The sequence below is a fragment of the Strix aluco genome, chromosome 2 (assembly GCF_031877795.1).
Source record: "Strix aluco isolate bStrAlu1 chromosome 2, bStrAlu1.hap1, whole genome shotgun sequence".
In the NCBI taxonomy this organism is placed as follows: Eukaryota; Metazoa; Chordata; class Aves; order Strigiformes; family Strigidae; genus Strix; species Strix aluco.
Window position 1 is genome coordinate 85,302,617 of NC_133932.1, and position 72,089 is coordinate 85,374,705.

Sequence of the window (72,089 nt, forward strand, 5' to 3'; positions counted from 1 at the left end):
GGGTCTTTTCCAACCTGAATGATTCTGTGATTCTATGATTCTATGTCATTAAAATCTCAGTCTGGGTTTTTAGAGTTTTGTTTAGGTTTGGGTTTTTTGGCATTTTAAGATTTGTTTCTGAGCCTGTCTATAATTAGTGTGCTCATTAGAAATTCTGACCTGCTTCCAAATGAAGAGAAGATGTTTACACACTGTCCTGGCAACAGTCTTATAATTTATGCAGCTCTAGATAGATAAACAAGCCTCAAAGCATGATATGTGGACTTTACTTACATAATTAACTTTGTTTTATTTTTTACATGTAATAGAATATATGATGAGTTATTCCAAAATATTTTTAAAGTATTTGCTATTTTTATTGGTCATATAAAACTAATCTATTTTTTGGTTAATTTTCTAAATTCTTATTTAAATAAAAGGGAGTGGATATCATTCAATTTTTTAAAATTATTTAGCAGATTTAGAAATGATATATTAATTGACAGTATTAATGATATTACAGTAAAGATTAAAACAAAAAAGATAAAGAAAAAGTGAAACAGAACTCCTACACCACTTCCAGCAAATTTAATTGCGAAAGACATAAATCCCATTTTTCTTTCCCAAATATAACAAAAGGCTAAGGTCTATGTCTCCACTTTCAAAATCTCAGTTTAATGACAGTTCAGTATTTCTGGGTTTTTTTGTGACTGGAGGTTTAGGAAGAAAGTTAAATTCATGGGTTACTCAGAGCCCACACAAGTGTTCAGAATCACAAGCTAATGGTCTGAAATTTACCATTGTTCTATATAGGGTGTGTAGGGAGTCCATCATCCTAATATAGATAACTAAGTTAAATGTTTAAAATTCTGCAGTATACTCCAGTAAATATACTCCAGTAAACTAGTCTAGTCCCTAGTCTCTCCTCAGCTTGATTTATTTTTCAGTCCCATTAAAACTCTATTAATTGTCTCCACATATCTTATAGAGCCCAAAACCTATCATAAAGTTCTGAAGATTTTAAAGGAACTGCATCAAATCATTCTATACTGAAATGGAAATATAAGGAAGAATTAACAAAGATGACTGAATGCAAAATAAAAAATAGAATTCCTTACAATAATAAAATTACCTCATTACGTTCTAAGTTATGCTACCCTATTTCTGGGTGGGGGTTTTTTAATGATGTACTTGTGACAGGATTTGTACCAGTCAAAGCAGCAGTCTGCTTCTGACATCAGTGGAAAGGATATTAATTTTTATGAAACCAAGAGAAGACATGTTTTACAGTTGAATGAATCCAAAATAATTAGTTGTTTGAGAAGTGAAAGAGTCTGAACATGAAAATGGTCTAAACAGAAAATCAGCCTGGAGATTTCACCACAGTAGCATGTTTCTGGATTGCTTTTTTTTCAAAACATTTGTTACTCTCCTTTTGTAAAAACTCAGATGGACACAATGATCAGACAATCTGAACAAGAATGTCTTCTTTAACAAGGGTTTTGGAGTGAATTGAGAGATGAGCAGTACTTTTGTAGCAGTGTTGGACTCTATCATCAGTTATGTCAAGTTGCAAATTTAATGCTTCTGATATCTAAGCAGTGGTGACACAAGGTGTTGCTGAAATTTGTATATCTTAAAATTTAAAGTAATATCTGCATAGGACACTGGGATTTGTTAATGATTACACACATTAGACACAGATATTTGAGGTCATGTACATTTTTCCTCATAAGCAGAATTGGTAACAAACTCTTTAAAGTCTATAGAGGCAATGTACAATCTGCAATCTAGCAAAGGCAGAATTGCTTTTGTGGTAATAAACTTTGTGTTAACTCCTCAAAGCTTCAAGATTAGGATTTGTCAGGCTTGTTTTGTTTGAGATTGGGCTGGTCTGGGCTTGCCTGGAGCTTTTCTCTAGCCTGTTTAGTTGCAACAACTAGTTCCACAATGAGCAGCTGAATATTACATTATTTCTTTTAGTTTCTGTTTAGTTTTTTACTGTTGTGAGGATACAATGTTAGGATAAACTTGGAGAGTGCAGGTATATGATGACAGCAAAGACTTTCAAAGCAGGGGCATGGGATAATACCAGAGGCCTCAGGGTTATGAACAACTCACTAGTGGTGACATCAGTCATATGTGCATGCTAGGTGGAATTGCAAACCACTGAAGAGTGAGGAAGAGGTGCAGTGTGTTAGAAAATATATCGAAATAGTCCCAAACGTATAGTAAGGAGGAAGACCTCACGGTCACAACTGCAGTCCTCTCTGAGAAGGACTCAATATGCTGATGATCCATTAAAACTCATAATTTCTTCCTGAAGACTCAAGTGTCAATCTAAGTACACAAAAGAATATTGTGAGAGTGAGCACCAAAAAGAAAATGAATAGACGCTAAGAAGCTTGTGTACAGTGATTTTGATTTTATTGAGATTTTATTTCTGGAATAGTGTTTTTTTATTTTCCTTCTTTTTCTGTCATAATTGGATCTAAGCAAATTATATACATACATATACGTAATTAGGCTATTAAGATTTCAACTGACTACTAATAAATTCTTGTCTTTGCATATGAGGTGTGTTCCTTTGCCCTCATTGGATGTCAGCTTAGACTGTTAAAATTTAGCTGCAACTATATATACTCACTCATAGGTTGCGTGTCTGAAGTGACTAAGGAAAATTATTAAAATAAAACCTTATAATTCATCATTGCTGCATTACAGTCTGTATTTATCTTTTAAACATATCTTTATGTATGTATAAACGTTATGAGATTAGTGCTAGGGCCATCACTGACACTCCTAGATGATCATAGAGTGTAATGAATCTAATCATGTGACAAGCTATAGACCTGGGATAACTTCTCTGTAACAGTTTTGGTTAGTAGTGATGGCATTAATTGTAATTACAAGTTTTAGTTGCTAGCATTCTTATAATTTAAAACTGCTAAACTGACACTGATGTTTGAAAGTTTTCCATTATATTCTGATGTGCAATTTTTGTTTTCATGCACCAACATAACATTTTAATATAAACTTGTAACAGATTTTGTACATAGTGTGCTATGAGATAGAGTTTATAATTATGAATACATTAAAATTTTTTGTCTACCTCTCCCCATTCCAATCTTCTCTATGAAGACAGAACTATCTCAGTGTGCCAGTTCTATTTCTGATGTGACCCAGGCAACACTTCTTCACTGTGAAGGACTGAGGCATTAAGCAAGAACAGAATGAAGTGAGTGGATTGTGACTGCCAAGTAACAATAGGGTATTCAGCTGTTTAGTAGTGAACTAGCTATTAATTAAATAGATGGCCATCATGTCCTGATTTACACCATCTCTCCAGAGTGTATAATGTTGCATGCCTAAGTATTCATACAGTTATAGGCAGAATAAACCATTTGCATAAAGTACAGATAAGAAGTGAGATACTGTCATTCCGTAGTCACCAATAATCTACAGGTAAATCATTTATAAAAGTTGACAAATCATCTTCTGTTTGTCAGGGTTTGCATATCCAAACTCGGTTTATTTTAGACTGATTTTAGCTCAATGTTGCACTTCAATTTCTGAATATAAGAATAAAAAAAATAGCAGTTGCTTGTACTATAAGAAGACTATACATTTGTGTTACATTCTTAAAGAGATAAATACTCTGAATGTTCAATAAAATAATTTCATGTGAAACTGAACTTATGGTGATTTTTAGGTGTTTCAATATGTGTCCCTTTAAGAGAAACACATAAGTTATTGAAAAAATAGACTAACTTATTTAGCTACTGATAAAAAAATATTGTGCCAGCTTATACTAAATGTAATATACATAAAACAAGGTATATAAAATAAGACCAAGATTGATCATGTTTTTTGACACAGGCCAACAATGGATACCTAGATAAAACTGTAAGTATATAATGAGTTAATTCCAGAACACTATTCCAATACTCAGTAATTTATGATTCAAGACAGGACCCCAAATAAATCCTTGTGGAAATCTACCCATAACTAGCCTTCTTTCATTTATGATATTACTACCCTTACTTATTTCTTTCAAAAATTTAGCTGTTGTTTCAAACATTTCCTATTATCCCATAAGACTTTTTTTTTTTCTTCCAAATTTCCCAGTTACATAAATTTTCATAAGAATAATTGATTTAATATCAGTTTCAGGACTTTACCACCAGGCAGTAAAGCCAGTTATTGCCTTGGCAGGGCTATTTTTGTCTAGAAAGGATTGAGGACAGACTACATAGTGGAAGACTGGCTGCAGATAGTCATGAATCTCTACAGAAGTATATATATTTAGTATAGATAGAATTTAGTATAGATACTGCTTTTCTATGGAGAAAAGGTCAATCCCTATGAATATGCCTAGAGTTGTAACCTCCATCTTGTTTTGTCTTGTTTTTTTTTCATTTCCCTTACTTTTCTTACATTAATCCTAGCTATATTTTGTGTCTGTTAGATAAAAAAATAATTGATTTATACTATTAAAATGCATTTATCCTGCTTGCTGTATGTCTTTGCACATAGTTAAAGACATGATAACTCAGTAGGGGATTGTAATGGATTCCTTTTCTTTCTTCCTGAAACTCAGCTAAAAAGTTAAATATTCTAAATGTTGGAGTTGATAAACTGGTCGTAAAATAAATTCTTAGTTGTTACATGAAAGATTTCTACATTAAGACTGGAAATCCACATGTTAAGTCCTCTATGCTAGTTATGGTTTCAATGATCTATAGCTTTATTGAAAAGGTTTATGAGCCTTCCATTAATATATCCTATTGTTTATATTTGCACTAATGTAGTCTTTCCTAAATTTGCTGCAATAAACAGCTTCTCCTAATAACAATTAATATTTATATCTAGGGCTACTTCCAGAAAATGTTTTCGAACAGTTATGCTCACATACAAAATTCAGTTCTTAAGTCCTCTGGAAATTTTTAATACTGGGTACAGCTATGCAGATAAACCCTTATAAAATGAGGTTGAGAATGTACACATTCAAATTTGTATCTTGTTTTGCAACAAGCTGATGACAAGGCTGACTCATGACCTTCTAAAATGATGAGTTCTCAGATACATACAAAGTATAAATTACACCCCTTAGGAAAAAAACAGTCTTCAGTGTTCATTCACAGTTCTGCATGCAGAAAAGGTAGTGAAAGAGAATTGTTGAAGTCTAAAAGGGCTTCAACATGGTATAAAATGGAAGGTCTGGATGTTGATTAATGGCACTTGATATCAACACAAAACTCAAATTCAATCATTTCAAGGCATATATCAATGTTGGCAAAGCATAGTTTTAGTATCATCACTGAATAGTTTTGAAGCATATCATCACAAAAATCAGATTTATTTAACTAAGCTTTTAACTATAGTTAAAATTCATTCATGCATGCCAGCCATGGAATAATATGATATTCATGAAGATACCATGATAAAGCAGATCAATGGTACCATAATTAGCATTAATTTTATTAAGTGACATCATCTACATTGGTTTGTGTAAAGTGTTAAGTGAAAAAAACTATAATTGTTTTCTTTCTTAATGTATATAAAACAGAATAATTGTTAAGATATTATTTTTGCTCTGCATAATACAATTTTATAAAAGGAAGACAGTCACTTAAGATAACTTGATGTTTGAGAAAGAATGATAATGGACAAAGTTTTGTATGATGTCTTCAGTACCTCCCTGAGAATAAAGTGTTTCCTTTAGGACATTTGTAGCATCTGTTAACATACAATACCACATGGTAAATCCATATAATAATTTTATACTCATTTCAGTTTTGGAAATTTAAATACTGTCATGTCACATTTGGAAATGGTCATGTGATGAGACTGTTCTTCTATTTCTCCAGATTGTTAGCCTTAAGGTTATTACATCATCAAATCTAATTTTGTAATTAAATAACCACATCCTTAAGATGTTTTAATTTTTCATGGTGCATATCCATAGGTTTATGCAAATGGTCTCCCTGCTTACATCTTTCAGAAGTCTAAACCAACAAAAAAAACCCCTTACATTCTTTCCGTTATACAGACTTAAAACTATTCTCCTTCCCAGAATAGTTTTATGTTATAGGGTAGTGTAATACCAGCATAATTAGTGCATATAAAGAACTAGACAATATATATAATATATGTAGCAAATATATATGTAGCCAATAAAATGGAGAAGAAAGCTGCTGCTAATTACTCATTTGTAAAATATTTTCAGGTATAGCAAACAAATGTGAATTATGATAATGAAAAAAACACATTTACAGACCAAAACTGAAGATCAGCTGTAGGTAATATTTTGCAGTCTCTTTTCCATTGTGAGAGGACAAGGTGAATTTGTTTTGCATCTAAACATTTACGCACCTCTGTAAGTGAATTTATAAGAGATGTGTATTCAAATCAAAATCAATGAGGAAGAAGAGAAGAGTTTGCCAAGTAAAACTTAAATTCTGAAAACTGTGAACTATGAAAAATAAAATTGAACAATGTAGTTAATAAATTTGCTTGCTTAAATGTAGGGGATGGAAGAGAAAAAGGACTTGTAGGTCTTGGTAGATATGCCATTTTCTCCTCAGTCTTCACCAAAAAAGTCTCCCAGGATTTTCTGATTAATGAAACGGTTTAAGGTGGAGCAAAAATATCAGCAGTGGATGAGAATCAAGTCCAGGTTTACCTGGGTGACCTTTACTGCTGAAAACCCATAGCACCCAACAGGCTGCATCCTGTGGTGGAGAGGTGGCAGATGTCCTTGTGAAGCTGTTATCTATCATCTTTGACAGGTAATAGAGATTGGGGAGGTCACTAATAATTGTAAGAGGGTAGCTGTTTTACCATCTTCAAAAAAGGCCAAAAGATCAATCCAGAAAACTGTAGGCCAGTCAGCTTCACTTTGGTCTGTGAGGAAAATTATGGAATGACTCCTCTTGGAACACATTTCTAGTCATGTGAAGGAGAAAAGCATGATTAGGAATAGTTAGCATGGATTTACCAAGGGTAAATCATGCCTGATTAATCTGATGATTTCTGTGATAAAATGACTAGATTTAAGGGCAAGTGGAGAGTAGTGGATGCCATATGCCTCAGCTTTAGCAAGATTTTCAGCACTGTCTACCACAATATTCTTGTATGCATGTTGGGATTGTATGGTCTGTATGGGCAGACAAGCAGATGTGTAAAAAAATGATTAGATGATTGGGCTTAGAGTGTAGTGATAGTGGAGGCCAGTAACAAGAGGTACACCACAGAGGTCTGTACTGGGAGCTGTCCTGTTTAACATCTTTATGAATGACCTGGAGGACATGTTAGAGTGCATGCTCATCAATTTTGCAGATGAAACCAAACTGAAGGACCAACTGAGACACTGGGGTGCAGTGTCACTCCCTCTAGAGGGAGTTAGATGGGCTGCAGGAACTGGCTGATGGGAACCTCATGAAATCCAAGGACAAATACAAAGATCTGCTCCTGGGAAGGAAAACACCTAGCAGCATTACAGTCTCGGAACTGACAGGCTAGGGAGGAGCTCAGGGGAAAAAGCCTCTGATGGCCCTGGCAAGAGAGAGGTGTTGAGGTTTGAACTCAGCTGGCAGCCAGATGCCACGTGGCCAGCCATTCACCTCTCCCTTCCCCAGTGAAATAAGGGAGGGACAAAAAGAAGAGAATTTGTAGGTTGAATAAAAAGAAAAGAATTTACTAAATATAACAAGAGAACAACAGTAACAATAGTGAGTCCAAAAAGAAACAGGTAAAATGCAGCAGTGGCCTACCGAGCATGGTGACTGCCCCCCACAGCAACATGTGAGTGGACCAGAACTGGAAAAACGGCGCACGACAGAGAGAGCCTGCCCCCCTATATCCCTGGGCATGACATCACATGGTATGAAATAATCCAATGAAAGTTAACTCCATCCTGGTCGAAACCAGGACAATAGGCCAAGAGTATCTGGGGCTGTATGAATCAGAGCATAGGCAGCTGGATGAGGCAAATGGTTGATTGTCTCACTCAGCTCTCATTAGACCACATTTAAGTTATTGTGTGCCATTTTGGGACCTCCAACACAGGAAAGACTTATAAATCGGGGCAAATTCAGTGGAGGGCCACCAAGACAGTCAAAGTTAGACCAGTTGCTCTGTATGCAGTGGCTGAAAGACCAGGACTTGTTCAGCCTGTACAAAAGACAGCTGAGGAGGGACCTAACTGTAGTTTCCAGTATCTATGGGGAGTTCATCAACTAAACAGATCCAGACTCCTCAAAGTGGCATATGGCAGGAGGATGAAAGAAAACAGACATAAGTTGAAAGAAGTGAGCTTCAGCCTAAATGTAAAGAATACCTTCTTCACCATGAGGACAGTTGATCAATGGAGCAGGTTGCTCAGGAAAGATGTGTGGTCTCTGTCCTTGGAAGTTTTCAAGACACAACTAGACCAATCAAGCTCTGAGCTACCTTGTCTGACTTCAGAGCTGACCTTTAGAGAAGGAGGATGAGCTAGAGACCTCATGAGATACCTTCCTACCTGAATTATCCTATAGTCTTATTCTAAGTCTCTATCTAAAGCTTCTTAATTCTTGATTCAACTGAAATGAAGGGACATTGGAATCACAGAGCCTAGAATCTGAATCCCCAGGACTCTGATAAGTTCCTTTTGAAACTGTGTACTTTTGGAAGAACTATCAAAATCAATAATAAAACAGTGGTTTGGAGACTTAGAAATTTTCACATTAAATTTCAAAGACAAGGTAGTCTTGATCAAGAGACTTGGACCTTCATTCATCTCTCTTGAAATGCCACATAGTTTTACTACTCTTCCCTAATGAAAACACTAAAAATCCCCAAATTAATTCAAAGGTCTACAGTCTGCCTTTCTTATGCATGTGTCCTATTGGAACCAAACAACTGTTGTTTGATTAAAAGCAAGAGAAGGGTGCTGAAAACACCCTGACTGACTTCAAAGTGTCAGGGAGCGGAAACAGTTGGGTGCTCCCCTGTGGTGAGTAGTCAGGCAGCATGAGGATCCCAGGGCAAGACATGTCCTCCCTAACAGTTGTCATCTCACAGGTCCTGAGTGTGTTGTGCAGAGCTGGGTGCCAGTAATAGCGTCCATGAGCAGCTTGCAACATTTCAAATGGTGAGCCAGGACCAGGGGCTGGCTGGTACATCCGGTCAGGAGCAGCGGGAAACCAGGTGAGAGACTAGCTACACTGTGGGTCCAAGAGGCCTGTCCAGGGTACAGGCTACCCAAAGTGCTGGGCTGAAGTTCAGGAATGTAGTTGAGAACCCACACACCCATAGTGTCACTGGGGCTGGAACTGGGGCTGGGTGCCCAGGGCAGAACTGAAATGGGACTCCTGTAATGGAGTGCAATGGGGTTCCGGGTGGGGCTGGTAAAGACCAGCAAGGCCTACTGGAGTTCTCATGGTCCTTACACAAAGGGCATGCCTAGATATCAGACCATGATGTTTTACGACACATTCATATTCCCTTACGTGACCTTTTGTACTGCTGCGTAGTTCTTGACAATATGTTAGGTTTGTTATGAAGAAAAACAGAATTTAGCAGAAAGAGAGGAAAAAGCTGAGGAGGTAGAAAGATAATGATGGGCAGGATAATGGTATGGTGCATAGTCAGGTCTCACCCCCAAATCTCATCCACAACATGGATTAGGAGAACAACAGGTGCATATAGACAATGATTTGAAAAATTATACCTAACTGTATGTATATAAATACAGACACATGATTATTTTTCAAGTTCATAGTTTAAACAATGTTTCTAAACCAAGGAAATATTTTACATAATTGCTTAGATGTGAAAATGAGTTGAAGTTTGGGGAGTATTTGATAATATGAGAGCCACAGAGATCAGAATAACTTTGAAAATGAATAAGGTTCAAAGAATATACACAGTGTGAGGATGTACTCATATGAAAGAAGGAAAGAATGGGATAAGAAAGAAAATCAATGAATGTTTCAGACATCTGAACAAAACTTCAGATGGCTAAAGTCTTTTTCTGGTATTCAGGAATGCACTCCTTTTCTTTTATGTTTTCAGTGAATTTTCCGCAGTATCTCAGATCTCATTGGAATTATGGAGGCAGTTATTTCAGGCAGAGAAAAGTGAAAGGGGGAGAATGAATAGATAACCTTTAAAAAGGTTATATGTCCGTTTAAAAGCTATTTATGCTGCCAGTTTTACTTAGTCTGAACATGCTTCACCACCTTTGTCATGCTACACACTTCTTAACTTCCCATAAATTTTCCAGGCTTTCCTGGTCTGACAGCTACTGGTAGTCACTTGCTTAAATATCTCCCAATTGCTTCTATTTAAAGAATAGAATTCCTTCAAAATATTACTATGCAAGTAACTGACCAGGAAACTAGAAAGGCAAACAAAATCAGTCCAATGAAAATAAGTTTCATTGTGAGGGGAACCAGGATCAGATACAGCCCTGGGGTGGTCAGGCAGGACCATAGTGATGAGACTGGGCTGAGGTCAAGCCAGAAAAACAGTCCACAGGTCAACATCAATGGGATCAAGTACTGCTACTGCTGAGCTGGAGATCACCAAGACTACAACAAAGCTCAGAGAGCAACTGAAGACTCAGGCTGAAATGGGTGCGTAGGTGGAGGCCTCAGGTGAGGCTGATCAGGGATATTTACATACATACATTTACATACATTTCTCCTTCGTCTCCAACCTAAATCTTAAAATCACAGAATTTCTCTACTGGTGTTCCCATGTGTATACACATGGGAATATACATTTTTTATTATTTTTTTTAAGAATAATATGAAATCTTAGGGTAAAAAAAGAGGAAAAGGTTAATTTTGTTTCACACTTTATCAACAACTGTGTTAAAGATGAAGCACTGCCAACAACTTTAAATAAATTTCATTAATATTTCTTTCTAGATAAAAGTTATTTGTTCTGAATTTACAGTCTAATCTGTAATTTTTCTTACAAACACTTTATACCAAACACAGAAATCAAATAGGTCTAAAATGAAAATAAGTTTTAAAATCATCTGCTCCTATTTGCTCTAACTGCTAGTGCAAGAGGAACAGGAATCAATCCTTAACCCTAGGGAAATGGCTTGCATACACTACTTGAACGGGCTTATATACACACATAAAAATCTGCCTTTTGCAGGGCAGGCTGACAGTGACCTTATTACCACAGCAATATCTTGAATCAAAAATGACTCTACATGTAAGTATTATTTTTGTGGTTTTCCCAGTTTACTTCGCTATGTATCTTGCCAGTATGATGCTTAAGAAGGACTCAGCAGTTGCCAAGGTGAGCAGCTCCAGTGCCAGCACAATGTGTAGTGAAACGCTCTAATGTGGTACACAGAGGGGGTTTCCTGACCTGGGGAAACCTCAGGAGGAGCCAATAGAGCTTTCAGGAGCATGCAGCTCATGCCACAGTGGCTGACGAGACCTGGGCAAGGCCAGGAACAATGACCTCTGAGTCCCTTCCACACCTATAAGAGAAGCTCATGGGGAGCACTAGTGACCAGAAGCGCCAAGAACAGGGTGCGCAAACAGGACATGGCATGTCAGCAAGGGCATGGCATGGCAGTTTGCATGGCAGTTCATGTGGGAGGGCTCAGAGGAAGAGCGCTGTAGCTCTGCCAGCTCAAAGGTATCCACCAGCAGAAGGTTACCTCCACTCTAAACTCTGCACCTACTATGACTGACACAGCTTCCCAGACAGAGGTCCAGTGGGAACACGCTGCCACCCAGGTGCCAGGTTGCAGGGTGGGCCCTGCTCTTACCCCAGTACTGGACAGCAGCAGTGAGTACACCTGTGGCAGGTGTGCCCAGGGACAGGAACTCCTCTGCTTAGTGACAGAGCTCCGGGAGGAGGTGACAATTATGAGGAATACCAGGGAGTGCGAGAGATAGACTACTGGAATCATACTCTAGCTTCCCTGGGACAGGCCCAACAGGCAGACAAGACACATAACACAGAGGATTCTCTGTCCTCTCTCTGCCTGAATGAATGCAGTGACTCAAGTGATAGGGGGCAATGGCGACAAGTTCCTGCCTGGTGCAGCACTCCCCTGTGAGTACCCCATCTTCCCAGGTACCTTTGCATAATAGGTACAAGGCTCTGCAAGTGGAATTGACAATAACAAGGACAATGATTTGTCTAGGTTGGAGGTGTCACCGAGGTTATGTTGGCCTATGCCCTGCATCAAAGCTGCTTCTATAAAGGAAAAAAGACAGGTCATTTTCAAGGGCGACTCTCTCCCTAGGGGAGTAGAAGGCCTAATATGCAGGCCAGACCCACTTCTTAGAGAAGTCTGCTGCCTCCCTGGGGCCAGGGTTAAAGATGTGAAGAGAAAACTTCCTACACTGGCGTGGCCCTCGGATTGCTATCATTACGGATTTTTCAGATAGGCAGTAATGAAGTTCCAACAAGAAGTCCAAGGGCAATCAAGAGAGACTTTAGGGACTTGGGATGACTGGTTAAGGAATCAAGAGCACAGGTAGTTTTCCTCTATCCTTCCAGTTGCAGGGATGAGCCAGCAGATCAATACCTGGCTCTGAGGCTGGTGTCACTGGCAAAATTTTGGGATTTTTTTGATCATGGGTTGGTCTACACAACACCAGGTCTGCTGACGACAGACAGGGTACACCTGTTTCAAAGGGGAAAAGGATCTTTGCTCAGGAGTTAACAGGAATAATTGAAAGAGTTTTAAACTAGATTTGAAGGGGGAAAATGATAAAACAAGGCTCACTAGAGATAAGCCTGAGGGTGGCACACCAGTATTTGAGGGACAGTGTGTTATCAAGATCCTTTTCTATCTCAGTGAAGGTAGGGGATGGAGATCCATGCAGCAGCAAAGATGCAAGGGTTGTTAATGTGTTAGAAACCATGAAAGTGCCTGAGAATGGTCACATAGGAATTAGGGCTTCTTCCCCAGAAACAGTGGTGGTATCAATAGCCCAACTGAAGTGCATCTACAACAATGCATGTAACATGGGCAACAATCAGGAGTTGGAAACCATTGTGCAGCTGGAAAACTATGACATAATTGCCATCACAGAAACATGGTGGGATGACTCACACTAATGGAGCGCTGCAATGGATGGCTATAAGCTCTTCAGAAAGGATAGGCAAGGAAGGAGAGGCAGTGGATTACCCCTGTATGTTAGGCAGTGTTTTGGCTGTCTAGAGCTTGATGGTGGTGATGATAGAGTTGATTGTTTATGGGTAAGAATCAAGGGGAAGGCCAACAAAGCAGATATCACCATGGGAGTCTGATATAGACTGCCTAACCAGGATGAAATGACAGGTGAAATATTTTATAAGCAGCTGGGAGAATTCTCACATTGTCCTTGTTCTTGTTGGGGACTTTAAATTCCCAGATGTCCGCTGGAAATATAATACAGTGGACAGGAAACAGTCTAGGAGATTCCTGGAATATGCAGAAGGTGGCTTCCTGACACAGCTGGTGAGGGAGGCAACTAGGTGCCCTGCTGGACCTGCTGTCTGTGAACAGAGAAAGACTTGTGGGTGATGTGATGGTTGGAGGCTGTCTTGGGCACAGCAGTCATTAAATGATAAGAGTTTTCAATTCTTGGAAAAGTAAGGAGGGGGGTAGCAGAACTGCTACTATGGACTTCTGGAGGGCCGACTTTGGCCTCTTTAGGGCCTGGCTGACAGAGTCCCTTGGGAAGCAGTCCTGAAGGGGAAAGGAGTCCAGGAAGGCTGGACATTCTTCAAGAAGGAAATCTTAAAGATGCAGAAGTCTATCACTATGTGCCAAAAGGCAAAGCAGCAAGGAATAAGATTGGCCTGGCTAAATAGAGAACTTTTTCTGGAATTCAGAGCAAAAAAGAGTTTATGACCTTTGGAAGAAGGGGAAGGAAACTCAGGAGGACTACAAGGACGTCATGAGGTTATGCAGGGAGAAAATTAGAAGGGCCAAAGCTCTATTAGAACTTGATCTGGCTGCTGCCGTAAAAGACAATAAAAATATTTCTAGAAATATATTAGCAACAAAAGGAGGGTTAAGAAGAGTCTCCAACCTTTATTGGATGTGGAGAAACATAGTGACAAAGACTGAGGAAAAGTCTGAGGTACTCAATGCCTTCTTTGCCTCAGGCTTTAATAGTAAGACAAGTTGTTGTCAGGGTACCCAGTCCCCTAAATTGGAAGACAGTGATAAGGAGCATAATGAAGCCCCCATAATCCAAGGGGAAATGGTTAGCGACCTGCTACACCACTTAGACACACACAAGCCTATGGGGCCAGAAGGGATCCACCCAGGGGTACTGAAGGAGCTGGTGGAAGTGCTTACCAAGCCACTTTCCATCATTTATCAGCAGTTCTGGCTAACCGGGGACGTCCCAGTTCACTGGAGTTTAGCAAATATGCCATCCATTTAAAAGAAGGGCCAGAAGGAGGATCTGGGGAAGTACAAGCCTGTCAACATGACCTTGGTGCCAGGGAAGGTAAAGGAGCAGATCATCCTGAGAGCCATTACATGGCACATACAGGACAACCAGGTGAACAGGCCCAGTCAGCATTGGTTTATGAAAGGCATGTCCTGCTTGACTAACCTGATCTCCTTCTATGACAAGTTAACCCACCTAGTGTATAAGGGAAAGGCTGTGGATGTTGTCCACCTGGACACTAGTAAAGCCTTTGACACCATATCCCACAGCATTTTCCTGAGGAAACTGACTGCTCAAAGCTTGGATGGGTAGACTCTTTGTTGGGGAAAAAACTGATTGGATGTCTGGACCCAAAGGTGGTGGTGAATGGAGTTAAATTCAGTTGGCGGCTGGTCACAGGTGGTGTTCCCCAGGGCTCAATACTGGGGCCAGTTCTGTTTAATAACTTTATCAATGATCTGGATGAGAGGATTGAGTGCACCATCAGTAAGTTTGTAGAGAACACCAAGTTGGGTGGGAGTGTTGATCTGCTTGAGGGAAAGAAGGCTCTACAGGGGGGTCTGGACAGTCTAGATCAATGGGCTGAGGCCAACTGTATGAGGTTCAACAAGGCTAAGTGCCAGGTCCTGCACTTGGGTCACAACAACCCCGTGCAACACTACAAGTTTGGGGAAGAGTGGCTGTAAACCTGCCTGGCGGAAAAGGACCTGGGGTTATTGGTCGACAGCCAGCTGAATATGAGCTGGCAATTTGCCCAGGTAGCTATGAAGGCCAGTAACATCCTGGCTTGTATCAGAAATAGTGACCAGCAGGACTAGGGAAGTGATTGTCTCCCTGTACTAGGCACTGTTGAGGCCACACCTTGAATGTTGTGTTCATTTTTGGGCCCCTCGCTACAGGAAAGACATTGAGGTGCTGGAGCACATCCAAAGAAGATCAACAAAACTGGCAAAAAGTGTAAAGCAGAAGTCTTATGAGGAGCACCTGAGGGAACTGGGGTTATTTAGTCTTGAAAAAAAGGAGGCTGAAGGGAGATCTTATTGCTCTCTACAACCACATGGAAGGAGGTTGTAACAAGGTGGGTGTCGATCTCTTCCCAAGCAGCAAGGGATAGGATGGGAGGAAATGGCCTCTAGCTGTGCCAGATGAGGTTTTGATTAGATATTAGGAAACATTTCTTCACTGAAAGGGTTATTAAACACTGGAACAGGCTGCCCAAGAAAATGATTGATTCATCATCCCTGAAGGTATTTAAAAGATGGTTAGATACGTCACTTAAGAACATGTTTTAGTGGTGGACTTGTCAGTGTTAGGTTTATGGCTGGAGTTGGTGATCTTAAAAGTTGTTTCCAAACTAAATAATTCTATGATTCTATGATTCTATATACTAGAAGAAACTAAAAGCCTGTGAATGCTTCAAGGATTAAAAATACAAGTGAATCTTCAGGTAAAAATCATATCAGACTTCAGCAAAAATAAGTATGTTCAATCAAATTTCAACTATATAACGCCAATTTTCATGGTGGATCTTCTTATTTACTTCCACACTTGCTGTCTTCTTGACGTAACTTGCTGGAAGTGGTGAGACAACTTCCTGAATATCTGAATGATTATTCATGAACTTAAAGTCCAACAAGATGAATTCTAAATTAATTATGTAATAAAGCTGCTTCTACTACATTACTGCAAGACAAACACCACTGGTTGGGTGATACCACTCAACATAGCTTTGGTTTAGTGAGTTATTGACTGAATAAAGTCATAGTTTCTGAAATTTGTTCAACTTTAATGCAAACACATCCTAGCATGTCTGGGGAAAATAATTCTGCATGACAGATGAGAAGTAATAGCAATGACATCAATCAATCTTTATTGCCTGGAGCCATGTTTTTCATACAAGGCAGTCCTCTGAAAGTTTGAGTGTTAACCTTAAAGGTAAGAGAGTGTAAGTCTGGTTTTGATTCTTCAAATGCTGGTAGCATTCCAGAGTCTAACATTTAGATATAAAGTTAAACCCACAATCATTACTGGTATTAGAGGTTAATGGACTTTAGTGTATTAAAGTAAGAGTTTGAAACTGCCACTTTTCTTTGGGTAAAAGGGTTAGATTAGCATGGACTTCACATCAGAAGGCTAATTTTGTTCATATGTTGTAGTTTTTAATGGAATTCAGATCATATTAGATATCTTTTTGTCTGTTTGTATTTTTTATATTGTCCTAAATTTTCACAAACCTTTTCCTTTAAAAGGTTTTTTTAAAAACTATACACGTCAAAGGCATTTTAAATTGTTTTGTCACTTGTTTCTTGTATCATACAGAATAATAGAAAATTTTGTAGATAATGACATTATGTACAAAATCCAAAATCTTGTGGCATCCTGATAGAACACAGAGCCTTATTTTAATACACATGTAATTTCTTTATAGCTATCCCATGTATCTATTTATAATTCCATGTTATTGTAAATAAAAATGGGGAAATGCCTCTCTTTCCAGCTTCCTTCTTCTCCAAGAATAAGTAGTATTTTATAGAATAAGTAGAACCCTAGACCTAGGCACTTTTTTCTTTTGAATTGCAAATGATTTAGCATAATATTAGTTCAAATGCCAACAATTCTCCAGCAATATTATTTGTGCCTTTTTGTTTAACACAATTTAATTGAAAGTTTGCACAAAGCATAGTTCAATATCACAATTTTAGAACTGATTTCATGCATATCAAAAAGTTTTTTAAATACTGAGTAGTGTTCTTAACATCATATATGTTCTTGAACTATTTTTAACAAATGCTTTTTTTAATCAATATCTTTCTTTGTCAGCATTATTCAAATTAAGTTGCACATTGCACAGTCAGTTCTTCTGCAATATATGTGTCTGTTTATGAGTTTACATAGTATGTAAGAAAAGTAGTAGCAGTTGTTAACTTGATCCTGTTTTGACAGTGAACATACCCATAATAAGCATCAAAGGATATCCTGCACAGTTTATTTACAGTTGCCCCTCGCTTTTGAGAGTGGCATAATAAGGGAAATGCAATAACATTAATTTTCAGAGAATAAATAATACAGGGCTTGATGGGACACTGAAAGGTTTCTGTCTCCCTAAGGCAGGATAAGATATACCTAACCTATTTCAATTACTTTTGATGGTTGACTTGGTTTGACTTTTGAGCTTGGAGATGGAATTTGATCTTGAGTCTGAGTAACATCCTTAGATTTTGAAACACTTGAGAATCAAAAGCATAGCCTAGGAGAACCTGATCAAAACATTACATGTACTTGCTACTGAAATACAAAAACAGTGTTACAGATCATCATCAGCAAAATATTATTTTGAGCTACTTTTAAACATTAAAAGACTATATATTTCTTGAATAAAGACAAAGGAAGACTGTATCAGCTAAAATAAAACTATATGCAAAAGGAATAGTACCATATTTATGTATGACTCAGTAATTTTCACCAAATGCCAGTCAGAAAAGACATCACAAATGAAGAATCTCTACCAAATAATTTATAGATGAGAATTTAAACCACATTTATTATTATGTGCCGTGTCACATAATATTTCCTCGTTATTACCACAAAAAGGTTACTTGTCAGAAATGCTGTTCAGTGCTTTCAAGAAAATAGTTTTTTGCCATGTCATATTATGCATTAGTATGAACTCCCTTGAAGACGTGTTTACTAATGTAGATTTAAAATAAAATATCACAGATTAGGATAGTGCTATACAAAAACAACCTAAGTATAAGGCTTTTTTATTAACACAACCTAAAAAATGCATGTTAACTGTAATGCTCATTCTAACCTTGACTCAGACTCTGGCTTTCATGAAGTCATTTTGCTTGATTAGATTTTTCTGTTCTTAACAGAGACAACCTATACATCACTGGAGACAGTGTTAGAATGAATGCTTTGGTTTCAGCTAGTAGAACACTATATTTAAATAGTTGTATAATCCCATTGGAACTGATATAAATTTTGTTAATTTTTAAATTAAGGTTGAATTGAGACAGTGATGAAATACACACATTTCACACTGGAACAGTTTGGAATGTGGTAATGGATGGTCTAAATGCATCCCTCAACTGTGATAAAGCAGCTGATTAAAAACAAAAAGATGGAAATTAAGACAAAATGGGCCATTAAGTTATTCATGAACTTAAGGGAAGCTGTGGAAACCAGTTAAATGTAGAGAAAAGTATCTAAAAAAGAAAAGTAAGAGAGAATGATAAAGACAGGTTTTCTCTGTTGTAGAGTCTTATAAAAAAAACAAACCAAAACAAAGTGTTCTTTTCCTCACAAAATAAAGAAGTCAAAGGATTAATGAGTCCCAGATGGAAGGAAGTGCTACTGCTGCTGGAGAACCTACTGGCTTTCTCAGTATGATTTAATCTTTATTACCTTAAGAAAGTGCAATACAGATATTAAATGAAATTTGTAAACAAACAAAAATCTTTTTAATCCTGAAATTTTAAAATAGATTAAAAGATAATTATTTCAGGTCTTCACATGTCAGAACTGGGGAAAAAACCCACCTCATTTCATGGTGTCTATACGGTTTAAACCTCAAAATAAGTTAGTGTTAGTGCATGACAATGGTATTTTTAAAGACCCCATTTAAACTTGTAACTTTTTTCTTTTTTTTTTTTTTTTTTTTTTTTTAAACCAGTGGAATAATTCCCACTTTGCAGGATGTACAGCCAGGTCATTTGTATATAAAAGAACAATACAAATCAAATATATAGGAACCTGGAGTTCTCAGGGACTTTTTCAAATGTCATTGTCCAGATTTTTGTGTTCAAAGGTCTATGACTTCTGCAGTACTTTTAATTTGCTTTGATTTGTTCAAATGAGTTAAAAAAAGCAAAACACAAACAAAACCACTTTCTAAATCACCTGATTATATAAACATCATCAAAAGTATAAGCTTAGTTCCAGCACAAGTTATTTTTTATTCTTAGTTAAACCGGCATTTCTCAATCTGAAATGTACTGTGATATATCAGCTAAAATTACAATAGCTAAAATTACTTCAGAGAGAGTGTTCATACCATTAGTAAGACCAAAAAAACATGGATACGTTTCTAACACAGAAAATTATCTCAGAATGCCCCTTTTACACTAAAGGCAAAATTATATATTTCAATGCTATGAGTAAATTGAAATAATCTGAGATAGTTGTATGAGTCTCAGGAATTAATATATTTCAGTACAAGGTATTTGAGAAAGTAAGATAACATTGCCTTCATTTGAAAGAGGACCAATGTCTGCACATTAAGAAAAACAAGGATAATTATGTACAGAGTATATGATAATACTGTAATCACTGGAAAAAGGAACAGTGAAAAAGGACAAAAAGTAAGAACTATAAGAACTGACACTATAAAACCATGAAGAAATAGCAGAAATAGCAACATCTATAAAGTGCTTAATATACATGCTGTTATGTACATATATGCATGTATATTTGTTCACATATATGTACATATACATATATATGTGCTGTTAAGAAGATAGCTCATCTGTATATATTCATATATTTATATTTGTCTGTTTCTTCAGGAAATACCACTGTTCCTTGAAATGTTTCCTGGTGTACTGGGTCTGGCTGAGCCGGAATTGGTTTTCCCCTATAGCAGCCCTCATGGTGCTGTGTTTTATGTTGGGAGCTGGCAGGGTGTTGATAGCACACTGGTGTTGTGGCTACTGCTGAGTAGTGCTTACACAGCACCAAGGCTCTTTCTGACATTTTTCCCCCCCAGTGGGATGGGGTGGGCAAGATCTTGGGAGGGGACACAACCAGGACAGCTGACCCGAACTGACCAAAGGGATATTCCATACCATATGACGTCTGCTCAGTATAAAGCTGGGAGAAAGGAGGAAGGGGGTGGGGTCACCCTTGGTCCTCCGAGGCAACCACTACGTGTATTGGAGCCCTGCTTCCTGAGAAGGCCCGACATCGCCTGTTCATGGGAAGTAGAGAATAAATCTGTTCTCTTTTTGCTTCCGTGCATGGACCTTTGTTTTGCTTTGCTTATATTAAAACTGCTTTTGTTTTACCCACAAGGGTTGGTTTTTTCCTGTCTTATTTTCTTTCCCCTCTTTGTCCTGTTGAGAAAAAAAGGGGGAAGGGGGGGGAAGTGATAGAGCGACTTGGTGGGTACCTGGCATTTAGCCAAGGTCAAACCACCACACCTGGTAAAGGAATGATGTATTCTTGGATATAGGATCAAAGGCATCTCTTATTGCTTAGGACCATACTCAGAAACCGCAGCAAGGATTCCTCAGACATAACCCTTTTCAGAGTTCAGCTATGAAAAAAGGAGACAAAGGTTATGAATATAACTTTTTTAAAAAATCTATTTTTATTTTTGTTGTACAGATGATGTAGGACCCAAGCTGCTTTATTAGACTGGTCTATTTCTGGTACAGCATCTGTTTTACTCCCTCACCTTGCCCCCAGTACCACCCCCGTGCCCCAGTTGTAAACCCAAAACTGTATGTTGTCGTAGAAGTCATTAAAGCAATTTTAAAGTAAACCTGATATTTGACAAGCAACTGCACAGTGACTCTCCCTCAAGACTGGAGTGACATGCTGAATTGCTTGGAGTGAGTTAAAATTCTGGACACAGCATTTTCAGTAACATGTAGCTTAGGCAGCATTTTCTTAGCCATCCGTATAAATAAGATTAAAACCTTTACAGTGCTGGTGATTACTGAAGACCAGCACAAGTCTCTGAAAACACTGGCCAGTTTTTTGCTTGCACTAAATTTCCAGACTTGTAGAAAGTCATGGTGAGTATTTTTACATAAAGATTTTTACAGGTTGTTTAAAAAGTAATGTTCCATTTCAGAAAGGTTTGAAAAGAACCTTTCAAAATCAGAACTTTAATGCTCCATCATTGTGCAATAAAATCTAATGGTTTTGACTGTCAGAGAGGGAAGAAAACTGTGACAAGTTCTTACATTCATACAGAGATAAAAATGTTTTTATTGTTTAAAATATTCAAAATTACATTCCTGCTTGTCTTGATTTTAATGCCTAAAGAGATAGGGATCTTTTTTTTTTTTTTTTTTTTTTTTTTCACCCTATTACATGTCTAAGCTCTGGAGCTTAAAAAAACCCCAAGACTTTCATTTTGGCTCTTTGTATAGATCATTTATCTGCTGTTTCACAGCCAATAACCATCTCTAAACTTTTTTATGACCATCTCTGCCACTACACATGTCATATCTTTAAGGTAATTCTTGTTACATTTTCTTATGGACATGCAGGGATCTCAGACTGAAATAATAACCGCTGTTAATTGGACTAAACCAGTAATTAAATAGAGGAGGATTTTCTGAAGAAGTTACACCTTACCAGCTCTTACAGCCCAGAGGAAATCCTCCAGCTGCCATTTTCCAGCAAACTGATTCTTCACTCTTCTTCTTCACCACAACTGGAAAACTTGCTTCAAGGACTAAATGTTAGCAATAAATGGTCTATAAGATCAACAAAATCTGAATAAAATTTTGAAACATCAGTATGACTTCACAATGCTTCTATGAAAATCGGTTATTTTATGTTGTGCCATTGTGTTGGTGTGAGTTCTATGGCCTTAACTTTTGCCGCTTATCATTAGACTTTATCTTATAAAACAATGTAATTTCTGATATTTGAATAACAAGACTTGTAACAAGTAGAAATTTGAATATTCTTAATAATTTCTGGAATTAAAATAAGACTTTGCTTTTCCCTTCTAGTAATGTGAGACAATATAATTTGGGCAATGATTAAAATAATAAATTGAGGACTGTGGAGGAAATGGGTATGTTTCTTTCATTTTCCTCATATTAATTCTTTGGTCTCCTAGTACTATATATATATTATTAATCAAAACTACCAGAAATTAATATGCAGCAAGAGTATAGCTTGATGTGCAAACATATCAGCAAATAAAACTTGAGTGAAATAGAAAGCTAGAACACAGGAACGTGATGCAAAAGGGCTTCACAGAGTTCAGTAACAATAAAGAAGTTTTGAAAAGTTGCCAGAAGAACTTACAAACTGTGGCATAAATACCTCTGGCTTTACTGTAAGGCTAACATAGAAATGGCAGAAATACAATATGCGTATCAGTGAATATATTGTCCTTGACTAACAATTTTCCTAAAGGTTTGCTAGAGTACTTCAGAAGATGACAATTTATAATGTAACTATGCAATGCCAACAGAGTAGGTATGTACATGTAATACCAGGGGAAAATAATCATAGTCTTCCATTTAACACTTGCTGTGTTCATTCACTTATACTAATCCCGTAAATTCAGAGATGCAACAAACATTGGGAGTTTTTTGTTGGGTTTGGGGGTAGGGGTTGAGGGTTAATTGTGGACTGTTATTACAAATCTAATTTTTCTACTTACTCTTGTTAAAGATAGTGAAGTTTGATTCCATATTCTTATTGAAGGATCTTCTAACACTTTCATTTTTATTAAGGGAGGTTGCTATTTTTTCTGCTAAAAAAGAAAAAAAAAAGAAAAAACAAACTAAGTATAAAATGTCTTAATTGTATCATGTTGTCCTCATATTTTTCAGCCTGAACAAAGGAAAATGACCTGAGAAGGGACTCAAACAGAATAATCCTGACAGTTCATGCTGTTTCAATGCAAGTGAGCTCACTCGCTTTTGTGTACTGCAGCTACTTTTCTCCAAAAAGTGTGTTATATATGGAACTAGCACAAAAGAGCATGGACATAAGTCAACCAGTACCCCATGGCCTTGGAGCCATTGTCTGTCCTTTTAACTTACCATTGCAGACACAGCTTAATGGTTATTCATATTTTCTTTTTAGGGAAGAAGATCTGATCCATTAGTATTAATATGATGTGGTAAAAAAGCTTACTGAGAAACATGGAAAATAATCCTTACACAGAGAAAATAGAAATTGGGAAGAAAACTTCCCCTATAACCCCATGCAAAAAACATTTCACTAAAAGATCTCATCTGCAAAGTCATATAACACCCTCCAAGCTTCCTAAGAGAGAGATATTTTAATAATAATTTTAAATATTATATGTCATCTAATTGTCTAACTCCGGAATTTTCTCCACTGTATATTCATCAGGTGTTCCAGAAAATGTGTGCAACCTGAATGTCTCACCAGTCTTGTAAATCAGATCTTTTTAGGTGATGAAAAGGAACTCCTTTATGGTGTAGAGGATGGAGAAGGGCCTTGACAGCTTGGTGCAGGCAAAAGTTACTAGTGGTAGATTTCTTCCATCAAAAGACACTTTTTTTTAAAAAAAGCAAGTGGGCTGTGGAGGAAAACATCTTTCCTTTAATAATGCGCGGGAAGTAAGATTTTAAAATGCAGTTTTGGAAAGGAGGGTTCTAAGACTATCTCTGCAGGCAAGTAGGTGAGATGATACATATTTCCCTATGAATATCAGCTTTCCAAGGAAAAATTTATCTATCCTAGCTGTTGAGGAGATGGCACTGAGGTTCTCTATATCTCTTTTTTATACAAGCTTTCTTCAGCTACTTTATTTGTGCTTCATAATAGTTTTCCATTTGTTGGTGTCTATGCTAGAAGCTCTTACTCTTTTTAGAGCTTATTTAAAGGCCAGTGTCTTTCTGTGGTGTTTCTTCAGGTGCAGACACCATCTCTGTAAACCATATTATCAATTACTTTGTCACAGAAAAGCTTTGGTTGCAGAACAGAAGAAATACTATCACAAAAAGGGAAGATAAAAAGAATCTTTAATACAGGAGTGAGGTAGTCATGTAGGGTGGGTCATGTCAAAGGTGAAGAACAGAATACAACAGAAGTGGAAAAGGGTTGGAAAATGAAACATATGATGGGTTACAGGACGAAGGAGGGACTAATGTGAGCAGTAGCGCTATGAGAAGGAAATAGATAATTTACACCTTTGTGGAACTTTCATGAAGTGTTATCCATAAAAACTTTAGGGAAAATAAATTTCTTCATGAATATTTGAAATTCCAAGAGATACAAAAAAAATCATTCACCTGGGATGCAATCCAGAGTTTATTTGTTTTTAAATCTTGAATTGTACACATTTCCATCTTAAATGCAAGCTGAAAAATGTCACAACATAATATAGTAATAAACTTTAATTATGGGACATCTATTCCTGTAGGCATCTGAAAATAGTAAATCGCAACTGAAAATATAATTAAATGTACTCAGATAATATTCCTTCTTACATCAGTCTTCTTATGCTTTTGAGACAAAATTTAAATCAATGTAATAGGAGAGAGAAATATTGCAAGATTTGATTGGATTATCCCCAGTGTTTTCAATAAGAAAACTAAATTCTGCCTGCACCACTACATGTGGGGTTTTTTTAAAAAAAAAATAAAATATAATCGCTGCACTGAATAAGACATAACCACCTAGATTTTACTCTGTGAAAATATGTGAAATCCATAATATATTTTAGTCACACTAGGACATTAATAATCTTTTATTCTACAATAAAAATTACAATTAGGAAGGAAACTTCAAGCAACATATAATTGAAAATTCCAAACCCAAGAAATGCTTAATGTCAAGACAAATAATGTTTTGCAATATTATCCTAATGCAAAATAACAATGTAGATGACTTTCTTGTCTTCTCAAATAGAAACCACAATGATTGATTTAGAACCCGAGTCTACTATAGAACAATTGTAAATAAAATATATTTATATGTCACAATAAATGTGTTAATAATAATAAATGTTGAATAAAGTGGTTATTCCTCAGAGCTGTTCTCAGTTTCAGTTGTGAACATCTTTCAAGTCAAACTATGCCTCTCTAAATTTTTATTATAATAGTGCTACCACTTTCCCCAAACTATACATTTATATAGCTGGTACTTGTATTTCTTTGCAGTCCTAATGGGCTTGGCAACTGAGAAAGCTGAATTTCAGGTGAAAATTAATTTTATCAAAAGATACATGGTTATTGGAAAAAAAATATTCTATCAAACATACATTTGCCATTCCTTCCATCAGTCTCTATAGAAAATGAGTTGGCCTTAATTTCCCGCATGTTTTTCAAATTCCAGATCGCTTCCTGCAGAACCTAGTATTGGGGAAGGGATTAATCTTAAAAAGATGAAAGAGAAAGTCCTGGGCTTGCCTTTTAGTCAGTCTTAATGCTATCTAATGTTACATGATTCATGCCCCAGAGTTGAGATTTTTTTGTCCCGTTGATCATAAACTGAGTCTAGAATGGTGAGTTCAGGCATAAATATTTGTATTGTACATGCTAAATATGAAAAACACCACTCATCTTTTTCTGTCAGGAAATGAACCTTGAAACTTTTAAACTTTTTCATTCCTCATCTCACAGCCCAGGGGAATCCTTTCCCTATGTTTGCGTGGAGGTTTGTTATATATAAATCTACATAATTTCTTTCTTATACTTGTTCTTCTTTAAAAATCTTCAGGCCAAATTACATTAGAATTGAATAAAGTTTGTAAATATTAAAAATAGATACTCATGCTCTCTTTGTTTTCACATTTATGATGGTTCAAATATTGAAATAAAATATAATGTTGAACAGGTATTATTACTGAAAATTTGGTTTTAATCATCTGCAAGAAAATTCTGGTTTTATTTTCATTTTGGTTACACAAAAATGTGATTTAGATGTTTAATATGCCATAGACAGAATATCCCATTCTCTGAGCATCTCTACTATAAATGGTCTAATTTATTTAGTATTAAGGTTCAACCCATTTTATCATGAGTTGTCAACATTTTCTTGTGGCTTTTTAAATTTGTGACAAGTGTGTATGAACCTAATTGCATTATATTATTTCTGTTCCCTTGCTACATTTTTTTGAAGAATCAGCTAATTACAAATACTAAATCAATGAATGCAGTTGTGAATTATTTGTGCTGAAATTATCTGACTTGCACTAGCCAAACAAGTTACACATATTAAAAGAAAATAAAAAAAATCAAATCTTCCCAACTTCAGAGATAATCATACGTTATCTAGCACAGTAACAGCAGTAACAGATCAATCCAAAGATCCACAAAGTCTTGCTGTTTTTTCTTCCATCAGTAGATGAAAGTGGGTGTTTAAGGAAAGATATAAATGTAAGCTTACTTTCGCTGAAAATATTTCCTGTTTTCAGAAGTCTCAGCTTTAGGAGCTTCTTGTGTGGCAGTTGAGTTGGGTTGGGCCTGGCTGACAATAATGTTAACACACAAACTTCACTTAACCTTTAAGACAAAAGAGTAACTTATAAATAATTTTTATAAGTGTAGAGCAGTAACTTGAGCATAAAAAAACCTGTTAATCACTGTGAAAGTTGCAAACTGTGGAGAAATTTCTCAACAAAGGATGGAAAGGGAACAAAAGATGGGTGAAAAATTGACCCCATCAGAGACTAATTTTGAAGGAGGCTCAAAGATTAAGGAGAAAATATGGAAAAGTGGTGTGAACACCTATGAGCTAGAGGCCAGAGCAAAAGAGGTAGTTGAACAGATCAGTGGAAAGCAGATACATCTGCTGTAGGGAACTACAGGTGAATATTTCCTTCAAGGAAAGTTTATCAATGACTGCTTAATGACCAGTGTGAAACTGACATGCGATGAGGCTGCATCCTGGCTGCCCAGGAGGAGGAGGGGGATATATTGATTCTGACCAGGAGACTGTTGCATGTTGAGGAGCTAACGATCCACACAACAGATAACTTGAATAGGCGCACATCCAGTGTGTCTTTCAGGCTGTGCTGTGCTGCACAGATCGTTTGACTGCAGGATAACCTCAGTCAGCTCATTGTAACAGAGAAACCTTCAGGCAGCTCCCACTTGGTACTAGTGATTACACTCCCTACATGACTTTGCCATTATCTAAAAGTATGGCAAGAAATTCTCATGTGAAAATCCATTAGGAATACTTGCTTTCTTGCAATAAAATTATGCAATAGCTAGAATGACTGAAAGAAAGAGTTTCTTCACACAGACAGAATTTGTGCAGCATGCTGCGGGAAAATCCATCTAGGCTCCGTCCATCACTACACATTTGGGGGATGCACATGATTGGATGAAGTCAACTTGTGAAACCACTGTATACTGTGGTCCATAAGTGAAAGCAGTTTGTGAGCATAACCAAACAATAAGAAGCCTTCCAGCAAGTGAGGCCAAAAGTAATGTGGGCAACATTTAAAAAATCAAACCTTAAGTTGGTTAATTCATTTTAATTAGACTAATCTACAGACCTGCATGAGACACTCATTTTTTTGTTAATGTTGCTGTCACACTCACTGAAATAAATGTTTTGTGCAGATTAATATGCTGCTAACTAAATTGGCCTGAAATCACATGTGAAATATACAGTGACTTTCTCTAGTAGCTATGGTTATATGCTGTGGTCTTCTTTACACTGGACCCTTAGTTTCCACTGTTTATTATACAAATGTAGGTCCTTTAGGAAAGCTTTCACTGAAGCACCAGTCATCTTTTTCCCCCAAAGAGAGCCTATATTTCTGCTAGGTTAGAGAAGGACTTGTGTAGTCCTGGCTGCTGAATTTACAGCCACATTCTTCTTGAACTGCACGTGGTAGGCCCACTGCTGGAATTCATCTTATTTTGATACAGTACAAGTCAGAGTTAACAATACAGCTCTTTAATGCTGAAAATCTTGGTAAAACAATACTAATAGAAAATTCACTCTTTTGTGAAGTGTACGAACCCAGCAGAAGGCAAAACTATCAGATACACATTTTTTTCTTACCCATCCAAGAAGGGAAAGTTTTCTCAGTATAAGATTCTGATATAAGATTATTTGAAGAAATAAAAGCATCAACTAATTTAGAATCACTAAAAATATGTTTACTGTGTGCTTACTTTCTGATATCATGCTTGATTGTCAATCATCTTTGTTTTACTATCTTTTACTATTTGAACTTCACTATGAGATGAAAAGCTTGAAGGAGCTTTTAAAATGTAAACCAGGTTAGAAAAGGGACTCTACAGAATGTTACAAGAGTCGTTTAAAAGAAGCTTTTTACTGTGACATTCATATCTAACATCAGTATGCTGGGTCAAGTTTTTATCTGCAAGAATAACAGTAGTCATTTTAAATTTAAAAAAAAAAAAAAAATAGTCTGATTCCCAGTGTAGGGTAGAAGCATGAAAGTAGAATTATTTTAATGACACAGCCAGACAGGTCTGCCAGCAGAGTCTTGCATACTTGTTTATGTAGTCTTGAGTAAACCAATAATATTTTAATTATTTAAAGGATGCAATTTATGTTTTATGTTGTCTCTTCCAATTATTCATGCCAAATGTGTTTTACCTACAAAAACCTTTTAGATGGCTATTTGAGATTTTGGCAAGAAGTAACTTAATGACCACTAAGTAGTCCTTCACACAAGAAGTCTCTATTTCTGGAAGCTGTTAAATCTATGAAATGTAAACCCAAAAGTGTAAGTAAGTAAGGTTAGGTAAGAGGGGAACAGAGTAGACAGCATTGAAATAGTTTGACTTCAACCTTGACAATGGTGGGAACCAGCTCAAAAATTACAACCTATCATTATTCCAGCTACTGCTTGAACTGTTACATTCCTTTTTCATATCTTAGATAGATATTACAATGTGTATGGCATATACCAGGATTATTTTTGCTACATAAAACATCATATTGTTTGTATCCAAAAAAATACCAGGTCCTCCCTTTACTATACTACTTCTTTAATTATACTTTAAAGTGTCTTTTTTTAAGGAGAGAAAGGGCTACTAGACCTAGATCCTAGAGCAACTGGATTTGTTCAGGACCAGTTCTTCACTGTGAGGGTGGAGGCCCTTGTCTAAACTGATGATGGGTTAAAAAATATCCTCTATACCGCCTCAGAAGATAGAATCTCCTAGAATGCATGGCAAAAGAACCCTGAAGAAATCCAAGTCCAGCCACTGGGATTTTGGAGCCGCAGCTACTGGGATCAAAAGTTAAGTATATTAAAAAGAAACAAACCAAAACAACAACAACTATTAGAAAGCCATATAATTGAAGTGCTTTGATAATTAGGCCCATTTAGTCTCCACACTGTCAATTTTGTCATTAACTGTGACATTCTGAACCAAAAGTTTTGGTTTTGTTTTTATTGGCTTTTGTTGATGTTTTTTTTTCTGAGGCTTTTTGTGTGTGTGTGTGTGTGTGTGTGTGTGTGTGTGTTTGTTGGGTTTTTTTACATGCCTGTTACTGAAAAATACATAAAGGAGTGAATGTAACCAAAAAAGAATAGGAATTCCGGTGACTGATAGTAACACTGCTTTGATTGGCTCTATTACTCAGTACAGCTCTATCAGAATTAATTCAAAATTTCCACTGTAGTCTTTTAATCACAAATGAAAGAGTCTGCATCCTAATCAGTTGGTGGATCAGAATCTAGTTTTAAAAGAGACTGAAACCTTTTCCCTCAACTCACAGAGGTTTGCCTGAGGACCTGTAGGTTGTATAGAATAAATAGAGCAGGGAGGAATATATATATATAAATTATGGTAGGCAGTGCTGGATCTTGAGTTATTCACATTCTTCTCAGTATGACAGTGCATGATTCTGTCATTTTCTTAAGAAAATTTCTAATTAATATAAAATTCAACATTATGAGAAAAAAGTTTGAAGAAAATTGAAAATTAATTACAGTTTATTTTCTCTAAGATGTAGTTGAAAAGTTGCTTAATTTGATATGAAAATGGAATGGACCAATGCATACTTCTTGTTTATAGCATTTAATCCAAAATGGTTTTTACTTTGTTTCTTACTTCCTTTATATATATAAATCATATACAAAGAGCCATGATCACAACTTGCTGTAAACAGCCATAATGGAGATCTATCTCACAGAAAGCAAGAAAATAAACCACCAGGGAAATAGATTAACCTGCGAATAAAGCGGTGACATATATGCTACATAATTTCTGTGAAGCTGTTCTGCAAAAATAAAAAAGGTTGAATTATAGCCAATTAACAGACATTTAATCTATCCTGTTTTGATTTGTTTTCTTTAAAATCTTGTATGCTAAAAGTGCTTAACAACTTTTTTCCCTCTTTAAATGCAAATTTTTAAACTAAAACTAAATTTCTAAGAGTATTAAAAATAAAAAGATGTTATCTTACATGTCCGAGCTACATCCTAAAATGTATGAATAAGCAACATTTTTAAGCACTGAAATGAAAATCCACATGTAATAAATCCAACTGTTTTTTTGTGGGTGTCACATGGATCCCTAATGGAGGTTTAATCCCTGATCTCCAAGTAGTTTTATAAGTCACTGGATAGTAAAGGCTACAGATTTGCTTAATTCTGCATGGTTTAACCTAAAATATATTGTCTGGGTAGTAAAAATATAGCCACAAAGAAGAGCGTTTTCATCTCAGTTGCAATAGCATTTCAACATTAAGATTTCATAGAGTATAAAGCCTCAACTTCTGAGTAGTACCTACAAAACTTAACAGCTTACTTTGACATGTTATTTCACACACATACAAACCCACCATTTACACTTAAATTTCAGTTTTTATTTAAAAATGGAATCCCTTGTTTCATTAAACATTTTTAGGGGACCAAAGCTCTGACTCATATTCGTATCTTGACATATCTATTACTAGCACAGTGGAAGTGAAGATGCAACTCTGCAATGTTTAGGTAATTTCTGATAATATTAGAAAACGTATAAGTGTTTGCAATCTGAAGAACTACACTCTGAAAGGATTTCTTGGATGGATCCAGGACACAAACTCGCTCCTGAATTTTACTTCCTTCCACCACATGAAAGAAGAAAACAGCACCTTTGTCCTTTTGGGGGGATTTCACTGGCCTTTTTCTCTACTAAAGAATTTTTAAATCTGAAATTTACCAACAACACCAAGCTGAGTGGTGTGGTTGATTCTCTAGAGGGAAGGGATGTCATCCAGAGGGATCTTGACAGGCTTGAGAGATGGGCCCATGCAAACCTCATGAAGTTCAACAAGGCCAAGAGCAAGGTCCTGCACATGGGTCGAGGCAATCCCAAGAAAAATACAGGCTGAGTGATGAGTGGACTGAGAGCAGCACTTGGGAGTAGAGTGGATGACAAACTGTCCATGAGCCAGCAATGTGCACTTGCAGCCCAGAAAGCCAACTGTATCTTGAGCCGCATCAAGAGAAGCATGACCAGAAGGTCGAGGGAGGTGATTCTGCCCCTCTACTCCACTCTTGTGAGATCTCACCTGCAGTGCTGTGTCCAGCTCTGGGGTCCGCAGTATAAGAAGGACACAGACCTGCTTGAGTAGGTGAAGATGAGGGCCACAAAGATCATCATGGGGCTGAAGCACCTCCCTTATGAGGACAGGCTGAGAGAGTTGGGATTGTTGAGCCTAGAGAAGAGAAGGCTCTGGGGAGACCTTATTGTGGCCTTCCAGTACTTAAAGGGGACCTATAGGAAAAATGGGAAGGGACTCTTTCTCAGGGAGTGTAATGATAGCAAAAGGGGTAACAGTTTTAAACTGAAAGAGGGCGGATATAGATTAGATATGAGGACGAAATTCTTTACTGTAAGGGTGGTAAGGCACTGGAACAGCTTGCCCAGAGAAGTTGTGGATGCTCCCTTCATGGAAGTGTTCAAGACCAGGTTGGATGGGGCTTTGAGCAACCTGGTCTAGTGGAAGGTGTCCCTACCCATGAGAATAGGGTTGGAACTAGACCTTTGATGACCTTTCCAACCCAATCTATTGTATGATTCTATGATTCTATGAAGAGAGGACTAAATTAATGAATAATCTCTGAATATTTTAGCCAGATTAGAAGGTCAATATTTGAAGACATGACAAACAGGAAGAACCCACTGAAATTTAGGTCAGTGATGTGTGCATACAAGTATGAGTTATTATAAGAAACAGCTTGAATGGAAGAGCAATATAATAAATTATGATCATAATCAGATTTTGGTTTTAGCATATAAACCTTTAAAATTCTACAAGTTGTCAAAAAATATTGTGAGAAAAAAAGTCTGTTTTAAGGAGTATTTTCTCATCATCCAGATGATCTCTGGAGAACAGTTAATCTTAATATCAAGGTAGTATAACTTATTATTTGGTTGGGTTATATTTGATATTGCATTTATTACTTTCAAATCAGATTTTTCCTATTGTTGGTAAACACCATAGAATCATTGCATAATTAATTATTACAAAGTCTGAGGAAAGGCAGTTTCATGCCTAGGTAACCAAGATCCATAAAATGAAAATGTAAAGTCAAATGTCTAATCTTTTACAATAAAAGAATTCATGAAAAAGACTGATGACACTAAGTCAGGGCAATCATTATATCCAAAAGAGAACATGGCATAATAGCCTTGGATATATCTGGAGAGCTGACTTTATTTTAAAATGTGGTTAGGGATATTTGTTAGAGGTTTTTTAAATGTTGATCTTCAGAAAAACAGAGAAGTGATTAAAAAAAAAGTCAGGATATACTTAATTAGAATATGCATCCACATTATTAACTCTGAAAAGCTTTTTCCAAACATTAAACCTCATAAAATGCATTGCTAAACAGAAAAAAATGGTCTCCAAATGGAGATCAGTGCATGTACTCAGCAAGAATTTGACCTTCTATGGGTTTGTAACAGGAGCTGTAAAATGAGGACATTATATACATACTTACAGTTTCTTTTATTTGCTAAATGTATTATCATAATGCAGTTGATAGCAGTCTTGGAAAGGAGAATGATATGGTTTCTGAAGTTTCAATTTACAATACAGCACTTCTCATAGATGCATGAAAAGCATAAACTTGCATTTTCTTAGATTCAAGTGACCTCTAAAATAATATTAATTTATATTTTCTGCTTCCATAAATATTCAGTCACTCTCTGTGACTATAAACATGTCTATGATGCATATTAGAGATTTTGCTCACTAGTTAATACAGCATTGACAAAAATCAGCAACTGTCTATGGAATAACTCAAAACAATTTAATCGAGTCTAAAAGTAAGGTAGTCTTCACACAGCTCATGATAATATCTGCCTAGGCTGTTCATCTGCTTGAATAATGCAGTCATCTTCATCAGAATGAAGTGAGTCACATTTTGACAAGTGATTTTCTCCCTTTACTAGAAATCTTTCCTAGAGTAACAATCTCAGATGTCTACAGTAAAGTCATGTACATTTAGTAAGATGAATCCTACCCCCATATCCATACTATGATAAAATATGCCTGAACTGAATCTGCTTTATTCTTTTTTCTTTTTGTTCATGGCAAGCCTCATGGCAAATTTTTTTTTTTTTAAAACAAATGAGATAGCCCAGAGCTGAAGTCCTCTATAAACCAGCATTGTCCTTACTGCAAACAATTCTTAGATGAATCAAGCATTGATTTTATTCATGGCCTTTCTCATTGTCGTATAGGAGCAAATCCACATCATCATGATTTGTTCTTTTGCTTTATCACTCATTAATATTATCTGATTATCCTTGCTTATGAAAAAAAAACAAAACAAAACAAAACAAAAAAAAACAAAACCCAAACAAAAAAAATGAAAATGAACTGCAGACCCAAATTCCAGAGTTAATGATTGTATCACTTTTCAACTGGTTGATCTCACAAATTCAAATATAATACAAAATAAAACTACTCCATGGTCTAAACTGCTTCTCTTGATGTGCCAATGAGCATTTTTTTGTTTTTTAATCCCATGGCTCCTTCTTACTCTATTTCCCCAACAATATCTTATGGACTTTCTACTGACTTTAATAGTTCAAGCCAAGAGTATGACTTAACACATCTAAATCACCTCATGGAAATCTTACATATTAGATTGGAGTATCTAAAGCTACTACATTTTAAACTTCTTTTAAGGTCAATATAGAAAAACTGATACCTCCAAATCTGGTTCATCTGACTTTACAGGAGATGCTTTTAACAATTGATACATCAATCAACCTTTTAGGTGCTTATTTCTCCCCATTGATTATATGTGGAAAATAAAACCAAGAGCTCAAACTTAAGTCTGAGATGGCTAGAGTTAGGTAAAATGAGCTTTGCATACTGAAAGGTATAATGATTCTTTAATGCTTTCTCACCCTAACTCCCTCACCTTGATGGAAGGGAAAAGGGGCAGAACAGAGGATTAACAGTTTTCAAGAGAGAGACTGTGGGCTTCAGAGACAAATAGTTTGAAAAAGTCAAGCTTTTCAGCTCGACTAAAAGAAGATAAGTAGACACTTCTGACCTAGACGCTGCAGAGGAAAATGATAATTTCATAATACTTATTTCTGGCTTAACTGAGCAAGGAACAAACTGACAAAAGAGAAACTGGACCAAGACAGGACTTGGTTTAGGATTTTCTTCTTTATGACCTGTATTTCATTCTGAGAAGAGAACACAAGCCAAAATTCAAATCCAATTTGTCAAATTGGAGGTTTTTTATGTGTGAGCATATAAATATTGCATTCTTTTGTAGGCTGCTAATGGAATTTTCCTGTAGTGTCTGACTTGAATTAGAAGCGTGAGTTTTCTTAATTATAAATATGTCAGTCTACAACCAAAATTTTATGAGTCATTAAAATATTGTAGAAACTTCCATAATTCCCTCTTCTTTTTGTAGTCATACTACAGTATACTAGGTTAATAAAACTGGTTGATCTCTTGTTCTCAGAATTCATTACAAGCTCCACTCTATTTTGATTATAAAAGATGTCTTGAGACCTAATGTGCTGAAGAGTTTCAATTTTACATTCAAGATAAACAAAAATATATTCTTCTGATACTGATAGAGGTTTTGTCTTCTCCCATTTTGAGGGACTACTCAGACTTTGAATTTTACTCAGTTATTAACTTTATAAAAACAAAATATAATAAACCCAAGTCACTAGTTCCAACAAAATTGTTAAAATTTGTGATTTTACTGAATATTAAAAGAAAAGAGAAATCAATTGATAAAGATTACCCAGTTATATATTTTTTCTTTTTCTTTTTTCCTTAATGTCATCTGACATGCTTTTTTGGCTTTGCCTAGAAATACGTGTTTGCACAGATAATTTTGTGTCATTCTATGTATGTCTATTTGTCCTTTTTCATGCATAAATTCAGTAGGTCATGCATCAGCTTCTACAGCTACTATTTTATTTTTCTATACAGAAATCCCTTGTGTCCTGAAGTTAAGTTTACTTTAAAACCTTGGGGTAAGTCTATGTTTGGTAAATCTACTTGGATTCAGTTCCAGATTTAGACACCTGAACTTAAGTGTGGGCAATGTGGATACCTACACGTGAGTTAGATATCCAATCACCCACTATATAGAGTGGAAATATTGTGCTGAAGCACAATAGAGATTTAAGGCTTAATCTTCTTATTTCAGTTGAGTGACTCTTGTGTAACTGCTTCTTCATTCTCCGAGCAGAAGCATAAATCCAGGCTCCGAACTGGAGTAATTTTATCGTTACATCCAACCTGTGTTCGTATTGCATCTGTGTTTCTGTGCCTAGAAATATTACAATCTCTTATAAAATTTAAAAAGAACAGAAACCCTCCTCCTCCCTTTCTGTGAAATTTTTACCCTTTCTTTCCCAGAGGCACTACCATCTTGGCTGAGGGGCTCAGTCATGCCGTGAGGTGGATCCATTGGAGCTGGCTGAAACCAGCTGTGTTTGGCACAGAGCATCCCTGGCCTCTCCTTACAGAGACCACCCCTGCAGCTTCCCACCACTATAACCTTTACACCTGCACCCAATACAACATCACAATGGAATTTTAACCTGCTGTACATTAAACAACACCTAAGTAGAAATTTCCTGTGACAAGAGGAGTGGGCAGCATATATTCTAATTAGAAAATGCAAAAAGAGAGTCCTGTCACTCTCAGAGAGGAAAGAGATGTTTCCTTCACTTGTATTCCAACTGAGGACAATAACAACATTAGGAGTCACATAAGTACATTTGTAGAAAAAGCTACAATTCACGTTTACAAATGATATGATCCATGTTAAGGCAGGGTCACAAGGTGTTTGTGAATAAATGCTGTCCACATTAAGTATTTGTTCTGACTACAAAAAATGGGACAATTTTTACAATAGGGTTATATTTATACAGTTTGGGTGTTCTCTAAATTGTGTTTGAATTCTTAAAAGAAAGGATAATGTGCATGGCTGTGTCCCTGCTATCTTCTAAATTTTTGTCGTTGAAGAAGGAACTCAAGATTTTAAAATTATGGAAGCTCCTTGAGGATGTAGGACTTTAATCTAGTCCTGGAACTTGGTGAATGCTCTCAGTATGCCTAGGATAGGTGCTTTCTCCCATCTGCTCCCTTTATTCTGTTGCTTGTTTTGGTTTTTCTTATGTAGAAAATACTCACTTCAGCTTTTGCCCTTTCTAATGGACTGCAGTTTTGTTCTTACTGGTGGCTGTTTTTTCTTTCCAAAATTTAAGAATATCTGTGTAGTGTTTTCATTAATAAAATATCTAAAACCCTGATGATCTGAAAGTGCAGTCAGTGAATTTTTTGATTTTTCTTTTTTTCATACTCTTTGCTATGGGTATGTCTGTATAGTAATTGAGGACTTAGCTTGACCTATTTGTATGTTTGGTTTTAGTTTTTGTAACATACCTGCTGTGCTTTGCCCTGTTAAAGAACAAGATCAAATTGAGCACATATTCAGGCTCAGAACTGTTGTAGGCTGTGCTGTTCCTTAGCTTCTGTGGAAATGGATATCCATCAGGCACTGATGCCAGTTACCGGTCTTACATGACCTCAACCTCCTATCTGACATCAATGTGACCTCAGTGCTCTCTGCTCAGTACAACTGAATGTGCATTGTGAACACTTGAACATGACCTGACTGTTGCAGGCAAAGAACAAGTGCCTATTATATTCATGGTTGTCAAGTTATGCACAGTAGCATAACAAATGAATTAAATTTTCCAGAAGGCTAAGGCCATAAAGAAGTAACTATGACTAATGTTAGTCATCATGCATTGGGATGCATCTGAATATGTTCAGGCAGTCAGATTATATAAAATATTTATCAGGCTGTTGCCATGTTACCTCATTTTATGTACTATCATGGAATTCAGAAATATACTCAAACTGCAGATAAAATTTATTGTGAGGCTTTCTGCTAAAGGAAACTGTACCAGACCTGTAAGTTAACTTCACTGTTCCCTATTGTAATTCAATTTCATTTGAGTTAAGTCTAGAAACCCACAGTTTGGGTTTTTTTTTTTTTCATTTTTTAAATTTTATAATGATGCAAGTTCTTAGACACTTTACATCCTGAAGATAAATAAAATTTGACTTTGTCTAGAGAAAGAACAGATTTTTAAGAAGTCTCACAAGGAAGGCCCTGTAGTAGAAATGTCTCCTATTGTTCAACCATGAACAGTCAAGGAAAATTGATATATTCTCCTGGTATCTCTGTCTCTTGCATGTCAGGATAATGATGTCTCATGATCAGCAATGTCATGTGCTGCTGATATGCTTACACATTTCCTGTCTTTAATCATTCATCACTGCTAGTCAATTTATTTCTGTATCATGCTCTCATCTGAATCAAGATAGCTGAACATAAACAATCTGTAGGGCTGTAGTGGTATATCTTGATGTAGAAAAGAGCATTCTTCACCATAACTCAAATATTTCCATAAAATTATTTTATTTTGAAGAAACTAAGACAACATGAAAAAAGGTGGTAATAGATGAGAAACTTACTGATGACATTATTTGTGTATACATTGTCCAAGAATAAATATAGTTAGAGAAAATGAACAAACAAACAAAAAACTCTAAGTACTAAGGAATATCCACAGACTGATGCAGAAAAAAAGAAGCATAGTGACATTCTACAATGTAGAGTTAACAAAGTGATTAGGAAAAAAGAAAATGTTTTAAAAAAAAAAAAAAAGTAGGAAGAACTGGTAAAATAAAAAAAAAATTGCAGTGAGGAAATAAAGTTGGAAATGTATTCAGACACAAGAAGTATTTTTCATCAAGTGTAGACAGCTGCATAGTAGACATTTACAACTGAGGTAGTATACAGATTTTGTCTGGGATATAGTTAGTTTTCTTCATCGTAGCTTGTATAGTGCTATGGTTTGGATTTGTGATGAAAACAGTGTCAATAACACACCAAAGGTTTAGTTATTGCAGAGCAGTCCTCACACAGAGTCAAGGCCTTTTCTGCTCCTTACACTACCCCACCAGTGAGTAGGCTGGAGGTGCACAAGAACTTGAGAGGGGACACAGCCAGAACAGCTGACTTAACTTTCCAAAGGGATATCCCGTACCATATGACAGTGTGCTCTACAATAAAAGCTGAAGGGGAAAGAAGGAGCAAGGGAGGGAGGACATTCAGAGTTATGGCATTTGTGTTCTCAACTAACCATTACACATGATGGAGCCCTGCTTTCCTGGCAATGGCTAAACACCTGCCTGCCGATGGGAATTAAGAAATTAATTCCTTGTTTTGCTTTTCTTGCTTGAGCAGCTTTTGCTTTATTTATTAAACTGATTTTATCTCAACCCACGAATTTTCTCACTTTTGCCCTTCTGATTTTCTCCCCTATCCCACTGGGGTGGAGTGAGTGAGCAGCTGTGTGGTGGTTAGCTGCCTACTGAGTAACCCAACAGTTAGTCACTCCAGTCTCTCATGCAGACAATGGAAAGGAGTAGATACTTGTCGAAGACAGATGCATATCTTTATTCTGATGAATTATGCCTGAATTTTCCTTCACTGACTATGAACAAAGTGGCCAGTTCAGATGTCGGCAATAAATCTTGGTGAAATGAACTCTAACCAGAAGGCATGAAAACAAGAGCACCCTCAGAAGAGTAAAGCAAACACCACACATTGAGTCTTCTTAAATCTTTTGGATTAGCTCTCTCATGTTAGTTCTAGTTAACTATAATTAATTATAGCCAACCAACATTTAACCCTTGAAATATTGTTAATGCTGACATGGCTGATATTTTCCTGATCTAAAAAAGATGAACTTCTTTCTGAGCTTTCTGTGTTATTTCAATTCAATGTCATTGTAGTTTGGTCCATATCGCAACTAATGTTTCAGAAAAAATGTTTCTTTCTATTTGACCTTCATGTGAACATTCCAAATATTCATGGTTTTGGTATAACAACGTGAAATTAAAAATGTACATTGACAAAGTTGTAGGAAATTTCTACAGAACTGTAGTGATTAAGTAACTGACAAGCCACAAAGGGGACAATAAAAATATAATGTCAGGTAAGATCAATATTTCTCAGTGGTTCATAGAGGTTAATCAGGAATGAGCAGAATATGTTTTTTAATGAGCACACAAGTGATTAGTTCAATGCCACTCATTCTCAATAACGAAGAAAATAATAGTAATATTATATTGATGTTAAGAATACAAGGGGAAAACCTCTTCTGAGGATCATTATGATTAAAGACTAGGTACACTAAATTCTGTGACAAGCTTGTTTGCTGAAGAGTAAAAGGAGGCCAGATGGTATCAGTTACAAATTCTGCCTAACACAAGTACACTGACCTTAAATGTTGCAAGCTTTGCAACTTAGCTTCTTTTACACATGTATTTATTAACATGGAATTTTGTTTATCATCCTCTAGGTCACTCTTTTAAGAATTATAACCAATGACATCTCTGTATGTTTATACTTTTTGTCTTAGTCAAAAAGGAGCTTTAATCTTTTCTTTTAATATCTTGTTTTGCAAGACTGAATAACAACGGTAATAGCATTAATCAGAGAGAGTACACAAAGAGTCTCTGAGAATTCTAGCATTGTGTCAATAGCTCAATAAGATCAATGCAAGGGTGAGGCAGTAGAATGAACAGATATTCTTTGGCTTTGAAACATTATTACAGCTTCCTACAAAACTTTGAGAAAATGATCCCCTCAAATAAACATATTAATACCAGTAGACTGAGTGCTAGTGTTTCAGTCTGAAGATACAGGGAACTTTTGAAGGGAATTTTAAAAAAGGTATTGTCTTGGGGCTGCAAGAAGGTTATGGCTATATGACCTTTGAAGGTCCCTTACATCCTGAATTATTTAATGATCCTATGATGAATACCATCAGTAGCATATTGTGAAGGAGAATCATGATAAATACTGACAAAACACCTCTGCTATGTTCATCTCATTCAGTACATTTGGACTGTTGAAAGAATAGGAAATTCTTGTCTTGCTCTCCATTCAGGAAAGACTACGAAAACAAAGAAAAGAACTGACATTAATATTTGAGCATAATTTTCATTTTTTATCTCAGTTTTACACCAGTTTTCACCCAATACACTTATCAACTGAGCACCTACTTCTGTTATTCTGTCTTTTCTTGATGCTGAGGTTTGGAGATTCACAAAAGAGAAAGTTTCTAGCGCAACCTGGTAACCTGGGCATTCATACTACTTCACAGTAACTGGTAGTTCATTCTCTTCAGAGCTTCACTCCACTGGTTCTTCACATAAATTGACTGGAGGGAAAATGAGCTCATCCCATACACCCTCTGTCCTGAGGGAAAAAAAATAAGGCGATGTTGACACGTCCTTTTATTTCTGTTCCCTCAGTGATCCTGTTCACCAACTCACGGCTGTTTGGGGTGTTGGATGATTTGGCACCCCCTGAAATCTCTTCTTATCTCTTCCCCTGTCACAAAAGTTCTAGATTCTTTTTCCCATCACATTTGTCTCACTAAGTTATACGTGATTTTGGCTTTCTCAGTAAGTTAAGTTTTGTTTTTCTCATATGTTTGTGATGTATTTCTGATTTAAATGCAGACTTGTCACTGTTGTCCATTACCCTGTGCCTTCTTAGTAGTTGTGTTTTGTGGAGTGGTAAGGACTACAAGGCTTTCATGGCACTGTTTTGCTGATTAAGGATACCAATTAAACTCGGACACCAGAGTGAAAAGAGTAGGTGTATTTTACTGGTGATAACCAAATAATGTAACAGAGTAATACAGAAAACATGCAGTAAGAAAAGGCAGAATAGTGCACTTAAAGCAACAAACAAGGAAATACAGAGTAATGCATCAAATCATTACTACACGAGAGAGAGAGAATATTGATTAAGAAAGATACATCACCGCTTGCATACATTACCATCATCCACATCCGCAGATGCTGGGGAGCCCCGGTTACAGAGAGGATTTGGAGAGCCTGTCCCGGCAAGTGGGAAATCCTATGCGGTGCGTCCACCCATAGGTGAGGCATCCAAAGTCGCTGCGAGCAGGTCCAGGTTTATATACTAGAGATCGGCAAGCCAGAATAGCTGGCACCTTTGTTTTGAGTGGAAAATTTCTGGTTTCATTCTCCTGTTGGATTCCACCCAAAGCCTGGCCAGGGCTTCGGGGGGGGAACCAAGGGAGTTTCTAACAAGGCCAAATACTTGGATTCTCAGCCTTGAACAAGGCTGCGAAAGGAAAGTTGGACACATTCTCTCCTCACTACTGGTTATATTTTGTCTTTCACTAGTGAGTTTACATATTTTATTAATGACTACATGCTAAGTTAGCAGCTTCAGCTTGGGGCCTGTTGTTCAGGCTGCAGTATTTCAATGCTTTAGCACTTTTTACACCAGCATAAGTGGGTTGTTATAACTTAGTACAATACCTACTAGCACAATGGTTATTGGTTATAAAATATACAGGATTCATCTATAGGTCAACTCTAGTTTGGGCCTGTTGTCCAAGCCTTAGCACTTCAGGCACTTACTGGCAGCATGCCTCAGATAGACTATCTTGTGCTGGGAAGAAAATGTGCAGATTTCTCCTTTGCAGGTAGGAGGGAGGAAATTTTTTTTTAACTAACTGTAGAGCAGAATGTTTGAGCTAGAATGATTAGAGGCTAGAAAAGAGTGGTCTTCTCTTCATAGAGCATTTCAGCAAGAAGCTGAGGCATATAACCAGTGGATCATTTCTCATGAACTGTAAAGGAAAGGGAATAGAAAGACAACAGAATTTTTTGTTTCACCGGGAAAGAAGCTTGGTTTTCTTTGTCAAGACTGGTAAAAACTTGCTTCCTGATTTTCAGGGCCTAATTAGCTAGAACTTCTTTCTTAGTCATTATGAAGAAATTTTTAGCCCCCCAGAGAGGGGACAGACAGACTTCAGCATTTTCCCACTATATCCTAAAGAACTGTAGAGCAAACAAAGCTTTCCTCATTCTTCCTCTTGTTTTGTCCTTTTTGGAAGTGTGGGAAAAGCAAAACAGTGAAAAAACTTCAAAACACACATTTCCTTAACACATGGTGCCCAGAACAAACACAGAACAGAATGGAGATGCAGTGATTTGTGTTGCCATGGCACCAAGGAGGAATACAAAGTGAGGTGGAGGCCACACGGTCCCAGTCCCATTCTTCTACTTTTCTTGAGGAATATTTGACACGACTATCCAGATTTATCTCCTGCTCTTCTTCTTCTCTCAAGGACTGCTTTGCAGTACTCTGTGAACCTTATCTCTCATTCTTCCTCTTTTCCCACAAAAACAGCACATACTTTGCACCAAGGAATGTGCTGTGTCGTTACTCAAGAAACAATGGCTTGACCACAGTCCCACCCACTCACACATACATACTTAAATAAATACTACCCCGAGTTTGTATCTAACTCGAAGGGACAATAATCTGATACCAGATTGGAGGGACAGATTGATGGGTTTGTGCTCCTCGCTCCCCGCCTCCCCCCCCACCCCCCCACCCCCCCCTGCGAAGGGACACTATTTGGCAAGATTCGGGCCCACGGCTATGCCGAGTGATTACCCAGGAATTAAGTGTGGGTGATTGCAATCATTTTTAATGTAGAGTGCTATATAGCCAACCTGCAGTTTGTGCATTTATTGTAGGAAATATCAAAGAATCTGTAGATGTTGCATAAGAATAAACCGTACTATGTGAACCTGACTGCTTCTCTTGAATGAAACCAAACCTACACCATACGGGCTGTTCGTGCATCTGGTGTCAGGTCTATAGTTATGGCCATAATTGGCATACCTATTAAGAGATAAATCCAGCTGCCCCTAGCCCCTCTGATCTCTGAGGACCAGCTAGAATGTAAGGGGATTATACTCTTATCAAATTAATTCATTTCCTTAAATGCAACACTCCTGCTTGGCATGCTGCAGCCATTTTATTAATACACTTTTCCCCAGCTAACTGTTTGGTCCTGTAAGAAAGCTGTCTTTTCCTGCTGAGACAGCATTCTCAGGCACATGCCACTATGCAGAAAAGGTTAAAAAAGATAAAAAGAACCAGGGACCACACAGAGTTACTATGTCTGTGCAAAAGACTGGTAGATATAATATAATTAGGTTATGAAGAGGGAAAAGGAAGGGGGGAACAGTCCCATTTAATTCAATCTTGGATATCTATCATGTCTGTGTATCCCCTTTGAAAGAGGATACAGAGGGTATAGTAGATACAGCTGTCCTAATAGCTTGTATGTGTGGTCACCAAAAATAAAATATGCTCTTTTATTCCTGTCAGGATGCCTAATCTCACTTTTACCATCACAGGAATTGAGCAGAGAACAGCAGGTACCCATAACTGAAACTGTTGGGAATACGGTTATCTACCATGTTACACAAGCCATGTCACAGAATCATAGATTAATTTGCTTTGGAAGCCACCTTTACAGGTCATACCCACTCACTAAGAGTAGAGATCCATGATCATTCTGGGCAGCCTCTCTAATGTTTGACCATTCTTGTGGTGAAAAAGTTTTTCCTGCTATTTAATTGAAATGTCCATTGTTACTATTGCTCTTGTCCATCTACTGCACACCTCCAAAAAGATACTAGCTCCATCTTTTCTATAGAACAGCTAGAAAAGTATCTTCTGTTACACTATTTTTTTTTTTTTGAGGCTGAACAAAACCATTTCCATGAGTATCTCCTGGTATATCAAGTGTTTCACTCTTCAGGCTGGGCCACTAATCTCTCTGCTGGACTCATTCTCATACATCAAAGCTTTTATTTTACTGAGAAGCCCATACCTGGGCCCAGCTCTCCAGATATGTCCTCACCAATGCTGAGCAGAGGGGAAGAATCACCTCCCTTCACTATCAGCACTCTTCCTAATACAGCCCAGGAATCTGCTGGCCTTCTTTTATGTGAGGACACTGTCCTGACTCATGCTCAACTTGTTATCCACCAAGAACCTCAGGTGTTTTCTAGAAAGTGCTTGCTATGCAGTTAGTGCCAGCTTGTTATTCTATCCCAGATGCAAGACTTTGCATTTGCAAAATAATAAACTTTTCATGCTTGTTTAACTGTTTAGCTCCATTTTCTTCCTGAAGATTTTTATCCCTGCTGTGTATGTCAGTGGGTCGAAATACAGCTTTAGAAATAAAAACCTATTTTCAGACATTAGGATGCTTACATTAGTAAATGTGAAATCTTTTTAAGCTAAGAACTTAAATTTGTGTTTACATAAAGAGTATTAAACTTTAGACCATAAAAAGAGATAAAGGAAACCCTTCCACCTCATGCCCTGCATTTGCAAACCTTCTGTCTAAAAAAAAGTTGGGTTTTTTTCAGTTCAAAATGTCTGCTCTAAGTCAAAGACTTGTTGTAATTCCCTTTGGATAGTTGTATACAATTGACAAACAGAGAGATACAATGGATGCAGGTTTTTTAATAAATATTGTAGTTGATAATAAAATTGCATACTCTCTGACATTCTAAATATTTTTTTTTTGAAAAACACAATGAAAAATTTAAGAACTTATAAAGAAAATAAAATGTATTGAATAACTATGCTTGAAATTGAACATTTTATTGACTGTGCTTTGCAATGAAATTTCAGCTTCAAATGGATGTCAAAACTGCAAAAATATTGTCCATGCTTCTATTTTATTTGTGACACATCCTTTTAATATAATCAATATTATTAATTCCAAGCATTCAAAACTCTGTGTCAACCTTCCCAAAAACAGAAGCTCGGCTCAGTATTCTTTACTTGAGGCACAGGGCTAAACTATGACTAGTGGGAAATAAAAGTGGGAAATAAACTGTGGTCTTAAACTTATGTAGTGTAGTTTTACAACTAAAGAGGATTCTCAATGTCTGTCTTTGTTTCAAGTTCTACCTAGTCCTCAATATTATTGACTGTGTGGTGGGTTGACCTTGGATGGCTGCCAGAAGCCCACCCAGCTGCTCTCTCACTCCCCCTCCTCAGCAGGACAGGGGGAGAAAATACCACGAGAAAGCCTGTAGGTCGAGATCACTCAACCCAATTACCAGTGTTGAGTCCAGGACAGAGACATCACTCACCAATTGCCATCACAAGACAACCAGACTTGACCTGGGGAAATTAATTTAATTTATTGACAGTTGATAAAAAAGTAAGACAGTGAGAAATAAAAACAAAACTACAAATACATTCTCCTGACCCCACTTTTTCCCTAGCTCAGTTTTACTCCTGAATCTTCTACCTCCTCCCTCTCCCCTGAGCAGTGCAGAGGGATGAGAAATGGGGTTTGTGAGAGACTGAAATGTCATATGACTGTCTCAAAGCTTGCTTGTGTCTGTGCAAACCTCAAGGACAAGCTGCTGCAGCCTGTGGATTAGTCTGGGGAGTGTCACCCAGGGAAGCGGGAGTGTATTGAAGGATGCACCACCCCATTCCTTTGCAGTTGCATTGTCAGACTCCTGAGATAAGCCTCAAAGGGGCAGACCCGTACTCAGCTGGCCCCATCCTGTAGCCATTTGTGGCTCTATTGTGTAGGCCAGACACCATGCATGCATTGCTAATGAACTGATAAGAGGAAAGCATTTCTGTCCCTGAAGCCAGATGTGGAAAAAACCTGTGGGACCAGAGGAAAATAAAAGCCTAAAGGTGGGCAGATACGCTAATTAGCGGATATGATGAACTTAAAAAGGCAGCAGAAAATTTTGCTGTGTGTGCACCCACCATCGAAGCCAGATCCGTGTGCATCCACCACCGAAGAACTGAAGACTGAGGACCAACGGGACGCCGCTGGATCCATGGTGTGGACTATTCTTGCAGCCCTATCCCACATCCTTGCTTTATTTCTGTCTTTTCCTTCCATTCTGTCCTATTGCTACCCCTCTTCACTTTTTTAATAATAAAAACCTGTTTTGGGTATATGGCATTTGACCTCATTTGTGTCTTAATCTCACTCTTGGGATCATATTGAAACCTCCCCTGACATTGGATCGGGACAGGGGTTGTGGTCAGTTTATAACTCTTCATCTTTGCCGATCCTTCCTCCACACACTCTTTCTCTGCTCCAGTGTAGGCTCCCTCCCAAGGGTTGCAGCTTCCTTCAGGGAACATGCACCTGCTGCAACATAATGCCTTCCATGAGCAGCAGTATGGGTATCTGCTCCACTATGGTCCTCCATGGGCTGCAGGGGGACAACCATGATCTCCATGGGTTGCAGGGTAATCTCTGCTCTGGTGCCTGGAAGCACCTCCTCCCCCTCCATCTTTACTGACCTTGGTGTTTGCAGAGCTGTTTCTCTGACATTTTCTCACTTCTCTCTCACACAGCTGCTGCACAGTGTTTTTACCCTTTCTTAAATATGTTATCACAGAGCCACCACCAGCATCACTGATGGACTCAGATTTGGCCAGTGGTGGGTCCATCTTGAAGATGGCTGAAACTGGCTCTGTCTGACACAGAAGCCACTCCTGCATCCCACCATCCTCACTACCAAAACCTTGCTATGTAAACCCAGTACAGAGTGGTATTTCTGGCCATGTACTCCTGTATCATAGAGTATGCAAGACTGTATACAGGAGATGACTCAGGCTGTCCTAGAGTGAAGCAAGCCCCTCCTAGACAAGGTAAATCATTTCAGACTTTTTACATTCTGTTCTTAAAGAGAGCTGAAACACTGGTGACAATCTTATATTATCCCCCTTTTTTAACAGAAAATTTTAAGACTAATTTTTAATAGAGTCATAGAATCACAGTATGGTTTGGGTTGGAAGGGACCTTAAAGATCATGTAGTTGCAACCCTTCTGCCATGGGCAGGAACACCTTCCACTAGATCAGGTTGTCCAAAGCCTCATCCAACCTGGCCTTGAACACTTCCAGTGAAAGTTCATCCACCACTTCTCTGGGCAACCTGTTCCAGTGTCTCACCACCCTCACAGTGAAGAATTTCTTCCTCATATCTAATCTAAATATGTCCTCTTTCAGTTGAAACTGTTACCTCTCATTCTGTCACTACACTCCCTCAGAAAGAGTCCTTCCCCATCTTTCTTGTAGGCTCCTTTAGTACTAGGATGCCTCTATAAGATCTCCTCAGAGTCTTCTCTTCTCCAGGCTGAACAACTCCAACTCTCTTAGCCTGTCCTCATAGGTGAGGTACTCCAGCCCCCCGATCATCTTTGTGGCCTCCTCTGAATCACTTGAGCTGAACACAGTACTCCAGAGGAGTAGAGGGAGAGAACAACCTCCCTCAACCTTTTGGCCACACTTCCCTTGATGCAGTCCAGGATATGGTTGGTTTTCTGGGCTATGAGCACACATTGCTGGCTCATATTAAGTTTTCCATCCACTACTAATCCCAAGTCCTTCTCTGCAAGGCTGCTCTCAATCCAGTCATTGCCCAACCTGTATTTGTCCTTAAAATTTTGTGGGCCCACCTCTCAAGCTTGTTAAGGTCCATCTGGATGGCATCCCTTCCCTCTAGCCTGTCAACCGCACCACACAGCTTGGTGTCATGGGCAAACTTGCTTAGAGTGAACTCAATCCCACTTTCCATGTTGCCAACAATCATGTTAAAACAGCACTGGTCCCAATACTGACCCCTGAGGAATGCCCCTTGTCACTGCTCTCCACTCGGACATCGAGTCGTTGACCACAACTCTTTGGGTGTGACCATCCAACCAATTCCTTATCCACCAAACAGTCCATCCATCAAATTTATGTCTCTCCAATTTAGAGACAAGGTTGTCATGTGGGACAGTATCAAATGCTTTGCACAGATCCAGGTAGATAACAGTCAGTCGCTCTTCCTTTATCCACCAATGTTGTGACCCCGTCATAGAAGGGCACCAAATTTGCCAGGCACAATTTGCCCTTAGTGAAGCCATGTTGGCTGTCACCAGTCACCTTCTTGTTTTCCATGTGCTCTAGTATAGTTTCTGGGATAATACATTTATGATACAAGATGTCAGGATTTTCTCAAGAAGCACAAAAAAGAAATTGATATTAATATTAGTTTATCATCATGACTGTTAGAACTGGTTGTGGATAAGGCTGCATTGTTTCTGTTCAGATCTTCCAAACTAGTCTAATTCAGGAAGGAAAGAATGAGACAAAGCCACAGTTTATAATGAAGAACAAAATGTACTGCATTTTTATTAGATAACATTTTATTGTTATTTCTATTGGAAAAGAAACTCAGCTAAGATCTATAAGAATGACCAGAGAATAAAATTATTTTCCCCTCTATAAAGCTTGCATCCACAATTTCCAGATTCAACACAGTATAATGATGCAAGTCTATGTCAAGAACAGTCTGTGTCCAGAAAAAGAAGCTGACTCATGGTTCAAAGTATTAGCTTTCTCTTGTATAAAGCCAAGTTAGAGTTAGTGGCTACAAATATATATGTAATATAAAGTAAAAAATTGACATAATTGTCATCTTTAAATGTACTGATGAGGACTGCTCTGATAATCAATGTCAATTGATGTTAATAATCCACCTCAGACAGACAACTTCCACTAAGGTAAGACACTTTGAAGTAACAGTTAAATCAGTCTTTGCTTATTCATGGTAAAGACCATTAACCACAAGAAATCCCCTTGTTTTCTTTCCTTCTCAGTTCACATCACATTCTGGTACAGAATCCAGCAATGAAAGGTTTTTCCAGTTTGACTTTATAATTATTTTTTTTTTTCTTCTGAAGACTAGTCATTAATAAAAGATTAAGTACATAAAAGCAAGGGTAGAATTGAAATATTTAACCTAAGAATTCCTTAAATTGAACAGTTTGTTTTTTTCATCCTTAATGTAAGGTGTTTTAAATTTTATAGAAGTTACTATGAAAGTATTATAATACCTCTTATGCTTTTATATGGGAACTCAATTTGTATTGTTTTATTCCAATTGTAGTGGTAGGATTATGCCGAGATTTTCTGAAAGAGAGAATAACATTATCTTAACTTTGAACTATTAAAAGAGAGCAAGGGAATATTTACATTTTAAGTAAAGTCAACAGGCACAATTTTTTAAAGGTTAGATTTGTCAGTTGAATTCAGTATATATGTTGTCTAATAATAGACATATGAGAATAAAAACCACACAGCTGTTGGATATCTTTACAAAATAGTTGACTAGGAGCATTATTAACAAATAAAGCTACTTTCCCTCCCCCAAAAACCATTAAGGCTCTTCTCACTTAATAAAATCCATAGAGAAATGTCTCCCTAAGGTCACTGAATACAAATGAGTTAACGAAGGTGTACTTAGGCTTGATACTGTGTTGTGCCAGAGGGAATTTAAAAGATTTCTAACGATAAGGGCCAGTTGCAGGTGTCTTGCTATATGCTTTGTGTGAGAGGATTTGGTATATTTAGTAGGCAAGTAAAATTCTCCTGCTTTGTCAGATACTTACAAATTTACTAGCCTACAGCAGGAAAATTTGTATTAGGACATGTGCTTAAGGTATTAATTCATAAATAGTGAGCCCTAGCTGCAAGATCCTTTTCCAACAACCCTTTGGAAAGAATTCAGGTGCCTGAAAATAAGTTCCTTAGTCTAGTACCATAGAAGATGTCTTTGGTTGTCTGAGGTATCCCATGGGTTTAATAAATATGACAGGACCTTTGGAAGAATTGGGTCCTGGAGTGACAGCTGTAAGGGTGTATAAAATCAAATTGACAGCTGTGTTTAGGAATCTGAATCCCACCATTTCTTTATTCTTCAATTACTGTTTACTAAATAATAATAATAAAAAAATATGTCTGAAGAACACAGACTGGAATCCAAAATTCTTATACCCTGAACATTGAATCAGGGACTTAACCTACATTTTTGCAGACAAAGATTCATTTTGTCTCCTATGTATTTCTACCAAGATAACAGCCATGTAACCTAGTTTATGTTACTCTCTTGGCAAAAGATATGAACGTGCATTTCTGCAAACAAAAAAATATACAGTAAGATTTTCTAATTAATAGTATTCTGGGTCTGTGTATGTGGCATCAGGTTTTGGTAGTGAAGGAGGGGACTACAGCAGTGACCATCACTTCTTGAAGATCCCTTAGCTCCAAGTCGGACCCGACTTTGCACCGAGGCCCGGCCATTTAGATGTCTGTGATAACATATTTAAGAAGGGGAACCTGGGAGGAGGAGTTGAAGTTGTGAAGAGTAGTTCTGAGGGGGACATCTATGCAAACACTGAGGTCAGTGGAAGAAAGAAGGAGGAATGGTGGAGGTACACCAGAGCAGACACTTCCCTGCAGCCCATGATGAGAGGGCAGGCTGTCCCCCTGCAGGCCATTGAGGTCATCAGAAAAAAAGATTTCTCCTTCTTACTCTAGTGTCTGCCTAGATAGCTATGACATAGAATAAATCTGAACACACAGATTAAATCTACCACACCTGGGACCTATCAGTCTGTCTTTAACAGCTTAATTTATCATGTGTTTTGTGAATGTTGGCCTCCCTGAGAGAATAAAGTCTCTCTTAGGTCTTGTTCTGCCAAGACATAACCATGAACTGAGTGCCTGACTATTTGGCAGAACCAGGGCTCTGAACTGAAACCATCTTTCTTATACACTCTGCAGTTAGCTAATAATCTAGTCTTTATTTTGAGTATTGTGATTTTAGATTTGACATAGCGCTTAGGGATATGACGTAGTTGAGAACAGTCAATGTTAGGTTAATGGTTGGACTAGGTGATCTTCAAGGTCTTTTCCAACCTAGATGAATCTGCGATTCTGTGATAGAGTTTGCATGTATCATCCAGAAATCCACACATTTGTCTGCATTGGAGGACCACAGAGAAGGTGTGGTGTCTGCTGGAAGGAGATGTGTGCAACCACATTTCAAATGGGTACTCTATAAAACAAGCTGTTGGACAACTTCAGATGTGGCTGAGAAGAGAAACCAAGAAAGAAATAGCTTTAAGGACATGAGTACTGTAGAGTGTGGGCCTGATGGCTCCAAATAAGACCAGCTTTCACCTTCCAGTTCACTAAATCGTTAATAGGAAGTCCAAAGACTCAGAGACCTAAAAAAGGACTTCCCATAATTTTGACATGGAATTTTATAAACATAAAATATTGATTATTTTATTTGTCTATAAACCTAGTTTCTTGATATTCAATATATTAAGAGTTGCCAGAAGATTGGCAGAATTACAGAGATGTAAACCCAGCTGGCATTCATATACTTGAGCTTGGATTCAAGCTAACTCATGTCATTTGGAAATTAAGGATGGATTTCACATCACCTAACTTTAAAACTTTACCCATGTGGACATTTACATCTGAATGCACCTTTTATTATCAATGGAGAGAAATAAAGATTTTTTATGATTTGTCTGGCAGATACAGACATCAGCACTAAGGGTGTCTAAATGAAAGTGGTCAGGGAGGAATCAAAAAGCCCCTAGACGTTTGGGACTTCAGAGACTTGAAGTGTTTGCCATCATCTAGTTTAGGCATCTTCTGTTTAGTATGCACATAACTGTGAATCCAATCCCATTTAAATTCATAATTGCTAGACACCACAGGATGAATAAGAGCTGTGATTTCAATCCCCATATTCAGGCCACTGAAACACGTATGATGCCATGGAGTGTCCTCAGGCTCATGTCCTTTTGTGTACCCTACTGTTGTGGTTTGACCTTGGCTAATGTCAGGTACCCACCAAGTCGCTCTATCACTTCCTCCCCCTTCCCCTTTTTTTCTCAACAGGGCAAAGAGGGGAAAGAAAATAAGATAGGAAAAAACCCAACCCTTGTGGGTAAAACAAAAGCAGTTTTAATGTAAGCAAAGCTAAGCAAAGGTCCGCACGCGGAAGCAAAAAAAGAGAAAAAAGATTTATTCTCTACTTCCCATGAACAGGCGATGTCGGGCCTTCTCAGGAAGCAGGGCTCCAATACACACAGTGGTTGCCTCGGAGGACCAAGGGTGACCCCACCCCCTTCCTCCTTTCTCCCAGCTTTATACTGAGCAGACGTCATATGGTATGGAATATCCCTTTGGTCAGTTCGGGTCAGCTGTCCTGGTTGTGTCCCCTCCCAAGATCTTGCCCACCCCATCCCACTGGGGGGGGAAAATGTTGGAAAGAGCCTTGGTGCTGTGTAAGCACCACTCAGCAGTAGCCACAACACCAGTGTGCTGTCAGCACCCTGCCAGCTCCCAACATAAAACACAGCACCATGAGGGCTGCTATAGGGGAAAACCAATTCTGGCTCAGCCAGACCCAGTACACCTACCCTTATCACTGATGGTGAGACTGACTTTAGCAGAAAACATTCCTTCAGGAATTTTCCAGATAAAATCTTAAATAATTAAACATACAATAGAGTTGCCATGCATTTAAAATAATTGTGCCTTAGTTAAATTCTATTCTCTCCTCCTGAAAAAAACAGAAGTCTCTGGCTAAGGAAATTTGTTATTAAACAGAAACTTCACATTCTGTCTCACATTCCCCATAATTGGTACTAGAACATCACATGACATTGACAATCAGTGTATCATTTTCTTCGGGGTGACTTGGCTAACATAGAATTCCATAACTTAACTAGCTCATTTTTTAGTTTATGTTTCAGTCTGCTTTTGGTCCCTACAGACTGTTTAAAAGACAATAGTTAAACTAAAAATGGTACAGTCTGAGAAATATAGTGGGTTTTTTCTTGTTTTGTTGTTGTTGTTGTTCAGAAAGTTTATCTTGAAGATACTCTGCTGAAGTCTACACATGGAACACAAATCAACTTACTTAAGAGTGTATTTTTTAAGACTGTGCAGCATCCATCTGATTTTGGAGTACTCTCTCACAGGACAACTGCGATAGTCTTTTGCCATATACAACAAACGATGAAATTTCATTAACATATTTTATGGGAAAAAACTCAGTCAATTTCAAAATCTTGCTTGAAGAGGGTTTCTTCATAATAGGATAATTAATTTCATTAGTAAGAATGTACACTTTTAATCTGAGTTAGTCTACTTTTAATTTTGAGTCACTGGATCTTGTAATAATTTTTTTTCCCTTAAATTAAACTGAAGATATATTTTTTATCAAATTTCCCTGTCACCATTCATAAAGATATGATAATTTCAAATTCCTGCTGATCTGTTCTAATCCTTTTATACATTCCTAAATATTGTAAACATGAATGGTCATGACTAAATTAATAACCTTTTCAAGAAGGAAGAAACAAAATTATGATTCTGGACAGACGGAGTGAGCCTGGAAGAGCTTGTTGGTGCTTCTTCCTAGGAACGTGCTAAAGGAAAGCAACAGGGTGGTTTGTTACAGTGACCGTTTACAAGTGTTGACAGATGCTGGAAATCAGTGGGAAGGCATTTCAAGTAGGTCACAGGTACAATATTTACAAGATAAAACAGGATCAGAGAGAGTATAACAACATGTCTCCACATGGCCTCTGATATAAGGTGAGGACAGCGGGAAGAGTCTGTAAAAAGAGTGACAGGAATCCTCTCCTGGTGAGGAGACTGTTTGGAGAAACCTGTAGAATCAAAGCATTTGTGCCCTATTAGTGGTCTAGGGACTTTGTAATTGAAATTGCTCCACTTTGCATAAACAGCAAAAATATTTCCTGGCTAGAAAACATATATATATTGTAAGGAACTATGTTAGACATTGTTTGTCTCTACATTGCTGCTCCGAGACCACCACTTCCCTCCCCAGCATCCTGTTGCTCTAGAGGAGTACGCTTTGGAGGAGACACAGAGCCCCCGACAAAAACCACGACATCTGCCCAAAGCGAGAACAACAGCAGCCTTGGCCGTGTCTGCCGCGCTGTACCTGCGCGCAAGCCAGGTGCGAGACAAGGAGGACTCGACACCCCCCCCCCCCCTCCCCAGCACGACCATCATGGACACCTGGGCAAGACCACGGGGTGGCATTTATTACAATGAGTTCTGTGGAAACGGGTGGACCTTTCGTGGAAATGGCAAGAACTGGGGCTATAAAAGGGTTGCGTACTCCTCTCCGGGGAACTCTGGTCTTCGGCACCTGGTACTTGGACCTGAGACCCCGGCGGAGGTTGGAGCTCCTTCACCTGCATCGCGGCTGAGCCTGCGGAACAACACTGGATCCCTGGTGGTGGCGGTAACTAGTTGCATCTCTACCGTTTCTCTGGCTTAGGGATTCTGACTTTCTCTTTCCTTTTCTCTCTGTCCTATCGCTGTTATCAGTTGTTATAGAAAATAAAGTTCACAAGATTGTACAGCATCTGACCTCGTTTGTGTCTTAATCTCGCTCTTGGGATCGTTTAAGAACCCGCCCCGATATTGGATCGGGACATATATATATATGTAGTAATATATATATAGTAATATAAATAGTAATATATGTGTCGTAATATCACAGAATCATCTAGGTTGGAAAAGACCTTGAACTTCACTTAGTGCAACCATTAACCTAACATTGACAATTCTGAACTACACCATATACCCAAGCACCATGTCAACCCACCTCTTGAACACCTCTAGGGATGGGGACTCCACCACCTCCCTGGGCAGCCCATTCCAATGCCTAACAACCTGTTCTCTAAAGAAATACTTCCTAATATCCAGTCTAAACCTTCCCTGGTGCAACTTGAGGCCATTACCTCTTGTCATATCACTTATTACTTGGTTAAAGAGACTCATCCCCAGCTCTCTGCAACCTCCTTTCAGGTAGTTGTAGAGGGCGATGAGGTCTTCCCTCAGCCTCCTCTTCTCCAGACTAAATAACCCCAGTTCCTTCAGCCGCTCCTCGTACGACATGTGCTCCAGACCCTTCACCAGCTTCGTTGCCCTTCTCTGGACACGCTTGGGTAATTCAATGTCCTTTTTGTAATGAGGGGCCCAAAACTGAACACAGTAATCGAGGTGCGGCCTCACCAGTGCCGAGTACAGGGGTAAGATCACTTCCCTGTCCCTGTTGGCCACGCTAGTTCTGATACAAGCCAGGATGTCATTGGCCTTCTTGACCGCCTGGGCACACTGCTGGCTCATGTTCAGCCGGCTGTCAATCAACACCCCCAGGTCCCTCTCTGACTGGCAGGTCTCCAGCCACTCCTCCCCAAGCCTGTAGCGCTGCTGGGGGTTGTTGTGGCCAAAGTGCAGAACCCAACATTTGGCCTTACTGAAACTCATACATTTGGCCTTAGCCCATTGCTCCAGCCTGTCCAGATCTCTCTGCAGAGCCTCCCTACCCTTGAGCAGATCAACACTCCCACCCAACTTGGTGTCATCTGCAAACTTACTGAGGGTGTACTCGATCCCCTCGTCTAGATCATCAATAAAGATGTTAAACAAGAGCGGCCCTAAAACCGAGCCCTGGGGGTCACCACTCATGACCGGCCATCAACTGGATTTAACTCGGTTCACTGTTGCAGGAGGATATTGGACCTGCACAACTCTATGAGAGTTATATCCAGCAAAGCCGTTTATTTTTCCAATAGTACATACTTATGCTCTCGCCAAAGCTCTTACTTCATAATTAGCAAATCAGCAATTAGACAGCTATCAACCTTTTCTCCTATCAGCATAAGACCACTCTAATATGCGTTGTGCAGACCAATCAACTTCTTGTTCACATGCTGTTCACGCGGCGGTAACTTCTCACAGTTCAGTACTTTTCCACAGTTCAGTGTTGCAGCTGTCCATTGTTTTCCTCTGCCACCTTGGCACCACTCAGCAGTTTCTTATCTTTCTCCCAAGGCCTGTCTTTCATCAAAGCCTAGATGTTGATGCAGAGGCTGTGCAGGGCTGACAGGCCAATGCCTCCCACAGTTCACCAGAACTCTTTGGGCCTGGCCGTCCAGACAGTTTTTTACCCAGCAAAACGTGTGATCATCCAAGCCTCAAGCAGCCAGTTTCACCAGGAGAATATTGTGGGAAACGGTGTCAAAGGCCTTACTGAAGTCAAGGTAGACAACATCCACAGCCTTTCCCTCATCCAATAAGCAGGTTGCCCTGTCGTAGAAGGAGATCAGGTTTATTAAGCAGGACCTGCCTTTCATAAACCCATGCTGACTGGGCCTGATCATCTGGTTGTCCCACATGTGTTGTGTGATGGTACTCAGGATGAGCTGCTCTATCAGCTTCCTGGGCACCAAAGTCAAGCTGACAGGCCTGTAATTTCCCGGATCATCCTTCTTATAGATGGGCGTCACATTGGCCAGTTTCCAATCTGTCAGGACCTCCCCGATCAGCCAGGACTGCTGGTAAATGATGGAAAGCGGCTTGGCGAGCACCCCAGCCAGCTCCTTCAGCACCCTCGGGTGTATCCCATCTGGTCCCATAGACTTGTGTATGTCTATGTGATGCAATATGTCACTGACTATCTCCTCCTGGATTGCGGGGGGGTTGTTCTCCCAGTCTCTGTCCTCTGGCTGAGGAGGCTGGATTCCCTCAATACAGCTAGTCTTATTATTAAACACTGAGGAAAAGAAGACATTAAGGACTTCAGCCTTTTCCTCATCACTCGTTACCATGTTTCCTCCTGCGTCTAGCAGGGGATGGATACTCTCCGTGGTCTTTCTTTTGCTACTGACATACTTATAGAGACATTTCTTGTTATCCTTGATTGCTGAAGCCAGATTAATTTCCAGCTGGGCTTTAGACCTCCTGATTTCTGCCCTGCATAGCCTCACAGCATCTTTGTAATCACTGTGAGTGGCTAGTCCCTTCTTCCAAAGGCTGTAAACTATCCTTTTCTCCCTGAGTTGCAACCAAAGCTCCCTGTTCAGCTGGGGTGGTCTTCTCTGTCACCGGCTTCTCTTACAGTACCTGGGGACAGCCTGCTTCTGAGCCATTAAGACTTCCTTCTTGAATAGTGTCCAGCCTTCCTGGACCCCTATACCCTTCAGGACCGTCTCCCAAGGGATTCTGTCAAGCAGATGCCTAAACAAGACAAAGTCAGTCCTTTGGGAGTCCAGGATGTCAGTCCTGCTTCCCCCTCTCCTGGCCTCTCTAAGAATAGAGAACTCTATTATTTCATGATCGCTGTGTCCTAGTCGGCCTCCAACCACCACATCATCCACCAGTCCTTCTCTGTTCACAAAGAGGAGATCCAGCAGGGCACCTTCTCTGGCCAGTTCACTCACCAGCTGTGTCAGGAAGTCGTTTCCCACACATTCCAGGAATGTCCGGGACTGGTCCCGCTCTGCTGTGTTGTATTTCCAGCAGATGTCTGGGAAGTTAAAGTCTCCCACAAGAACAAGGGCAAAGGATCATGAGATTTCTCCTAAATACCTATAGAATATTTCATCCACCTCTCTGTCCTGGTTGGGTGGCCTATAGTAGACTCCTACTACAACATCTGCCCTCTTGGCCTTCCCCCTGATTCTAATGCAAAGACGCTCTGCCCTGTCTTCACTACACTTGTACTCAAAGCAATCATAACAGTCCCTAACATACAGCGCCACTCCACCAGCTCTCCTTTCTTGCCTGTCTCTCCTAAAGAGCTTGTAGCCATCAATTGTCATACTCCGGTCATGGGAGACACCCCACCATGTTTCTGTAATAGCCACTACATCATAATTTTCCTGTTTCATCATGGCTTCAAGCTCCTCCTGTTTGTTGCCCATGCTGTGTGCATTGGTATACATGCACTTCAGATGGGCTGATGTTTTGCCCCCTTCCCCCTTCAAATCTAGTTTAAAGCTCTGTCAATGAGCCCAGCTAACTCCTGCCACAAGATCCTCTTCCCCCTCTGGGACAGGTGCTTTCCATCTAATGCCAAACCATCTGGCGTCTTGTATACCAACCCATGATTGAAAAATCCAAAGCCCTGGCCGTAACACCAGTCTTGGATCCACAAGTTCATCTTTTGAGTTCTCCTGTACTCTTCTTCATCCATCCCCACAACTGAAGGGATGGAGGAGCACACAATTTGTGCTCCCGACCCTTTAATCACTTTCTCCAAGGATCTGAAATCTCTCTTCATTGCTTTAAGTCTTCTCCTGGTAATGTCGTCACTACCTACCTGAAAAACTAGGAGAAGGTAGTAGTCCTTCGGTCTCACTAGAGCGGGGAGTTTTGCCTTGAGGTCCTTGACGCAGGCCCCAGGGAGGCAGCAGAGTTCCCTATGAAGCGGGTCCGGTCTGGTACCCCTCAGAATGGAGTCACCCACTACAATGACTCTTCTGGGGTTCTTTTTAGAACTGGTTTTAATACCTGGTCTAGAATGCCCGGGCCTTGGTGGACCTTGGTCTTCCTCCTTGTTTGTCTCATTTTCTTCCTTCTTCTGTTCTTCACTCAAAAGTTCCAGGGCCCCGAATCTATTGTGAAGGGACACCATGGAGGGTGAGGGAGGTCAGGAGAGGATTTTCCTGCCTCCCTGAGCAGGGACCTGTTTCCAGCCTCCCCCATCTCTTAGGTCCCCTCCTTCTGCCTGGTAGCAAGAGGATGAGGGCTTACCTACCTCCTTTGGAGCCTCCATTTGCTCCTGTTGCTTTAGGGGTGCTAGGGTGTTACTCCACCAATCAATTTCCCTTTCACACTCCCTAATACTTCTTAATCTCTTGACATCTTCTTTTAGTTCCACCACCAGGCTAATCAGGTCATCCAGCTGATTGCAGCGCACACAGGTGTTATCACTGATGCCTTCCAACAGGACTGACAGGCTCAGGCACTCCATGCAGCGCAGGACCTGGACCGCTGCATGTTTTTGTGACAGCTCCGTCTGGGTCACCACGTTCTTTCTGGTGGTGGTTTTGACTATGTCTATATAGTAATGTCTAAATAGGGAATATTTTTCTCTAATGAATACATAAATTCTACTCTATATAAAGTAGAAGAGCTTCAGAAAAACAAAAACAAAAAAAATATTGAGGAAAGATTCTTCTGAGATTTAGAAGACCTGGAGTGAAATGCCTGATCTAATCAGTGAAACTGGGGTCTTGAAACAGGGTTTTTTTAATATTCCATGTTAAGTGCTCTCCTCAGAGAAATACTGCATTTAAAACACGAAGATACCAACTTTTAGTGTGCAACTTAAGTTGATAGGCATATTTTAACATTAATAATAACTTAAAATTTCCAAATTTGAGAACTGCAATAATTAGGGGCCACATTAATCATTCTTGTCAGAACTTTTGTGTCCATACATAGGCCCTGAAGAAGAAATTTACATGCATCCAGAAAAGGTGTAATTTTGCTCCATTGTTGCTTGCAAATACTTCTGTTTCTTAAATTGAAATGGACACATCAGACATTAAAAAAACCTTAAACAACAAAATTCCTTTTTTTTTCATTAAAAATATAATGTTAGTTTGCTTACAGTTATTTCCTAGAGACAGAAGTTTATTAATGATTTATTATATTTAATTGTTGAGTACTGAGTTAGTCATTGCCTTATTTTGCTATAAATAAATATCAGGATGTCAGTTCTAAAGCTACCTGGTCATCATTTTTTGCAGGTTTTTAATATTAAAAAAATACTAATTTGTTTCCTCAGACCCTCACTGTTCTTTCAGACTTATTGAAAATACATACTGATACTTTAAAGAGTTTCTTGGCTGAACTATTTACACATGTATGTACAGAAGCTGCATCTGCTGGTTTAAAAGAAACAAACAAACTTCAGTGTCTACTCCTTAAAACATTCTACTGCTTGAATAGATTTTTTTCATTATAGGGATTGACACAGTAGAGAAAAATACAACAGGTGAAATTACAATTATTAATGAGGACATAAGAAAAGAGACTGTAAAAATAATCTAACGCACAAATACAAAGAAATGACTTGTTAGTAAAAGAAAAATAATTTGGAAAAGTAGTGACAGCACTTAATAGTTTCCTGTAGAGGACATGGGACAGTAATGAGAGAAAGACAGATCCCACACTTCAAGCTTAATGAAGTTGATGGCAGAATCAAAGATTAGGTAAACAAAACCTCTGATACAAGAATAAAATAAAGGTTCTTCTTTCATCCATCTAGATAAGTACAACTCATTAAAGTTGAGCTGCTTGTAAAGCACTGAAAAATGAAGGATATGTCTAAAGACAATATTAATTTGAGTCCTCAATGACTGAGTGATAGCTAAACTCATTGGAGTAGGGAAGACACCGTGGGGAAGGAGAAGAAACTGCTAAGTATACAATGAAGATAACACATGCTCCTTCCACTACAGGAGTACTTTAATCTAAGAATATTGAGAGGTATCTAAGCAAACTTTCTGCTTAATATTTTCATCTGTTAACTTCTAAGTGCTTTAAACTGTAACACTTAAAAGGACTTGGAAGGATTTCTGTTTCTTTCCTGCTTTTCTGAAGATCAAAAATACTTCCTATCCCTTTCAATGACACACAGAGAGATAATTCTGGCAGTGACAGGAAACTATGTGAATCACGTGGCCATGTGTGCTTTGAGTCCTCAGGAAGCCTTCAAAAAAATCATTTTAATGATCCATTGCTCAAATACCAGTTCAGCTGAGTGACACATACTTCTTGGGTGTTTTGTAATAAGAAGGATTAGTGTTCTCAAGTTACAGAATATTTAACCCCCAAAAGTTACATGTGCTTATGTATTTCCAGCTTGTAACCTCAGAGTGACCCAAGCGATACTAGTCTTCTAGGTTTTTTAGGTTGGGGTTTTTTTGGTAACATCTCACTAAAATAAAGCCGTATATATGTAGTAAAGAATCAGAAAGCCCCTCACTACTAAACTGTATTTTACTTCTAGATAATTTATAGTGAATTATGACTATTGTCATTTGCTGTACTTAACTCTGTTATTGATAAAATACCTTATAGCTGTATAATAAAATCAGAATGTGTCATAACTAAAATTAATAAGTAAGGTTTCACTGTGCCGATTTGAATTAAGTAAATTCTTTCCAGAATAGTTAACAAGTTGCATATCCAATATTGAAATGCATTTTTGGAAACTGAGAAAAAAAAAAAAAGAGAGAAAAAAAAAGAAGTAACATTCCCTTTACTCTCTCTGGGCCACTTAGAAGACTATATTTTTATATCACTAGGTATTCAAAGCAGCAGAGAGACTACATAAACTATAATTGGATAGAAGAATGTCTGTATGTGTGTAAGTATGCATATTTGCATGTATACTTATGTAACATGTACATATACATATGTAATGTAAAGTGACAAATTTGTCAAGAGTTTTTGCTAAAGATTTAAACTCCGTATCAAAATCTTTCCCTGTTTTGCTTATTTGTGCTAATGAGGATGGTTGTCAGCAATAATAATTACAACTTTCAAAAAGTGTTGCAACAAAGTGAATTTTTCAGTTTTGCAGAAGAGAAGCAAGTAATGACAAGAAGCTCATCAGGACTTGGGAACTCTCGAAGATACATGATAGTCAGTCACCTGACACTGACACTGCCTTTTTCCTAAGTTTTGGTTTCCAGATCTTTTAGAGTTTGAACCTGAGAAGGATTTGAAGTATGAATGATTTTTGGTCCCTAGATCTATTCTAGTTTTGCTGAACACCATACAAAAGCTGCCTGTATACCATCTTTACCATTCATGTACTAGCATTCTCACTGTTGTTTAAATTTCTGAATGGAGATTTTTTTACTATTTCATTTTGTATATGTGCAGTACCTTAGACATCTATCTTCTTCACCATTTTCTGCTCTTTTAGCTTCACCTCCACTTGAATGCCTTTACAGCTACGCTTGGAAAGCTGTATGCCAGAAAGCAACCTAATGGTAAAAATGATTCTTAGGAAAGTGTCATGATGACTTGGGTGCTCTTTTTCATATATGTTTTTCAATTCATGAAAAAAAGTATGTTCCAAACAACATGAAAAAATGCAAAAAATTTTTAGATTCAAGCAGAGTAACAAAATTTACTGCAATTACTAATGACTGTGAAATCCCGAAGACTATGTGTTGAAGTGCTAAAGACCATGAGATAGAGATTTGATATAAAGATGAGCTTTCCTTTTCTTTTGATGCACAGAATATTACACAGGTTGCAGGGCATTCCCAAACCGTTTTTTGTAACTAGTTTTTCAGTTTTCTGGAGCAATTATAATGACTACTACAGAAAACATACTCCTAAGTGCTCAAAAGCAAATGATGCTAGATTGTCAACAGGAATGCTATTAGATGATGTTGTTTGTTCATTTCATCCTTATCTGGTACCAGCTTTGATGAGCTTAATTAAAGTACAAGGTATTTGTGTTAATATGATACTTTGATATATATAAAATTAATTTTAATAGCTAATAATTAATTATTGTATTAGGTTCTTTATGAAGTCAGCTTTACATTAGCAATGACAACTATTTGCAATTAACATTTTATTTGTCTGATTGGAAGGGTTGGTGAATATAGAACATTTGCATATAGAGGTGATGGTTGGGGGTTTTTTGTATGATGCTGGATTTAGGAAACATATCTTGTTTTTTTATAAACAGAAACATTCATACATTTGAGCGTGATTTGTGTTTTTTTAGGGGGGGGTGAAATTTTTTTTTTCATTATCATCATGCCAATAGCCTTGTACCATTCCACTTCTAGAAACAGCCTTGTTGGTAAATGCTATCCACTAAGGGGAAAAAAAAAAAGACAATAATAATAAAAAAAAGACAATAGTCCAATAGACCAAATGTGAAGATATAAAATTCAGTCACTTGCTTTCAATTTGCATCTTGGTAAAGTAGATATATAGATAATATAATCAAAATACTTTTGGTAAGATGTCTAGAAATGGGTTCAGATATTTCTATTTTGGAGTCTTTCATTCTGGTATTTCATAAAAACAGACTCTTCAGGCTCATACAATCAATTCTTTTTAGTTATAAATTTTATCTTTACATCCATAATCTCTGGTCTATATTTACTCTCTCTCTTTTTTCTTTTTTTTTTTTTTTAATGATTTATGTGTTTTTCTAGTCCTAATTAAAAATATGAAACTGAACTATGAACAGAATTAAATATTTATGCCTGATTATCTAATTCCTTAAGTTAACTGCATCTTATGTCATCTTTATGAAATGTGCCCATTAAGGTAAATATTCTACTGAAATAAAGACACAGAAATGTAAACTCCTATATTAATAAACACTGACTACATGACAACTTTCACATTTCTCTCCCCTCCCTCTAAAGAAGATTATTCAAAGTCCTGTATCCAGTCTGTGACTATACTTCTATGGAACACAATATTCTTAGAAACATTCCCCCAAGAGTATTTAAAATTTCCATGTACTGTGGTAAGCTTGATACTAAATCCCTACTTCATATTTAGATACTATTTGTAGAATTTTAATATTCCTTTATTGTTTCTTTTGGAACATCAAGTTTCAGTGTAAAAGATATCTATACATTTATTTTTTTCAAGGTTGTGAGTGTTCCCCAAGGTTCCTGAAAAATAAAAAATTAGCTCCTAAAATTTTTTAAAGGTACACTTATAGCTAATAGAACATGCTACCAATTCAGACTTTGTGTCAAGAAGCATCATCACACTTTAAAAGCACCTTGGAAGGGTCTTGAGCTGTAAAGATTTTGGTGGGAAACCAAATGCCTTGGTCAACTTCTACTGCTCTCCAGTACTAAAAATTGTTGCTCTTCACCTTTATTAAAAAAGACTTAAAAACAACACCTTTTGTAATTCTTCCTTTTTTTCTTTTCCTTTTTTAATTGTTTTACATTCTTGTCACCAACAGTTGTTTCTCTTGCCCTGACAGTGGTACAGTTTCAAGGCAAGTGCATAAGGCATTTACACATTCTGTTTCACTGATAAATGATGCCTTCATCATAAAACATCTATTTATGAGTTACTTCATTATACTGAACTAATGCAAGGGAAAATTAGGTATGCAAATTTTAATTGTCAGACCTTTCCAAATAATACAATATCTATAATAATTGATCAAAATGTTAAGTTCATTCCTTTATGGACAAAACTTTAACAATTCATTAGTATTTCATCTAAAGTAATAAGGACATTCAGCTAAGTCATAGTAGATGACAACTATTATACTATAATCAAAAATAAAGTAAGAGTGTTTGAAAACAATGTGACAGTTTGTGAAGGTGCTTTCTGGAGATTGAATTTAAAAGATTAGAGAAAATACATAGAGGTTTTCCTCCAGTTTATGCTTATATCATAATTGTCTTTTTCACTTTGTTTATAACTTACAAAAGATTCTTTCTAATTGTTCTTAATTCAATATTACTCATTATAATTACCTCTGTTTCCATTAATGTCTTAAGCTTATTATTTTATATACAACATTGTAAAGTATTTCTTTTTCTAGTTGAGTTAAATCATTCATTTACATAATACTACTAATAATGTAGTAGATAGAGAGAACAACATGCAGGTACAAAATATCATCAACAGTTGTATTTTTAGTATGACCATTCTAATGAAAGGGGAGCAGGAATGAGTTGAAACACCAGACCTTTGACAGGCTACCCTGCTTAAATATTAGTTCAGTCTTCAGCTCTGTTTCAGATCCCTCCAAATGGCTTCTCCATGACAGATCTGCTCTAGGGCAAGCTAATTCTGAGCAGGGTTAACCTGACTTGATTTGTACCAAAGGGCTGGAGAATCCCCATGATCCTTCTCTTGTATAGTGGCATGGGCATTTCTCATCAGGATTATTATTTCTGATAGTCCTTCAAAACATGATTAGAAAAGATGTTTTGCTAATCTAGTTAAAAACATAATAATGATATTCCATTAAAATTGAAGAGGAACTATAAAGGCTAAATATTAATTAGAACCTAAAAATCACACCTTTACTTCTATCTGAATACTTTTGGGGCCATTCACTAAGGAGAGATCACCTTTATTTCTCCTTGCTTCTGTCATCATAATCCTGTCAAACAGAATTTCCGACAGATTTATCCACATACATTATCATCTCAAAAGAGTCATGTTTTGTTTTACTTGCTCACAAAGAATGAGTATTATGCTGTGCTTTAACTGCAGTTATAAAGTGTTAGAAAATACTATTAGTAAGTTGTGTTTACATAGAATGTAAAGGCCACAGTGTGGAAAAACCTCATTTAGGAATTTCAGCTAGCAGGATAAGGCTTCCCGCCTTACAATTTGTTTAGGACTTTTAGCCAAGAACCAACAGAGCTGCAAACTGACCCTTCTTATTGAGTAAGAAGGCAATAATTGCATATCCATGATAGGAACTATATAATTCTTAAAGATAGGTTTTGCTTATAAAAGAAAGCAGTTTTCCAAATTCCAATAGCATTCCATGAAAGTAACTCTGTGGGACTACAAAGGATCTGGATTTGAATTCACGAAACTATGAATGTCTTTCATCTCTTTAACTAAACTATGCAAGATGAGAGAATATCTTTGGAGCTTACATAAATACCAGATAAGTATCAGTATATTTTCATTATTATTTATGAATTTTTCCACCTGGAAACCTTCCTGTCATAAAGTATCAAATGTTAACAAGAAAACACTGATAAGTTAATATCAAATATTTTTGCAGGTGCAGGTAGAAAAAAAAATCTGTTTTGTTTAAACCAAATTTGAGGTTTGACATTTCTTTTGTCTTATATGTGCACAAAACAAAACAAAAGAAAACAAAACAAAGTTTTCAAAGTTTTTACTTTGTTTTGTTGGGCTTTTAGGTAAAAATGAACTTTTTACCATCTCTGGTTTTGCACAGAAAACTGACACTACTTTCAGATAGGTGAAAGTGTTTGCATAAAGTGGGACACTGGTTAGTACACAAAATTAGGACACTTACCTTGAATATGGAGCAATGTGTTAAAGCTCTTCTGAGAAATACAGAACAGAGTTTTATAGCTCAGACTGCTCTGACTTCAATGGGCAAGGATTCCTGTGTAACCCCTGTATTTTAACTGATAGAACAACTATTTTTCTCTGAAATTAAGCATTCTATGACCAAATATTTCTTGGCAAAATTAACTTGTCTCCATAAACTATTTTAATCTGGAAAAAATAATTAATTAATAGAGCAAATAAAGTTGAGTAATGTCAAAATATTTAACTCCCTTTTCAGTTCTATTGTATCTTTTTTTTTTTAATTCCATGTTGGCTTGAATGCTCGATATTTTCTAAATATTTTTTCTTAAATGTTAGGCATAAACAGTCATTTTGTGATCTATCTTATGTATTAAGTGTATTATGTTATAATTTTGGGCATTGATTAATTAAACGCTTCAACTCAATAATGTTAAAATACAAACTTTTGTTTTTTGTTTTTTGTTTTTTTTTTTTAATAAATCAACTTCCTTGTGTCCTCAAAATTTTCACCATTTTACTGTGGTATGAAATAATTTAATGAAATGAGAATTAGACAATGAAAATACAGCATTTTGGGCTAATCCTACTGCTCATATAGAACTACAGATAAAGTAATAGAATAATTTTGAAACCAATTCTAGAATCACAGAATGTTTGAGGCTGGAAGGAACTTCTGGAGATCTCTGGCCCAATCCCCTGTTGCCCTGGACTATGTCCAGAAAAAAACAAAATGAAGAAACATCCACAAAACTTCACAGGATACACTTCCCTTTTTCTCAACAGAAGATTCTATTTGATTTTTTTTTTGTTTATTTGATAAAGTACAGTTTTTTAAAACTTTCAGCAAAAGATAAAGTCTTTATGATACTAGAAGAGCTCTGCTATATATTTCAAACAAAAAGGAAAGATAGTTTTTGGTTTTTTTTTCATTTGTTCATTTCACATAATTGAAGTTTTCAATATATATGTGAAATTTATATGGTTTTTATCTGCTCTTAGTTTGTACCATATTTGAACTCTAGTCTTAATATTCTCCAGATGCAATGACTTTACTTACTAGCACTGACTTCATTAGCTGATATGGCAAAAATTTATACATTACTCATTTAACTGCCTCAAGACTACACTTAGAAATGTCTTTGGGAGCAACAGAACCACTTGAAAAATAAGAAAACTGAATTCATTATAATAGTTGAACATGACAGAACTGGTTGTCAGGGACTTGATTCATTCCATGTAACAGAACACAATTAATTTTGATGCTTAAATTGACAATAAGTGAAATTTGAAAAAGTCCCTAGGCTGCTTCTGTAGTCAATGAAGGCAGTGAATTATCTTAGGAGAGCAATCAAATTCTTACATGAGCTATATTGTTTCCTTTTTTTTTCTTTCTCTTGATTGAACAGTTAAGAAGCCCAGGGGGTCATTAATGTAACTTAGGTTTACCTAATCTGATCCCAAAATTAACTTTGTGAACAAGGTATATACCACACCTCAAATAGATGCACACAGTAATATAAAATCACTTTGGCTCTGTGGATATAATGTCTATACTAGCAAATTAAATAGGGACAAGGACCATTCTCCAGACCTGGGGAAAATGGCATAGCACTATCTGTACTTCTTTTACTAAAATTTCTTCTCCTCAGAAAGAAGACTTCTCTATACCATCTATTGAGAGTGATCTCTCTTGATATCTGTGAAAAAATGACCAGTAATTACCAGGGAATAAGAGATCCCTAGAGAGATAAATCTGTGTTATGGGCCATGGTAATAGTTTACAGCTTGGACACTTGTGCCTGAGGAGTGACTTGCTATTTTAGCAGTATACAGATAGCTTCCAGGTCTGATTTCCTAAATATTAATTTGGGACTACATAAGATGTGAATTTTCTTAATGACAGTCTGTGCTTTCCAAACCTGAAATCTTCTTCTAACATTTTTCTTTGTAAAATCAACTTCAGTTCCTCCACTCAAAATATAAAAGTATTTGACATAGGGTAGACGGTGGGACCCTGAGTCAGAGATATGCAAACCAAAGTCAATGTCTCCTCATTTCCCCTTTATCTACCACTCTGGAATGAACATTTAGAAATGTCCTTCTATGAGAATACATTAACAGCTCTAAGTTTGATGGATATTGATCAGGATGTTCTGTTTGTAACATTTTTATTATAATGTGACAATTTGATAGGCAGGAGATATTTAAATAAACAAACAATTATATAAGGATAATTTCAGTTATGTGTGCAGGGATATCTTTGGTACCCTTGAGGATCTGGTTTTGCAAGCAGAAGAAAGCCTTAATTAAAGGTTTGTAAGTGAGAATTTTTCTAGTTGTTTCTTTCTGTACCACAATTTTGGTGAAAAAGTGTCCTTTCAGCTATAACTCCCTGTGTGTTGGAGTGGCTTCCTACATATTCATGAATTTAAATATCTCAATTTCCATTATTTATCATGATTTTCATTAAGTTATTCTAAGAAGGAAAAAAAATAGTAGTACTGTATCTTTATTATCATAACACAAAAATACCTACAAAATTAGGGGTTGAAAAAGAACATCAAGTTTTGGATTAGTTTACATATATTTCAGTGCAGTGGTACTAGTAACTAGTATCTACTCTTAATGAGTACTAGTAAGTTCTGATGTTATATTTCCCTTAACTTCCTTTCTCTTAGTAAGGAACATTTCAGGTTTAATTTTTTTACAGCTATGTGCCTTTAAAAGTATAGAATTGCTGATCTAAAAAGCAAAAAAAAAAAACATCAAAAAAGGCTATTTATTCTTTGTATCATTAATCCCTGTAGTTTATACAGCAGTGATTGCAAAAAGTAAAATTCAGTTGAAAATTGAGACCTATCCTCAAAACTCTTTGCCATCTATAATTCTGTTCTTCCCTCTTCCTCTCTCTGCCTCTACTTCCTCCTGACTTTTGTCCTGTGTCCCTCAACACACTTTTTTCTACCAATTTATCTACTCCTGCTTTCCTGACTTCTGCATAGCACACAAGCCACTGTCCTTCAAACTATTGTAAGGACAGATTTTAAAATTTCTAAATCTCTCATGAAGCACTTTCTCATAACATTTGCAGTAAATTATACTTCTAGTCAGAAGCAAAAAATCAAAATTACAAAAATGTAAACTAGAATTCAGTTTGTTAAGGAATGAAGTTCATGATCTAAATCTCTGATAGCAGTAGAATGGAATTAGGTACTTAGGAGCTTTGAGTCCTTGGTTTGATATCCTGTAATGTCACATTTTTACTAACACAACTATCCTAGTTAATAAACAACAAATTTACACTGTATATATGATGTCATAAGAGAAGTTTTCATTATCTTGGTGTACAAACATTGCCTCCCTTGAGATTTCTGGCAATCAGTTTAACTTGTCCTTGCAACACAATTTTAGGGAGCATTTTTTTTCCTTATTTTGTAGACAACGAAAAATTAGAGGAGGAAAGAAGGAAGGAAAGGGAAAGTATTCTTTTTGTGTGATAAAATTAATTACTGTTAGTTGATGAATCATTATGAAGGTTAAAAAAAATTGTTAAATTGTCTTTTGTATGCAATGTTTCCTATTATCTTGGCCAATTATTCAGTAGATTAGTTTACTTCAAAACAGTAATTACAGGATGAAGACAAGAGATAAGTTCCTGAAAGACCTCCCAAAAGTGCATTGTAGCTGAAATGTTTCCTAGTATTATGCAATCTATGGGGTCGGAAAAGTGCACAGAATCTTACCTCTTTGGAGTTATTTGTTCAAAATAATCTTAATATTTTTGGTACTAGTTAAAAGAGTAAATACTAAGCCAGTTTTTCTCTAAGGGTGTGTGAGTGTTTGTGTGTCTGTCTGTGTACATGATAACTTTGATAACTGATTGTTAAAATTATTTCAAAATATTCCATGATGTGTTTCATCAAGAAGAAAGGTTTCTCCTTTCCTAGAATTACTAATAAAATAAACTAAGAAAGATTACATCTCCCAAAGAGAAATACCTGTGAAAAAAAATGAATAATCCATTGAATTTAAACTTACAGAATGCTTCTTAAGATGTGCAAGATAATATGGGTATTATTTGATTCAAAATAATTAAAAAACTAAAAAACTGGAGGGAAAAAAAAAAAAAAAAAAAGAACCCAGAAAAGTTAATATAGGCTTGGTAATAGTCATGGAGGACAAAACCATCTTTGTGAAGATGATGTATGAATTAACAAACACAGACTTTCTAACACGTACTACAAAACCAGAATTTATCTGACAAACCCCTATAGTAACCACAACTACATTTCAGATACTGTAGAATCCCTTTACACTCGGTGGAGAGACACAGTTATTTTAGGGCTGTCTGTATTAGTAACTTAATTGTACTGGAATGTGAAAAGAGTCTTTGACATGCTTTTGCTCCATATTCAAGCAATTCTCATGGAGTATGAGAACATCCCCAGAATGTCCCCTAAAAACATTCCACCAAAAGTAAAATAATGGGGATCTCCTGCCACTTGACATGTTGCTTGGCCTGAAGGTGAAAAAGTAATCCAAGAACTCTGGACTGGATTTCACCATGGACTCAGCTGACCAAAGATGTTTGCATTAGTGCAGCAACCTAATTCTGATCTTTATTATGTGGGCTCACACATAATAATGATCACACAGGTCACACAAGGTCACAGAGATTTGGAGAGAAAGAGTTTTGAAAAGATGGTATAAGTGGCAACCACCTCCAGCCACTCCAGGGCTTGGGGATTCCTCCTGCCTGGCAACTGGAGCCCACACTCCCATGGCCCACAGTCCCAGTCTTACTCCTGTAGCTGGCATCACTCCCACTGGTCCACTCTCTAGCTGGCACCATGCACAGATAGGGGATAGAGAGTGAGATTAGACAGAGAGATATTTGAGAAAAGAATTAAGACAGGACAGACTGTGGTGATCAGGTGCAGGGCTTCATTAGACAAGTGTACTAAGGAGCCATGGTTTACATGTAATCATCTCCTTTATAGACTTTTTTGTCTGATCTATGCTTTGGTCCTCCCCATCCACTTGGTCTAGACATTCATTTTTAAATTTGTATAGGCCCACAGACCTCCTTTGAATGTCTCAAGTTACAAAGTCCAGGTGGCCCTCTCCAAAGCTATGCCTGGAGTTTCTTAATGGCCCATCAACTGGTAAATGGAGACGTTTGATTTTTTCAGTGTCTCTGTTGACTCTTGTTTACCAAGTTCTTGTCTCTGTGTTTCTTATTGATTGTTCCATCCTTTTACTTAACCCCTTTGTATTGAAAAGGTCCTTTATCAGACAAACTGAAGGAATCAGAAGCTCTCACTTCCACACAACCTTGAGAAAGAGTTAACTACAATAAACCTGGCTGTTGTATGTCAGTTGACCTCCATGTCTACAAAAGCTTCTGGACACATGTAATTTACTATTAATTTACTAGCCCATGGGTTCTATTAATGAGAGAATTAAGATATTCAAGCAATAGGTATATCTAATAGATATGTAATAAGCTATACAAAATATTTATTTATATACACCATATAAATAATAATTCATATTGCTTTTACACTAAAGATAATTATTTCTCTCTATTGATTATAAAAGGAATCTAGAGGATATCTAATTCAGAATTGCACTTCTACAGTATAGACATCTAAATTTAACCAAGAGTTATCAAAAGCTGAAGTTACTGGGACTACCTGTCACTGAATGGTCCAGAATCACAGAATCACAGAATCATCTAGGTTGGAAAAGACCTTGAAGTTCACTTAGTGCAACCATTAACCTAACATTGACAGTTCTGAACTACACCATATA